This window comes from Ixodes scapularis, unplaced genomic scaffold, assembly GCF_016920785.2.
Source record: "Ixodes scapularis isolate PalLabHiFi unplaced genomic scaffold, ASM1692078v2 PGA_scaffold0__279_contigs__length_252992795, whole genome shotgun sequence".
NCBI lineage: Eukaryota > Metazoa > Arthropoda > Arachnida > Ixodida > Ixodidae > Ixodes > Ixodes scapularis.
Genome location: NW_024609835.1, coordinates 28112814 through 28183992, shown reverse-complemented (window position 1 = coordinate 28183992; position 71179 = coordinate 28112814). Strand labels below are relative to the sequence as shown.

At 46.5% G+C, this 71179-nt stretch overlaps 4 protein-coding genes across 4 annotated transcripts; 2 read left to right on the top strand and 2 right to left on the bottom strand.

The window, feature by feature from the left end:
* The first annotated feature begins 26215 nt into the window (after positions 1–26215).
* LOC121836632 (signal peptide peptidase-like 2B) lies at positions 26216–30957 on the top strand. The gene is made up of 3 exons (XM_042291595.1): positions 26216–26308; positions 29055–29250; positions 30802–30957. The coding sequence occupies exons 1-3, from the start codon at positions 26220–26222 to the stop codon at positions 30955–30957; spliced, it is 441 nt and encodes a 146-aa protein (XP_042147529.1). The 5' UTR covers positions 26216–26219.
* Positions 30958–33841: 2884 nt separating this feature from the next.
* On the top strand, positions 33842–36303 carry LOC121836218 (putative nuclease HARBI1). The gene is made up of 3 exons (XM_042291072.1): positions 33842–34621; positions 35177–35391; positions 35937–36303. Exons 1-3 carry the CDS (start codon positions 34040–34042, stop codon positions 36250–36252), a joined length of 1113 nt encoding a protein of 370 aa, XP_042147006.1. The 5' UTR covers positions 33842–34039; the 3' UTR covers positions 36253–36303.
* Positions 36304–36394: 91 nt separating this feature from the next.
* LOC115308762 (myb/SANT-like DNA-binding domain-containing protein 3) lies at positions 36395–40869 on the bottom strand. Its single transcript, XM_040216062.1, has 3 exons — positions 40551–40869; positions 39772–39984; positions 36395–37086 (listed from the first exon to the last, which is right to left on the bottom strand). The coding sequence occupies exons 1-3, from the start codon at positions 40867–40869 to the stop codon at positions 36710–36712; spliced, it is 909 nt and encodes a 302-aa protein (XP_040071996.1). The 3' UTR covers positions 36395–36709.
* Positions 40870–48647: 7778 nt separating this feature from the next.
* On the bottom strand, positions 48648–49682 carry LOC8038436 (malate dehydrogenase, cytoplasmic-like). The gene has a single exon (XM_040216061.1). It carries the CDS (start codon positions 49680–49682, stop codon positions 48648–48650), a length of 1035 nt encoding a protein of 344 aa, XP_040071995.1.
* Positions 49683–71179: the final 21497 nt, after the last annotated feature.

Genomic DNA, 71179 nt, shown 5'->3' with positions numbered 1-71179 from the left:
ACAGCTATAGTCGGTTGCAAGCTAAGAAAAACCGGAAATGCCTCTCAGAGGAAAATGTAATCCTACGCCGAGAAACGCCAGCCAATCGTTTTCATGACGTCACGATTCCGTGGACAAATCGCGATCCTTTTGAAAAAAAAAAAAAAGCTCAACATGGATGCTGGCCTTAGCAACGCGACGCTAGTTTCTCGTGACAATTATTCTGCTTTTTCGCACCGTGTTTTACGTGCCCGAGGTTACGCCACGAAACCTTAATGGTATCGGCTTGCGTTTGCAGCAGTTTTTGCGCGACAACGTGAGAATCCGGCGACGCTATCGCCAACGAAAATTTCGAAGCGGGCGCGAGGCTTAGCACTGCTGAGAGGTATGTTAGACGGTATGTTAGACAGTATCTTGGACAGAAAATTAATTGGGAAGACGGTACATTGGACATGACTTTCTTTCTTTACTAAACAGCTATTTCGTTGACAAAAACGTATTCTAAATTATTTAAATGTCCTGAATGAATTAAATAAATATTGTAGTAGTTTAAGACACGTTTCTTGGAGGAAGAAAAAGCAACGTTGCTAGCGAACTACTTTCTCGACGGCGGAGGCACTTCAGATGGGCGCAATGCGCTTGTGGGTGGAGCTAGTGCCACTAAATAAGCTACGCTTCAGAGTAACGACACTTGGCCATATTGTGTCTTAAAATCATGGTTGCCAGTTATCTGAAGCATTATCTGAAATCACAGGAAACGCTTTTCTGTCCTCCAGAAATGTTTAGACAGTTCGCGGCGGAGCAAAGCAATATTACATGACCTTCCTAACACCGAATCTAATGCTGAGGAAGTCGCACTTTCGAATCATGACGATGGGCAGTTGCGTCTGCTCTGCATACGAGCCAAAATGGCGGCGCTCACAACAATGTAGGGAAACGCAGTGCCGATACTCTAAGCGCAGCTTATTTAGTGGCTCTAGGTGGAGCTAAAAGATTGTTCTCAGGTTGCATCCGACTATAGTTTGAGCACGCCACCGCTGCCGACATGCATCGTGGGAGCTGTGGTCTTTCTGCACGCGCGACAATCCTGCTGGAGGTGTGCGCGAGCAGAGCACGAGGCGGTATGAGCTCTCTCGTGAACTGGCGTCTGCCTCCTACGAAATACAGTTATGGCGGCGTCACGCATGCGTGGAACGCTTGGTGAGATCGGTCTATTCAGGAGAGCAAGACGTGGAAGGAACTTCAAAAGATGTGACTACATCATCTCTATACACGACGGTCGTCAAAAAAACAAAACCTAAAAGTCAAGCAACTAAAAAAAAATTGCCGGGGTTCAAGTCCACACGACAAACAAAAAAGCAATATGCCGGCTGCATCAACAATTCAGGAATCCCAGACCTTTTCTGCACCCACCACTCAGCCGCAACCCTGCCATTCGAAGTACACAAATCCGCAACCAACAGCTTCCTTTGGAGACAGTTCTCTTGAATGGATGTCTTTTGTCAAGGCCGCAGTTAAGATCGCTCTCAGCCTATTAAAAGCATCGAATCAACCTGGGCAAAGACACAATTCAAGCAGTGCTCCCTCTTCTTGAGGGATGCTAGGGTCATCTTCTACTAAAACTAAGGGTTTTACCACCAGAACCTCAGTGGTGTCCGCAAGGGCTACCGTACCCGACACGCCCAGTCGGATAGACACCCTCAGTAAAAATGGCAGAGACCGCTTATGGCAGAGCAACGCCGGGCGGCCATAACTAGAGTCTGGCAGTGGAACTGCCGGGGGTACCGCAACAAACGTGGTGCCCTAGCGCAGTACATTGCCGGACTCGACGAACCCCCCGACATAATAGCACTCCAGGAAACTGGAACCGAGACACCCTCACTTTCGGGCTACAAGGTGCTTGTCCCTCGCATATGCCAGCGCGTGGCAGTCCTAGCAGCAAACCACGTAAATGCCCCCATGCACGAACTCAGCGACAAGAGCATAGACCACGTGCTTATAGAAATCATTCCCGAGAAGCGCCACTGGCCCTCGTTCTTTATTCTCAACGTATACAGTCCGCCACGCAACAGGCACGAGGATTTTAGCAAACTGTTTGCGCGCGCGCTTAAACTTGCACGGAACCAACTCCTCATAGTAGGCGACTTTAACGCGCCGCACTCGGCCTGGGGGTAACTCGCTCTATGGCCAAGGGCACCCGACTTTACCACTTAATCTGCCAACAACGCCTCTCTATCCCGACCGACCCGGAGCAGCCCACGAGAACGGGCAACAGTGTTACCCGCGACACGTGCCCGGTCCTCGCGCTGACGAGATGCGGACGGTTGTCGGAATGGTCAAACCTCGAGGTGAACCTGGGAAGCGACCACGCCATAGCCCAAGTGGACATCGCCGTCTCGCCAGGAAAAAAGTTCCTCCGGAAACAAGCCCTGACAGACTGGGACAGGTTTCGCGCAGCACGCACGGCTACACACAGCGAGCGAGAGCACGAGGATGCTTCCCTTGCCAGCTGGACCGAGCGCCTGGTGTGCGATAAGAACACCTATACGGAAACTATCAACTTGACAACGGAGACTCCCGAGGTGGACAGGCACCTGCTCCACTTGTGGGAGGCAAGGCACGGTCTGATCAAGCGCTGGAAGCGCCAGAAGTTAAACCGCAACCTCAAGAAACGGATCGCGGCAATCACGGCGGAAGCGCTCGAGTACGCAACCCAACTGGCGCTTTCCAACTGGAACAAGAAGTGCACCAATCTCCAGGGAAAACTAGGGACCAAGGGCGCGTGGCAGTTCTTGCGACACCTCCTGGACCCTAGCAAAAGTAAACGCAATACCAGCCAGAACCTCCAGAAAATTGTGCGCGACTTTCCCGGCACCAACCAGGAACTCCTCGAACAGCTCAAACTACGGTACATCGGGTCGTCCCCGGACGCGGAGTATCATGACTACGAAGGCGAGCCAAACTTTAATTCGACGTCCCCTTCAGCTTCGAAGGGGTATGGAGCGCGCTCCAAGACCTGGGCCGTAATACGGCACCTGGCGAGGACCGCGTTCAAAACAAGCTGCTTCGTAACCTAGAAGCGGGTGCGGCTCAGACCCTCTTGACACATAACAACCAGGTATGGGAGAACGGCGAGCCCCCAAGGAGTGGAAACACTCCGAAATTATCCTCATCCCCAAACCTGGGAAGGAGCTCTGCCTCGACAACCTGCGACCAATCGCCCTCACGTCCTGCGTGGGAAAGCTGATGGAACGGGTCGTCCTCAAACGGCTGCAGCCGCACATGGAGGAAACGGGCGTGTTCTCGCACACCATGTTTGGTTTTAGAGACCACTTGTCATCCCAGGATGTCGTGCTACAGCTTAAAGAGGACATCCTTGGCCCCATTTCCAGGACGACGACCCAAGCGGTGCTCGCCCTGGACGTCAAGGGAGCTTTTGATAATGTGGGCCACCAGCTAATCCTCCGAAACCTGTCAGTCACCAATTGCGGTTCCAGAATGTACAACTACCTGCGGGACTTTCTACGGAACAGGACAGCCACCATTGGTGCAAGTGACCTCCGCACGGACGTCATCAACACCCCCAACAGGGGCACGCCGCAGGGGGCGGTGCTCTCGCCAACCTTGTTCAACCTAGCAATGAGCGGGCTGCCCCCAATTCTGGAGCGCATCCCGCACATTAAACACTCTCTGTACGCGGACGATCTCACAATCTGGACCGTGTCCGGGTCTGACGGAGAGAAGCAGGACGCGCTTCAGGCGGCAGTCGACGAAGTTCAACGGTACCTACGCCAGGGTCATCTACATATCTCGGCGGCCAAATCGGAATTGATCCTAGTCTGCAAGACCCCAAGGTCCCGCCGCAACTCGGAGCCCAGAGACGAGATACAAGTCTTCCTGGACGACGGCTCTAAAATCCCCGTGGTGCCGCGTGCCAGAATCCTGGGACTCCACCTGCAGGAGGACGGAAAGGCGACCCATACCCTCACACTCCTCCAGAACCAAGTCACCCAGATTCTACGCATCATGCACCGGGTCGCCAGCCGGCGGCACGGCCTCAGGGAAGACGACACGATCAAACTGGTTAACGCCCTGGTGGTGTCGCGCATCATCTACGCTACACCCTATCTGAATCTCACCAAGGGAGACGAGGATAAGCTAGATGTCCTCATACGCAAAGCGTACAAGACGGCCCTCGGACTCCCCCCGTATACCTCCACAGAGAAGCTACTCAAGCTCGGCGTCCACAACACTTTTAGGGAGCTGTGGACAGCCACCTTGCCGCTCAACGAGACCGACTCGCCCAAACCCCTGCGGGCAGAAAGGTCCTAGAGTCGCTCAAGATTCCCTTCCAATGGGGCAGAGAAGACACTACGGCACCCCTCCCGAGACACATCTGGAGCCATATCAAGGTGCACGCGATCCCCCGCAACATGGACCCGACGCTCCACGCGGAACGCCCCAAGGCTCGGGCAAGATTCTACCAAAAGGCGTATGGCAAACGGGCTGATGTCCTGTACACAGACGCGGCCACATATGCCTATCAACGGAATGCAGCGGCAATATGTGTCGTGGATGGAACTGGGAGGACCCGAATCACAGCGTCGCTGCGCACCTCTAATACGACCATTGCAGAGGAATTCGCCATCGCCATGGCCATTGGGGTCGGAGAAGATCACGTCACCATCATGAGCGACTCACAAGCAGCACTGCGTCGCTTCCTAGCAGGCCGTGTCTCGCCGAAGGCACCCAAGGTCCTCACCCAGAGAGACCGACAGGGCTTCCCCACAGTGGAACTCATATGGATCCCAGGACACGAAGGGGTGAAAGGCAATCGGTGTGCTGACACCGAGGCCCGAGAATGCACCCTCCGGGCCGCTCCTGCCGCCGCGTCGCGACTAGGGCTAGGAGCATACTTCATTCCGGTGTCAAACAGGTACTCCGAAATAAGGGCCTACCATCGTGGCCAGAGGCGTGAATACCCCCCGCCACACAAAAATCTCAACAAAGAAGACGCGGTCGCTTGGCGCCAGCTCCAGACAGGAGCGTTCCGCAACCTAGCGCTCTTGCACAAATTCTACCCTACAAGCTACAAAGCCGAATGTCCGCACTGCGGGCAATATGCTTCCTTATCACACACCACGTGGTTTTGCACCGCTCACCCTAACATCCCCCCCCTCCCACCGCGATCCCACTCCTGAAAACTGGGAAGCCGCACTGCTCAGCTCGTCTGCTGCTGACCAAGTAAAGTTGATCGGGCGGGCGAGGCTGACAGCCGCTAGCATTGGGGCCCTGGACTAAGGGAACCACCCAGAGACCATTATACAGGCATAATAAAGTTTATTCCTCCTCCTCCTCCTGGCCGGTTCCATTTTTAATGTTCCTGAGTATGGCGCGTGATTTGCTCGCTCTCCGAAGTGAAAAACATATGCGCGTGCTGTGCTGAGGAGACAAAGATGAAAGAGCGTGTTGGTGAAAATACGGGAGTCAAAGAAAGAATAAAAACACTTAAGGACAAGGACAGACAGCACAGTTCTTTCAACTAGCAACACACATTTACTGGTGTCTCCTTCAATAGTGCTATCTTCTTCCTAACGTTTGAGAGTAAAGAGGAAGATGCGGAAATTAATATATTTATATACACCCGGAAAAAAAAACAACTGAAATTTACACCCAATACACTAAAGATAAAGAATTCAGAAAGAAAGAAAAAAAGAAAAAAGAAAAAGAAAAACACTATTGACAAATTGAGATAGAGCGCCCTTTGGCTAATCCAGCTCTGGTTTCAGGTAGTTGATCTCATTTCTGGACAAGGCGAGAGAAGGGGCAGCGATGTTGTGATCGTCATGGGCTATCTTGTATGCCTCAATGATCTCTCTCCCGAGCTTGTTCTTATGTCTCCCAATCGTGCAGGTGTCCTGGAACCGGGCTTCACAGCTCGTACAGAGGCGTTGATGAACCACTATTGGGTGAAAAGTGTCGTCCGAAGCACGAGAGACCTCGAGGACGTGCTCTCGTAGGCGCGTGTTAAGGCAACGACCTGTCTGTCCAATGTATCGGTCGCCACAGGAGAGAGGGATGGAGTATACCACCCCCTCTTCTCTCGCCTTCTCTTCGCCTTCTCGCCTTGTCCAGAAATGAGATCAACTACCTGAAACCAGAGCTGGATTAGCCAAAGGGCGCTCTATCTCAATTTGTCAATAGTGTTTTTCTTTTTTTTTTTTTTTTTTCTTTCTTTCTGAATTCTTTATCTTTAGTGTATTGGGTGTAAATTTGTGTTGTTTTTTTGTTTTTTTTCCGGGTGTATATAAATATATTAATTTCCGCATCTTCCTCTTTAGTCTCAAACGTTAGGAAGAAGATAGCACTATTGAAGGAGACACCAGTAAATGTGTGTTGCTAGTTGAAAGAACTGTGCTGTCTGTCCTTGTCCTTAAGTGTTTTTATTCTTTCTTCGACTCCTGTTCTGAGGAGGTCGCACTCTGGTCTGAGGACTTGTAAATATTGGAATATACCTATTGCTATATTACCCAAGCATCAAGGAGAATGCAGGGATTGGCGTTCCACGCGCCACACGTGCTGGCCTCAGCAGCAGTAAAGTTTCTAAAGAAAAAGCCTAAAACAAGTTGCATCTTGCACGCGCGTTCGTCAACGCTTTATTTTGGTTCTTTACCTCGAATCTTTTATACGAGAAGGCGTGCGCGTGTGGCGCGTGGCGCTAGAAAAGCCCGTATCAAAGCCAGGAGCGCGGGCTAGCTCGAGCTTGCAGCTTTGACTGTAGTCTCAGCTCGCGATGTGGCACACGTATCCTCGAAGCGCGATGACGTTTGCTCCTCTCTGTTGAAGCAACCTCCGTCGTGTGAATACACTGTCTGTCACTCACTGACTGCGCCAGTCCGTCACGCGCTCGCCCACTCAGTGCGACAGTGGATGTCTTCGGTCTTACGTGAGACATACAGACATGCAGGCACCGCGGGTACAGTGGGCCTCTATGGCATGGGCAATAGCCTTTTCACTGTCGCCCGGGTTTTAGAAACCGAATAAAGCATTACATTACATTACATAAGCAGGATGCAATCCAGTGTGCCAATGTAGAATATCGGTTATATGTTATTTACGCCGTTTTTATTAATTTAGTTTTATTAATAAATCTGAGTTGAGGTCTAAAAATATACATAAAACTGCGCGAAACGACATTCGCGTTTCCAATTTCAGGTACACGCACGTTTATAATTATAATTTTCTCAAGGTGTGCCAAATGTACTGGTCTTTACGGGCGCTACCTGTGTACAAGGCTGAAAGGTGGATGAAGAAAACGAAAACCCGTCCTCGGCGTGGGTTCCCTGGGGTCTGGGGCTGGAGCTGGCCAGGTCGGCCTCGTAGCGGAACGCTACGAACCCCGTCGGCCACAGCGGACTTCCCATGGTCGCCTGCGGCCCCCCCGCGCTCCTCACGTCGCTGTCGGCGCTCCTGGTTCTTTCTGCTCTGCTTGTACCGGCTGCTGCATCACAGGTGATTTTCTGGGCAGTTATCTAAAGAGTATCCTGTTAGAGCACAACGCTGAGGCTAACCTCTCCGCTAACATGTACACGTTACTAAAATGAAGTAACTAACTACGTTACGCTTTTCACAATCCACCTCAGAGTGGGTGGAGAAAGAGAAGGTACGAATATAAAGATGCTACTGAATAAAGTCGTTGCTCCTGTCATTCTCTTCGTTTTATTTTGAATACTTCTCGTTTTCCGGCCGGTCTCAGGTGGTTTAAGAAAAATGGTAAATCTACACCAGCTCCACTTCGACAGCAATGTTTTATCGTAACTACTCGTTCCTGCGATTTAAAAGGAACGCGTTCGTCAGCTTGAAATGTAACGCGTTATTTTGTCGTTTCTCTGTATGGGTCTTTTTTATGAAGCAGGTTAGCCGCCTCAAATAGTTGTCGTCGTTAATAGTTGCTTGCTTTTAACGCTTTAATTCGGGGATAACTGTGGGCTCTACAGACGTACACCTTGCACATATATTTTTTATGGTCTAGCGTCTCCTCGTCCTGCAAATTATAGGCGCGAGCTGGTAAGAGAACTAGCTTGGGTACTTATGTTGTACACGTTCTCCACCAGAAGTAATTGAGTACCGTGACTCCTCACTTCATCAAAAGTAACGAAGATGCGTTACTTGTTCCTTCTCTGAAAGATAACTATACTCGTCGTTAACCATTTTGTGCTACGTTGTAAAAGCTATAGTCTAGCTTTTACAGCGCTCCAACTCTGTCAAAGCTAGTTGCGCGAGCGCATGCAAATGAGGCGCAAAAGACAAAGCCTGGTGTTCTCGCAGCAGTGCGGAACTGCTGAACAGTGGAAGCAACGCCAGCATTGGCAATGTAGCGCAGAATAGTTGACGGAAAGTATAGATCGTACACTTCATTAGAAAAAAAAAAGTAACTAGGTGCAACTTACCCGTTACCTGTGACGCGTTACGAACACATTTACATCTCTTTCTCCTCTCTTGTCAGAAACGAGTTACGCGTGGCTAGACAGTATAGCAGTAAACAGGAGGGATAATGTCATGAACTGGTCCAGTTGCCTGGGGCGCTTAGTATGGTCATCAAAATAATATAAAACGTGTCTAACGTTTTTAGAGTTTCCAAGTGCCCGGTAACGAAAGCAACTGGATTGTTGGCGGGTTTTGCACCCTGATTGCAGAGTTGCTTCAAATGAGCATGGCGTTCTGTTCAGTTGCAATCCTCCTGTTGGATAAGCGAAGGCAGTTGCGCAGAGGGACGAAGCAAGTGGGTGAATACGTTCGCACACTATATACCTGATCCTATTGGTGCTGAGTGCTGATCAATATCGATTAGAAAGGAGCCGTTGATTTGAAGCGACTGAAGCACCTCATTATCTGAGCACGTCTGGACGCTTGCACTGCGCCCAAGCAGTCTGTCTCGCCCGACTGTACGTTAGATTGTTGCCGTTTGAAGAACGAGAACTTAACGAGTGTGTATACTCTTGACCTTTCACCATAGACGTAAATCACGTTTCTTTTCAGGAAGGATTAGGATTACTTTTGACAGGGATATTACGTCATGGCAACCACTCGTACCTGGAGGACAAGTCATGCATCCTCGTCTCCTCGAAGTACAAAATGCCCACACGTGGGCTCGAAAACGCGGTGAGATATCAAATTCTAAACTTCCAAAAGACCACTTGCCCTTCGTTCCAGCTTAGCTTTGATTTTACTAGTCATTTCACGCGTGGGGCTATGAACATAGCTCTCAAGCTTTCTATATTGGTTAGCTGTCGATGATAATAGCCCGTTTAATAAATATGTCATCGAACATCTACGAGACAATCGACGGAACATTTGCAGGAGTATCGTGGCTTTAAAATGCTCGTCGCCCGGACCCTCAACGACAGCTGCGACTTGGACATGGCTTGGGCTTCGGGAAAGCACGTCCTTGTGGAACTTGCTGGCGAACCTTGTCCTCTGGACACGGTACTCGCTGCTGCGGCTGCTGCGCATGCCTACTCGGTGATAATCATAAGGGACGCCACTTTGACGGTGAGTCCTCCGGATGGGTTTGCCCCTTGGGTCACTCCACGTGTTGCCGAGTTCTACAATCGATTTTCTCGTGCGTTTCGCCCATGCAAGGCGCCGCCGTGGTTCCTTCAGCTTATTACTGTTGCCCGAATGGTTGTCATATCACACACTCATTCTTGTCTATGTATTAAAGCACTGCACGGGCCTATTTTTTTAGGCCCGGCGTGAGCCTGTTCGCTCTTAGTCTTACCCGGCTCGAACCCGGCCCGATGGGATGCCTTCCTGATCAGGACGTTTGATTCGTTTTGCTTAATTTGCATGCTAGACGCTGTAATATCGCAGTCACGTGGTGAACCTTCAAAAGTTTACACAAACATAAAAGACATAGCTTATCTTTGGTAGCCACAGGGCGTTTTTTTCTTGCCTCAAGTGTTTGAAAAGCAAAGGGAAAGACAATCGTACTGTCAAGTGTGACCGGATTACTCTCGTTTTCTTGCCTGTTGGCAGCTGTCCCACTATGCATGATGGAATCCCCAGGATTCTTCGTATCTTCTTGCAGGCGTTCTTAGATTTTTTTAGTGGCGTCGTAGCGAGTTTGCAATTCGGCTTTTTTAAATTTCTTTCAAATCTAAACGATGAATGTGTTAACATGTTCTGAACGTTTAGAATTTCCCTCTTGGAAATAAAACAAAATCACCCCACTGGACGGAAAAAAAACGCAGTTCCTTTTTCCGTTCCAGTAAAAATGTAACGAGTTCTCGTTCCAGTTCCACTGATGCAAAATAAAATGGCGGCGTCCCTTCGTTCCTCCTAAAAGGAACGCGTTTCAGGAACGCCGTTCCGTATAGCACTGGCACAGACCCTCCGCACACTGACTGACTCAGATGGAAAAAGACACCCCTGGCCTTCGTAGCCGCGATCTAGAAGTCGGAGTACGCGACTTCAATGCTGTGAGGACCCATGGCGTTGAGAAGAGCAGCAAAAAATCATAGCGAAAGTTTATAAAAAGAAGTTTCCGTCGCAAAAATATTTCAAGTAATTATTCATTACGGCGACCATTTCCTCATACTGGATAGAAAAACTGCTGTAGGGGAAACGAAACTAATGGGGATGCTGGAAAAATATAATTATCTTCTGTAAGTGTCTTCTGACTCGCTCGGTAGCTGCCCGTATGTCATTGGAATACCATAAAGAACAGCGTGCACGCTCCATAAAGAACAGCGTGCACGGTGCACAGCTGGTAGGATAGGGGTGGTGTCACCTTGAACGTGCCGTCTACATACACTCTCAGAGATAGGGGGTGTACACAAGTACACCCCCTGCCCCATAGGTAACACCCAAAATTACAGTTCGACGTTCTGTCCACCCACGTCGAGCTGGCGTTGCCAACTTTTTCGAGCGGCTTAATAATCGAGTGACAACTTATTGCAATAGCTAATGTACTCATTAAAGGCTACACTAAGACAATAAAGCTTTTTTTTTTAGCCCTGCTGCAAAACCTCGGTGGTTTTGTTGTGTAGTCTTTGATACACAATTTAGCTATTTAGTCCGTCATATCCAACAGCTACCAAGCCGCCCGTAAAAGTTGGTATCGCCAGGACGACGTCAGTGGACAGAACGACAAAATGTAGTTTTGGGGTGTTACATATAGAACAAGGGGTGTACCTCTGTACACCCCCTATTTCTAAGAGAAGCAAAACGGTAGACTCTGCCAAGTGGTGCAAGTTCTTTTCGGTGGCAATGATGAGGAACCTTGCTGAGTCGCTCTCTCCAGTATCACGCGGAAGGAAGGACTCTTCTTTGCTCGTCACCTGCAATAAGATGCGAAAAGCATTAAGAAAATTCCACACCACCATCGATCGCCAGGGCATTACCTTGAACTCCACGGGGACTCGGATGTCCCCTCTGGTAGATGGTATACGGTAGTTGAATGTCGCGCGCTGCCTTTGCTTCCTTATGACTCGCCGCACGGACGACGGGGCGGGTATTTGAGGTGCGGTGTCGTCACTGACGGCAGATGCAGCGTCTAAAATAATTTGGCGTGGAGTGACGAAACTGTGACGGAAAAAAATTGTTAAGAAACATAATCTTTCAATACTAGATTTCAGAAAGTTTTTTTTTTTGGTACAAACCTGCTTTTTCTTTTATCCGATGACGGGTCCTGAGCAGGTTGAGTTTTGTTGGGTCCCCCGTGTACGTGTGGCTGCTTGAAATGGTGATGATTCGATTGGCATCCGCATATGTTGTCATTTTCGCCTTGCATTCGCCTCCCCTGCGACATATCCAGTAGCACGTTGACTCGTTCCTTCTGTTGCATGTATACGAAAACCCGCCATCAAGCAGCGTCGCTCCCCCTCACCGTACCTATCACTTCCATTTTAGAGCGCAGCTCTTAGGCGCCCGTTTCCGGCTTGAGCGACGTCGCCGTCGCCGTCGCTGTCGCCGTCGGCGTAACCCTGCGGTGCATTATGGGTAAATTGCGTAAAAAATTTCCCCGCCAAATCTAGCGGGAAAATTTCCTCACTATATTTAGCGGAAAAATTTCCCCGCTATATTTAACGAAAAAATTTCCGCGCTAAATCTAGCGGAAAAAGTTTCACCGCTAAATCTGGCAGACAAAATTCCCCGCTAAATGTAGCGGAAAATTTCTCTGGGGGGTCACGTGACCCCCTCCCCAAGGTCACGTGACCTCGGGGGAAGCAGGGGGTCACGTGACCACACCCCCATGTCACGTGCCCCCCCAGGTCACGTGACCCCCCCCCCCCCCCCCCCCACCCAAGAACCCGTAACCCTCAGTACCCTTCCCTCCTCCTCCTCAAGAGCTGCGCTCTAATTCGGCGTTACAGGGAGTTAAACGGCTTTCATTTTTTTTCGGAATAAAGACAGAGACCCCAAAAGAGTTGTTCTTATATTATCCCAGCATTCTATATTTGGGAACCAACCCGGAGCTATTGCGTTTGTTTCACATCCTTCACTTCAATAAGCTTAGCTAACCTTGCAGTGTCTTTGAACTTTCGGATGTTGACCCAAATGGGGGAGGAGCTAGCGACCACAGCCCGATAGGCTTAGTGACCTTCGGGAGGTTGACCCCAATATCACACGGACTAGTAGTCGTAGTGTAACGGGTTGCCCAATCGACGAATTATCCTATGACGAATGTTCCGCTCTGACAAATGGTCCCGTTACTAGTTGTCCTTTGAACAATATGCATGTAACGAGTGGTCGGCACCCCACGTGACGTGAGGTCACGTGACATCAATTTCCACACCAAACTTAGCCGGGGCCTGAATTGGTGTGTAGGTCACGCGACGTCAAATCACGTGACGTCAATTTTTCTGCTATATTTTGTGGGGTAATTGAATCGATGCATGTCTCATAACGTGAGGTCACATGATATTAATTTTTCCGCAAAATTTAGCTCGTAAACTGAATGGGCATTCAAGTCACGTGACATAAAGTTTTCCGCTAAATTTAGCGGGAAAACTGATTTGGTGTTCAGGTCACGTGACATCAATTCTCCCGCTAAATTTAGCGGGAAATGCAGGGACGGACACACGAATAAAATTAAGAAATTGAAGGGTGCTGTTAGAAAGCATTAAATGCTTAAAAAAATTGCGACTGTCACACGCGAATATTAAAACATTATCTGCAAAAGCCACTATTGTTGGTTGTCTATGAATTGCGATGGCATTTGTCTAGAACAGCCTCTGGGACGATGTCTAAGACAACGTCCTAGAGAACGACATCAATGACGACGTCTAGGACGACCTCTAGGGCTATCTCATGGACGACCACTAGGACGACCTCTAGGGCGACCTCAGGGGTGACGTCGCGGACGACGTCTAGAACGACCTCAAAGTGATCTTAAGGACGACATCAAGGATGACGTCGCGAATGACTTCCTAGTGCACGACGTCAACAACGACGTCTAGGACGACCTCTAGGGCTGATCTCAAGGACGACCTTTAGGACGACCTCTAGGACGTTCTCGAGGACGTCAGGTTCTTCAAAGAGGGTGCGAATGTGAAGGAGTGTGACAATGTGAGCTAAAATGGTCTACTGGGCATACCTACTGCGCATTAGGAGGCGAGAAAGTCCAAGTATCGAGGAGGGGGGGGGGGGGGGCAAAGAATGCTATAGCATTAAAACGTCGGCATTTCCTGTTATTTTCATTTACACCGATTCGAAAAGTTTTATATTTGTTGCCAATAGATTTCTATACCACGAAGCTGAGAATGAATGTCTTGCACTCCTGCCAAAGATAAAGTTTACAAGCTCGTGGATAAACGCTGTCTCGCGACGCACCCAGACTAGCAATCACTGGTTTTCATTTGTCGCTTTAGCCAATGGGAAGGCGAGTTGTATCGGGTTTCAGTAAGTCAAGCAGTCCGAGTGACACAAGGACGTTAAAGGGATGCTGAACCAAACATTTCAGTGTCTATAATAAGTGGCGCACTATCTTTCCATCAGCCAGCAGCCGCCAATGTGCGCGAGCACACGCAATTTCGTTGCGTGTGCTTGCGCACACCTGCGGCTGCTGACTTATGGAACGATAGTGCGCCAATTATTATAGACACTGAAATGTTTGGTTCAGCATCCCTTTAATTTATTTTGCCGCTCAGACTGCATTTCTACTTGATCATGTTACCAATCACTATTTTCGTGAATTTAGCCAGAGTCTTTGAATACGCCTCTGGTCACGAAACGTCTCCGTAACGCTATGGGAGAGCTTGGTACGTGACCACGCGCGGCGCTGGCGTCACCAAGGGGCTAGGAGCCCTCAATCTAGCCTATACTGCTGAGACGCTGGCATCCCGCAAGTGCTAGAATTTCGAACCCCCTTTGAATGGGCCACCTATGAATCGGGATAACATGTCATCGCACGGACAGCATTTCTTAATGGAACCGTCCTCGGCTCTGTACACAACACTCAGTCAACTGCTCAATCTTATATATTAGCAACGATCTCAAAAATGATATAATTTGTATTCATTTTTCTTTTCTCAAAACGACCTTTCAATACCTCCCTCACCGTCATAACCCAACGCTGCGACTAGCGGTACCTAGCAAAGCCACTGCACACCAGTACGCTCGATTTCAATTGTCTGCGTTTTTTCCCTTGTGAAAGCATTGATTTCTTTAAAACAACAGTAAAAAGGTCATTTGTAAGTTATCTTGTTAGAGATCAATAAAGAATGACCTATGTGTGCATTCATTAGTCAAATACAGGCGTAACAAAATTTCGTTGTAGGAGAAATTGTTCTCGAAAACTGCTTGCAATGGCGAATTTCGGGTGGGTCAATGAGAGTGGGGCGGCCAAAGGAAAAAGCCCCCTCCTGGACAGACGGTACCCTAGCGGCAACTATTGACCCTGCCGAAGTTTCGTGACCAGGGTCCCTAGACCCCTCATCAACACGGCGGGACCAAAGCTCCGGGACATCGCCGCCTGCTGCGATTGGCCAGTGTCCAATCCTGCTTGGTCCTGCTTGGTCCCGCCGTGTAGATTAGGGCCACAGTAGGGTGCTCCAGTGCATTGTGGGCCAGTATGCGTGCCGAAACCATTGATTGTATCGATAAAAGCGATTACGTTCATTGTTTTTGTGCTCACTCTAGTCTCCTCCTCCTTTGTATTTTCTTCCACAGAGGGAAAGGAAATATTATGAAAAACCATCCACAGCCCTTCATGATGTCGTCCTTGGTCTCATTACTAACGAATCTGCAACGAAAATCTTGGTGGGTACCCTTCAATGTATACGTAGCCGTGCTGTGAATTCATAAATCGAGGATGCATACTTCGAAAGCACGGCAGTGTACATCTTTATGTAGTCAGTGACCATTTAAAAGACGCGCGGGGAGTCTCGAGCTCGTCCTCATCGCTGCGGCATCAGTTGATAAGAACACCGATGAACCAATAACGAAGCAGGAAACGTGATCATGATAGGCCATGCCCTGCCACTCTTGAGCTAACAGTGACTATTGGTAGCGGGCGACACCTATAGGAAAAATTTACTGGCGGCCATAGCTGTGTGCGCGACTGCTGAGCGCATGCTGATGACGAACTTCCACAGTTCTTTTGCAACTTGCATTCGACACCATCAAGATTGCCGGTCTTGGCGGCCTGTTACTGTGCGGTCGTCCTGAGTATGCGCTCTGAACAACCGCCCTCGTATATGGCTTCAAGCGAATACCCCCTATAGGGCTCTGCTATATACTCCGACGTTCAGCGCAGCGAACGCAGCGTAGCGCAGATCGTGGGCCTTTCATTGGCCGGCGAGCAGGAACTTTTTATGTGCGACAAATCAGCATCTGCGTGTGTTACGCTATAGGCCGCGTTCGCTATACACTGCTTTCCCGCGGCTGTGATTCTCGAAATCGCTCCGGAGACAAAGGTTTGGCGTTTTGACTTTCGAAGAACCTACACGCGTCCAGCGTTGCTCTGCACGTGTTTTTACGCCATTCGTCCCGCAGGAATTGCTCGGAGCTCGAATTCAGGCGTGTTTCCCACGGTTATAAGCGGCAACGGCGGCAACACACAGCCATGTTTTAAATTGATGGCCTTAAGGAGCTCGTGTCGGAAAGGAGCCGGCGTCGGCGTCGGTATCGGCATTGGTGGGACGGGAATATCCTGATTGGTCGATAAGTAATTCATCTGCCTTAAAGAAAAAAGAAATCAAAGCATTTTAGGCGGAGCGGGATCGGATCGGCAGCGTGTCTGGCTCGCAACCGAAGGTGGCGAGCCAGACATGCTACCGACTAGGCCACGCAGACAAGTTGGCGCGGCTTAAGAACGAGCGGAGGTTTTTGATTTAGCTATCGCGTTCCACTGTTAAAGGCGAAGCTTAAGCGTCCTTTAATTTTTATGCGAAAGCATTAACCGTCTCATGGAGCGCCATTGGCGTTGTTTGTGACCGCGGAGGACGGGCAACTAATGCGGGCGTTGTTTGAGACTACGAAAAACGTGCAAATAAAGAGGGTGGCGCGCGCTTGGCAGCCCCTCTCTCCCCCTTCTTGGGTCACATGTCGCGCCGGTGTTGCTCAGGCCAATGCTTCTGCTCCTCTGGGCGCCGAGGAGCATCGCGGCGCCTGAGGCATCTATATCGTCGACGACACCAACCTCGGCAGTAGCGATGCGTGGCCCTCCACGCCAGTACACCGCAGACGAACTAAGGGAGCGGAAGAACGACATTCATGCTTTCGCATTCACAACTCATAAGAAGTGCTCAGGTGTCTTTTTCTTCCTCTTTCTCTCTCGTTTATACGTGCCGGAATACGCCTTCACGAAGTTGTGTTCTCGATGGTTCGGAAATCTCCACGGGACGGCATTCATCAGGGCCCTTATTGATCAAACCTACGTGACAAGGATTTTTCGCTCCTCCTATTATCAGATTGCTCCTCGCTCACCGGCGGAGCGAGTAAACGTACTGGGATTGAGATGATCGCGGAGGTTTTTGCCGGCGCATGAAGGATATCTGTGTTCTGAATTTCAAGGTCTCGTGTCAAAAAAATAGCGCCGAGTGTGACCCGGAACGTTTTGTATAGCGCTGCGCTCAGTTAAGCTGACATTGATTAGAAACTATGACTGCGTTCCAAATCTTACCCAAATGAATCCCAGTTACTCCGGCGGGTCGTGTCACGAGACATCACAGATTGAAAAACGCTGGACGCGGGTAGGTTTTGGAACGCCAAGGTACACAATTCTTACCCTGGAGTAAGATCGAGTAAATTTTGGAACATGGCCTAAGATAGGCTGTATACACAGGATATATAGGATAGTCCAACCGTGTTGAATGCGAAATGATTCTGCTAGGAGTCGCAACGTGGCGCTGCTTGCTTGGTCCCACTAAAGCCCCTCGATATGTTTTCGTTTGTCTTTGCAAGTAGCGCCAAATGCGCGAGCGCACGTGGACCAGGTCTCGAGCGGCCCTTGGAAGCAAATGGCGGCGCAGCACTGAAATGAGCGGCCCTTGGAAGCGAATGGCGGCGGAGCACCCGCTCGTGGCACGTGTCTTGCGGATTTCCGCAACAATGGTTGGCGGTACTTGTGAAAACACCTTTATCAAGGGGCTTTAGGTCCCACGGTTTGAATAATTTCAATCAATCAATCAATCAATCAATACTTTATTTTCTTTCACAAGAAAGATCGCAGCTGGGACAAAAAGCTGCAACAAGTGCAGTTTGGCGAGGCCACAGCTCCAAGATGGCAGCTTGCATTTAACAACAGTCAAACATACACTATTGCATGACAGTAGAGGCAAAATAATTTGAGCTGGAGAACACTGTCTCAACGCAGAGAAAAACAAAAGTTGACGTCACACCAGTATGTATTCTCGCGAGAGTTCGAGCCGGAAACGTGGTGAGATACCGCCCCATATATGCACTCTAAGAAATCTGGATAGTCTACTCTGCCGCAACGTACTTGGGGTGGCTATTCACTGCAATCTACGCAGGGAGCTCGGCGAATGACTGGGTTGAAAATATCCTCATAATAATAAACCTAAAACTAAGAAAAGGAAAAGATACGCAGAAAATGCACATCTTGAAACACAGCAGTGTTTTTATATGTTGTGTGAGGTTATCCGCCTTCATTTTTTTTTCCAAGTCTCGGGTTTATTATTGTGCAACTACTTTACCAGCTTTCCTGTGTTTTTTTTTCATCGTTGTAAACTTGTTAAAACTTGTTTGGACCTAAGGACACAATCAGCGCTGTGGCACTAAGAATGACGTTTCACCATGCACAGTGCCGTATCGCAGACTGGGTTCTTAGATATAAACATATTTTGAGCCTCGTGATTCGCCTTCACAAATTGCAGCGATTGACACGCCCAAGCACGTTCCGGGAAAGTAGGTGCTCCAAATATTTAGAATGATAGATCCTGGTGATTGGTTCTATAAGTGTTCTCTAAAGAGAAAAACAAAACAAAAAATGCAGACGGGACTTTTTAAAGTGGTAGCGAGACTCGGGTTGTGCTCTTTCTAATGGGCGTGACTGGCAGGCAGGTGGTGAAGACGACTCCACGCTGGCGTTGTACCTGGTGGATTGGAGCGCGATTCCCACGCTGCTGGTCATATGGTCGCTGGCCTGCGGCACGGTGGCGGTCGGCGCACTCTGGTCGGGCAGCACCAGGAAGCTGTTGTAAGTGCATGCACGCACGCTGTGTTACCCGTACAAAGGGGAATATTTTTGGAGGTCGGCATATTCTCTAAGGGTCCCAGCTAAAACGTTCAGCCTTTCCACTCTCGTGAAAAAGGAAGACTAGCGGAGCTGTACTCGATACACTGTGTGCTTCTTCGTCGTCGTCTGTTTTTCGCGCTGTTTCCTACGATGAATCCCACCAACCTGCCCAACTATCCATTCTTCTATTATAACTGGAAAGGTTGCCGCCATCTACGAGCGACGGCGGGAACTATACTGGTTGCGTGCTTGCCGCCGTCGCTTATAGATGGCGGTAGCTGTCCAGGCAGGTTTGTGTCGACATACACGGACACGATCTTGGGGAACCTAATAACAAAGACACTCACAGGGACCATAGTCACCGACGGCTGAAGAAATGCAGGGTTCTGAGAATATTTTAATTGCTCCACAGTCAATGAGATTGCTGCATTAGACGCTAGGACCGCCGAAGAATTAATCAAGAAACGAAAAGGACGAACATATAAAGCCACGTCCTTAATTTCTCGAGGTGGTGGGGACTAGCGTATCGCAGGCAAGTCAGTTTTTATTCTATATCGAATTACGTAGTATGCGGCTCCGAATGACATTGGAGTCATTATGGTCTTGCTTAATTTAATTGCTTGATTTTAACGTTGAAATAATTAGCATCTTCTGCTTTTGATATTGTTCACCTTGTCACGAACGACAGAAAACACACCTTCTTTCATCGAAATGTTGCGATTCCGCCGCGTAATAGCGATATCTTGTAGAAAGATAGCAAGTTGTGCGAATACCTGCTCGATAAAAGGTAATTTTTCTATAAATCTTGTCGTTCCAACATATATATAAATGCGTCAAAAACCTGGTATCATCGACACAACTTTTATTATACGGAGTTTTAGTGGCGCCATCTATCCTAGGTCCAAAAAACGTCAGCTCTCTCTGCTACCACGAACAGCCGCCAGAAGCCAAAGGGGGAGGCGGACAGGGCCGGACGCGCTATGGCCGGACCATTTGGCCGGACCCGGATGAGACTTTCCTCCTTTCACCATATTGTTCGCGCGGCACCCGCCAGCACGTGGTCACGCGGTCGCGAGCGGATGAGTTCTCGCTGCTCACTTTTCCGGAACCCCGCGCCTACCCCCTCAACGTCACTGCGCACGTGACCCGGAACCGACGTACGAGTTGAGAGGCGGCAAAAACCTGGATTTTTTTCATTTTTGTAAATAAAAGCTAGGGTATCCAGGCAAAATCTGTTTTCTGTAGTTCACTTCAGAAGTGTCAGGCATCAACTTCCACAATAATTTAAGCAAAGCCCTGAACTTGTTGCACAGCTCCTTTAACACCGCTGCTTGAAATAGAGATGAAACGTTTAACCACCAACTCTCTCTGTGAACACCAATAGAAGGAAGGAGTGCGAGATCTGTTAAAATGTTTCGAGTATTGTAAACGAACCTGTCCCCTCCAAGATGTGATATTGTACAGCCTAAGGCCCTTGTTAAATCTCCAACTTTGTTGTCCGTGTAGCATTTGTGCTTTCTAGCACTGGTGACATAAGCAAGCTCAACAGGCTCGAAAAGACGGTGCGACCGGAAGTCGCTTGGGACGCAAGCGGCAGTTTATGTTTGTTAACAGCAAAAGGGTCTATTCCAAATGATTAACGAAAGAAAAGTAAATGCATTGTACCAAAACGTTTTTTATATATGAAAGACTTCGTACGCTGCCGTTGCCGCGGCAGCTTAAGCAGCCGCAATCTTTACCGTGAAACGCATGCGGGGAGCTCTACGTGCTTCAGATTATTAGAGGGGCTAGTTACGTCACTCCCCACTTCGAACTCTGCCATTGCCGCGGCAGTTTATGCAGCCGCAATCTTTACAGCGAAACGCATGCGGGGAGCGCTAAGTGCTTTGCATTGTTCGCGCACGCCTTATCATCTATCATGTGGTTTCGACACTTGTTTTGTGGTTTTCTTATTGATACAACTGTCAAAACCACACGATAGATGAGGCGCGTGCGAACAATGATAAGGCGCGCACGATGCTTTTCTGTCGACAATTCTTTCGACTATAGTTCTGTCGACGGACACGAAAAAGCCCGACCAACGAGTCACATAGAGCTTCGCTGTAAAAAAAAGATATAGGAAACCATGGGTGGATTCTTAGGGAATCTATTTATTTATTCTTATTTTCAGTGACCCACCAACAGCTTAACGCCTCCTTACTGGTGCACTTATCAATGAGTCAATGAGTAGTAAAATGTTAAACAGGATAAAAGCGGAACGTTAGGAAAAAAACAATAGCCAAGACACACGATGATTGAAAACCTGAGACTGTGGTTTGAAAAACAGATATCCGTGAAGTAAAACGATAAAGAGACAGACAACGTCTCAAACTCAGCTAAAGACTTTATTGCCTCTACGTCTTATATAACCTCCCCCGAACGTCAAACGTCGCCACCAACACAAAGGTTGATCACTGAACTACAAACAAAACACCGGAAAGACAATCCACCGAACTGCAACCAATACATAAAAAAAACACCTTATACAGACAGAAACACAAGGTCGTCACCACCGCACCCGGAAGGACTTCGACGCGGACGATGTAACACCAGCACTTGGAAACACAAAAAGACCGTCTCCAACTCCCTGAACTGAACCATGAATCACACACAGTCGCCAACAATGCTTTCTAGCGATCCGATTCCAAACGATCCCAAACCCAACAATGCAAACAACTGCGAAGCAACCTCCTCCCCTTTTACGTCCACCCCACACTAGGTCTTTACAGTCGAAGAAACTTTTTTGACTCACTTCCAATTTGCAGTGACGCTTGGCTAATGCAATTTCCCGATGTTTTTATGCGAACAATTTCTCGGACAACACGTCTCATCTCCTCACGCTCTTTGTGTACGATTTCTGTCTCTGACCAGTTCGCTGTACATGCATTACACTCCTGGAGATGCCTCGCTAGTTCAGAGTTTGAAGCGTTAATCCGCACATTCCGTCTATGTTCTGTCAACCTATCGCTAATGCATCTTGCAGTCTGACCAACATATTTAAAGCCGCATTCCAAAGGAATTTCATAGACTACTCCACTGACACATGGAAGAGATCTGTCGCGATGCATATTTTACACTATTTCTGTCCTGCCTCAAAAGGAGTCAGTTTAGCTAATTTGAAATCACATGTGAAAAGGGTGTTAACCCCAAATCTCTCTTCACATGCCTTCAAGTTATGCAAAATGGCGTGAAAATATGGAATGGCAGCCCGTCGGATTTTGACACTTGGTTTATCTTCGATCTGTACAGCAAGCTGCCGTTTCATGAAGGATTCTTGATAGCCGGCCCTCTCCAGTCATCCCCATTGTCTTTTCAAAGACTGCTCCATGTAATGAATGCATGACCTTTGTAGAGCGTTCTGGGTCGGAGACCTCACTACCCCTGCCTTTACAATTTTAGAATCACAACCCTGCTTCGATAGGACGGGTTGTGGCCGCCTGCGTCCCATATTCCCAACACAGCCCACTGCCCACATGAATGCGTAAATCCAAAAATTGAATGACATTGTCCTCCGGTTTTTCCACAGTGAAACGCAGCTCCGGGGCCGCTGAACTTATTACATTTTGCAGAGTATCCGAAAGTTTCTCTTGAAAAGTGCACACAATTATATCATCTACATATCTTCGGACTGAACCTACATCTGGGGGCAACTCTCTTGTCTTCTCAGCCACAACTCTGTCTAGGGTGTTGAGATAAAACTTGGCCAAAAGTGGCGCGACCGAGGATCCTATACAGACACCCTCCTGCTGTACGTACATCCGTTCATCATACTCAATAACTGTTGACTGCAGGTATCGGTCCGGAACTATGAGAAAACCATCTACCGACACTGCCGACTCTGACTGAAATTTCACTAGATTTAGCTCTAACCGTTCCTTTACCGCCGACATCAGTCTTTTCTTTTCAAGAGAATAATATAGATCCTTCATGTTCACTGAGCAAACTGAACACTTCCTACCGTGATTGTTATCCATGACATCAATAAGCTCTCCTGAGTTTCTCAAGGATAGAGAATGCACAGATAGTACCGCGCTCCACGCGGAGCGGTGTTCGCACTCATAATGATCGTGATAGTACGCCTGCACCGTGTCGGCCGTGAACTGGCTTGACGAAAAAAACTAAGTAAACGACGACGTGAGCCATCCACGTTGGTGGCAGCAACTTCATGTCGGAACTCCAGCAGGCCTTGTTTACGGCCTAAAGATCATCGAAGGCAACGCCGTCCACGCACAGTTTATCTCGATACCGCTGCCGTTCAGGCTCGGGTAGCGAGCTAATATAGTCGGGCATACGTTGACAGGAAGTACGACGCACAAATAAAGCTAGAAGCGTCTCTACAACGTCAACAATGAGCGCACGCCACACAACGCAATGGCCAAAACACGAAGAGCCTGGCCGCTTCTGCCCACTTATCTTCTGCGCATGCGCGGCCTTCCAGCCGTGTTGGTAAACAGAGCCGCGCCGCGTGTCGGTCTATTCGCATGACCATTGGGAAGCGCCACACACGTCGCCCGTAGGGAAACACTAACACTAACCCCGTAACGAGGCTAAAAAGAGGCAGCAAAAAATAGAGGAGGAAAAAGAGAAAGGCAAAGAGAAAGCCAAAAGAGAAAAGTTAAGGGGTCAGCGTTAGCATTTTTCAAAAAGGGTCGTGCGTGACATTTTGAAAGGGTCATGCTGAATCATTCCCTAAGAATCCACCAACAGGCCATCCTGTAATTTTTTTGTTTTAACATTACGGGGTTCGGTTGTTTCTTTAGGTACCTGACGCAGCATCGGTGCATGTCCAAGCCCCAAGCAGACAAGGAAGACGACGAGATGGACGCGCTTGAACCACCAAAGCCTCAAAGTGCCGTTATCGAAAAGCCGCCCGAGAAAGCTAGCGCGAAATTTCCACCGACGACCACCCAGGAACAGCAGCAGCAGCAGCAGCTTGAGAAAGAACCTGCCGAAAACAAGGCCGACGATGCATTCGCGTACTCCGACGAAGCGTTACAAGAGCTCGAAGAGGAGTTTATGCTCAGCGACTGCCCGGTCAATTGCCAGTTGCTCATTCTGCTTGTCGTGACTCTGGCCATCAATCTCCTTCTTCTCTACTATTTCTTCAGCAAACTAAGTGAGTCACCAAAAAACAGAAATAAAGGAAGACACGAGAGTTGAGGTTTCGAATCTGGTCCCTCGCGTTAGGCTTTCACAGAGAAAGGGAGTTCGTGTCCGTTGAGCCAATATCACTTAGAAGGCCTAGAAGACAAGGTGTGCGCGTGACGTCATCGTTTGTGGATTTTCGATCCACCCCAAGCGGCAAACACGCCGACGTTTGGCGAGATTAGAAAGCAAAGGGATGCATACGCGCGCGTGTGGCATCGCCGCTTATTGGGGCGCGTTGTGAGATGCTGCGAGACGCGCTGGCGATGTCGCTGCCGTGAGCTAGATGGTGCTGCGTGGATCCACTTGTGATGACGATTCAGGAGAAAAAAATGTAGGCCTTAATTGTCTTTTAAGTGATGTTGGTTGAGCTATCGGGTAATGAAAGTCTCCTTCACACCTATGCATTTAAGTGTGATTGACCGCGTTAGAGACGGCATGTGACCGCTGGCGACGAGAGAACACCTTGGCGCCATCTATCAAGTAGCCTGAAAAACTAATTCTTATGTGCGTGTAACTAGAGTAACTGCGTAACGCTTGCGTAATAGAACTATAGTTTTGTAGTATTTGCGAAATCAAATCTACGTGCTATTTATGAGAAATGGTCGCTTATAACATTGCCAAAATCGTTCTAACGTCATAGTAAAAGAAAAAGCACCTAAACAAAGAAAATATAAGCAAATATGAAGTGTTTCATGTTTATCAGATAGATGGAGCATCTTATCGTGAGAGGTACGTAGTACTTTTTGAGTAACATGTATTCATTTATGTAAACCGTTTAGTTAATGTATTTTTTCTTTGCACGTTACTTCCAAGAAGTGAAAGTTCTGGCGAACTGGTTAGGAAACGTCAAAACACAAACCCTGTGACAGGGAGAAAATAAAATAACGGGCAAGACGGCACATAACATCCTCGTGTCGTCTTGTCCGTCATATAATTTCTTTCCTGTCTCAGGGTATAGATTATGATGTTATACTTTAATTATTTTCTTAACCTTCAGCACCATTTGCCGAGCACTCGGGGCCCCGGCCTCATTAAGCCAACAAATATATTTTTTCAATGCGATGGCCTTCTTGAGCTACTTCAGTCGGTTTTCGCGATACATGATCTGGCCTCGAATGCGCCGTGCATATTGCGGCGCGAGTATGTGCCAGGCATACGCAAGCGCCGCGCGTATGCGGAGCGACAGTACGCAGTCCTTCACATCCGCACCCTCTTCGAAGGACCTGACGTCCTCGACGTCGTTCTAGAGGTCGTCTGAGTGGTCGTACTAGACGCCACCTTCGACGTCGTCCTCTAGGAAGTCGTCCGAGACGTCGTTCCTGAGGTCGTCCTAGAGGTTTCCATCGAGATCAGCCTAGAGGTCACCCTAGAGGTCGTTCTAGACATCGTCTTTGACGTCGTCCTCTAGGACGCCGTCCTTGAGGCCGTCGATGAGATCGCCCTAGAGGTCGTCCTCCAGGACAGCCAAGCTACGAAGGAATTATCGGGTTGCGTTGAGCTAGTTCGTACAAGGTGAACGATGGCGGTGAAACAGCTTGAACAATTAACAGTTACACAGAGACAGGACAAGACACACACACGAAACTGCAATGATGGCGAGGAAACAGCTTGAGCGTTCAAACGGTTAACCAGAAACAGAAGATTAAGCGATTATACATGGGCGAAGCAATCACTCAGTTTTGAAGTGGCACGGTGCAGTCGCACTGATGTCAATGATTGCGTCGCAAACCATTCATAAAATAAAATGTTCACAGAAAATTTGAGTCGTCGCATTCACAGCGAGCTCTGTCGTGAGTCCCATGACGAATGCTATCGCAATTCATAGAGAACCAAAAATAGTTTTTTTTTTGTATCTGTCTGTACATGCAGGTGCAAATAAAATTATTGTATTTCATTTGATTCCACACGGTGGCAGCGCAGTCGATCAGACCCGAACACAAATGTGGGAACCAGCCTCAACGGTATCGCGTTTAACTCGTTAGGTTAGAATTTGGCTTGACGCTTCAATAAGACGTGACATGAAAAAGCTGAGAATTTATTATGTGACAGCTGGGTAATAATTTTAAAGATAATAAGAGAATTGATAGATGAAAGCTGCGGCAGCGCCTCAATAATCGCGGTTGAGAACGACGTCACGACAGGTTTGTTAAACATTATATAGCAAGTATAATAACGAGATAAACCATCGATTCATGTAGTTGTCCCCGCACAACCGCACAAAAGAAGAATGAGAAGAACCCGCGTCATAGTAATTTCCCGCCGAAGGTGGAGCTTGCCCATTGTTCACTTGTACAGGGTGTGCCATGAGCGCAATGTTTACGACGAACCCTTGTTTCTCGCAGTGTACGTCATGCTGACGTTTATCATGATCGGCTCCGTGGTATCCCTGGTGGTCATCTTCGACGCCGTTTCTTTTCCAATGGCCTGCATCAGCGTCAGGTGAGGACAGTGGCAACCGCATAAATAGTGTTATTAATTCCGATTCCTGAAACGTGTTTCTGATGGGCGTTGCATTCGACAGCTTTTAGCACAGGAGCGTCTCCGAGACGACGGCAAGATATGTCACAGGAGTCGCCGAGAAAGGCTACAGTTTTGCCCGCGTTGCTGAGTCATCGCCAGGGTCAAGGCGCATGCCACATTTGTGACGTCACTATACAAATTTTTAAGAAAGCGTCTCGGGGAGTGTTTCCTCCAGCCGCACCACGGTTGCGAACGCGGGATGGCCGGACTTGTGATATGACACGCGCAGACTGCGATTTTTTTTAATGAAACTTCATAAAGACGCATGCATGCTGACATTCACTATTGTTTATATCGAGGGGAACAAAGATTAAGTGTTACGGTGTTTGATTTTTATCAGCTCGCCTGCGTCATTTGTCGCTATATTCAAACAACAACCATTCACTATTTATAAAAAAAGCGATTTGTGGGAACGTTACGGTAAGCTTGAAAAAAAAATTAGGAGCTGGTGATTTCCCACGTTGGTGATCCGAGATTTGCGCAGAGGCGGATTTAGAGGGGGGGGGGGGGGGTCGGATGCTTCCTCCTTTATTGAATTCTGCATGCGTAAATTTTAGGGCGGGGCAAAAGGGGGCAGGGGGAGGTGTTTTCCCAAACAATTGATATGCTGACACCTCTCGCCTAACTCTGGAAAGACCTGCATCCGCCCTAGCTTGTGCGTTAAATTTATGTCCGAAATTTTAGGTTTCTGAAAATGCGTGTAAAACGTCAGACAAGGCTCTTAGTTCCCAAGGACCATACATTATTAGATAACATTGCACGAGCAACTTCGCAAGCATAGTTTGCTTTTTCTGTAACCGTTTTTTTAGAGGGTATAGTTTTATGTCTTTAAACATTTACCGTTGGCAAGTCGTTCCAAAAGACCTATGAAATTTATTGCTGTGATATCGTTATCAATTATTAGTTGATATGATGTCCTAATTCTAGCTGTTGTACTGATATACCGTTGAACCGTTTTTGTAGAAAGTGATACAACGTACTGTAAGGTATGAACGAAGTGGTAGTGCCCGCGAAAATCTCTGCGAACGTGGCAGGTTAGAGATTGAAAGCATTTTTTTTTTAGCAATGCAAAGCACAGCTTTGCTCGAGATATTTTAAGCTTCCCGATAGGATAGCTGCGATGTCTTGGAAACTACAAAATTCTGTGTGTCGAATGTGTATACGGCTGCCTGTTTCCTAACCGTGACAAGGTTCACAAGTCTGAGTGGTGTTAAATCTGTAATATATCCTCGGCGCTTGCCACCAACACGTCTCAACTTATCAGGTGTGCATGCACCCTCGCAACTCTTTTTTTTTTCTAAAACAAATAGTAAAATGAAAATATTCCAGCCGATTCACGATCGGTCTACTACAACTCCCTAACGATGCGCCATGAGGGAGTTGCAGTAGACCGTTTTCACAGACCGCTAAGCACCCGGATAGCGCTCCGTAATCCGCCACAATACCTTGAACTATGCAGGCAGAGCTGGCGGCGCGCATGCGCAGTTGTGGTGTTTTCTTTACGGATACCGTGGCGGAGGAGAAAAACAATCTACTACAACACCCTATTGCACTTCTACATCTTAAAGCACAACGCAGCATGCAGTTTTGATTTTATATGAGAAAAGCCTTCAGTAGCGTTGATTTTACCTATGCGGAACGCAAGTTCGTCTGCTTCTTTTGCAGGCGTTGCTGTGACATCAGAACTCCGAGCTCTGATTGGCTCTGATTGAGAGATAGTGGGTAGACCTCAAAGCGAGCTGCCTCGAGGTCTACCTTCTATCTTTCAATCAAAGCCAATCAGAGATCGGCGTTCTGACGTCACAGCAACCCCTGCAAAACAAGCAGACGAACTTAGCCCCTGTCAGGAGGTCTTTCAGTTGTCCCGCCTCCAGCGCGAGCTTCCTACTTTTGATGGCGCTTTGGCGTCGCATCAGCCTTGAGCGTGCGCGCGCAGCCAAAGCACGGCGGAATGCACCGAGAGCGTGCTGAAGGCAGGGAGTTCGATGCAGACCGTCACGGTGTTCTCATCCTGTCAGTTAATATCATGGGAAACGGCAGACTTGTACGTAACGCCTTACTTGTACTTAGCAACTTTTTTGTGAATGAAGTAACGACCTAGTTAGTTTTTAAGACAAGGAACGAGTAACGTATTTTAGCAACTTTTTGATGTAGTAAGGAGTAACGGTATTTAGTAACTTTTGGAGGGGAACGTGAACAACACTAGTTCACCTCAACTTGGGTCTATAACTTGCGCGACAAGCAAACACGATTGGTGGATCATAAAAAGACGCGAACAATGTATGCCAGTATAGCCACAGTTGTCCTCGAATGAACGCGTAAATAATAATACTTTAGAGTAAAGGCCCGTTCACACTCTTGCAACCGAGTACGACCGAGAGAGACCAGACCGGTTTTTAATCCTCTTGCGATCTCTTAGGACCAGCCCCGCTGCAGCGCATCCGGTTCTAAGAAAACCGGTCTGGTCTCTCTCGGTCGTACTCGGTTGCAAGAGTGTGAACGAGCCTTAAGGAGAAAAAATTCCGCGTTGCTTTCAACATGATGAAGTAACGCGTCCCTTTTAAATTGAAGTAACGATGCAAGCGTCTCAGTTACCTTTCGAGTGAGTGAGCGGCAACGGTATTTAGTTACTTTATTTCAGTAACGTTTACACGTCTGCTTGCAGGTTGCCGAACCTGCTGTTCCCCTGCTTCGTCCCGAGCATGGAGCTGCGACACCACCTGGTCCTCTTGGCGGCATTGGGAATCCCCACGCTCTGGCTGGTCTTTAAGAGCCACCAGCACGCCTGGGTCCTGCAGAACTTTATCGGCGTGAGCTTCGCCCTAAACATCGTTCGCTGCGCGCACCTGCCCAACTTCAGGGTGAGCGACGACGCGCAGTAGTCTTTTTGTAAATGTGCGAGATTTAACCGATAAATGTGAAAAACAAACTCGGGCAGGGATCAGGGGCGATGAACGGCTCTCACGTTTTGTCTTGGGCACTCTATTCTGCAAACTTCCTTTAGTTGAGTCGTTTGAATTCATACACTGGTAGTATATTTGATAAGATTTGGTAATAGTAGAACTGGATCAGCGCTCCTAAGCCTTTTCCCGTGTCGCAGAGCATGCAAAAAGCTTATCACTTTCACCGAGCTGATGGTGCTCGGTGAAAGTTAAAGAACTAAAATATGTTGTTTTTTTTTTAGTTTTATGCAGTGCTCTATTCTCCCATCGCGGATAGCGCTTATAGCTGATCTGTTTATTGGGCTTTGGAACTGGCTAGGAGTTTTCCCTATACATCGTTGTGATTAACTCTTCATTTGATCTGCGGCGAAATAGACGCGTCGCCATTTTTGTTTAAGTGTTGAACTCATTTTGGCGTAGTGTTCATGCAAGTACTAACATAAACTAGGGAATATAGATGCACTGTAATGATGGGTCCCGCTAAAGAATCAGATGAACACTTACCTGGTATTTAGAGTCATAGTTTCACGGTGTCCTGGTCAGTTCCTTTTATTCAAGTCAGGATTCCTTTCGTTCTCTTTTGTCGAACTCGAGCAAGAACCAAAGCTTTATTTTTTTAACTGCAAAAAAAAAAAAACACAAAAAACAACAACAATTGGTGTGTGTGTGTATTTATACAACCTAGAACTTATTCTGCCTCATCAGACGAGTTGTCTCCCAGCTGTAGATCAGAAATTTAGCCAGTGCAGTACAACCGCAAGCCTGGTGTCTTTAACGTGCATCAAGCAGTAGTGATGTACGACCGGACGCCAGTACAATGTTTATCCAGATCGAAACTGGCAGGGGCGGGGAGGATCCTGGACTCTGCAGCGCGAGCTTTCACTCCACGCGCTCCGAGCTGGGGCCTTAATCTGGAGACTTGGCGAAAAATTCGGCGAGAAATCTGGTGGCTCTGATTGGCCGGCGCCAAGGTCAAGTGCAGCGTTGGCCAATCACGGCCGCCAGATTTCTCGCCGACTTTCTCTCCAAGTGTCCAGATTAGGGCCCCTGGTGTGCGCTAGCCCGCTCGCACACCAGTAAAATAAAAAAAAAAGGGGGGGAAGCCCTTTTTTTTTATTTTACCTGCAATGGGTAAGACTGCAATGGGTAAGACCTGCAATGGGTAAAATGTGGCTCCACAAACGCCAGAAAAAAAAGTGCTTTCAAAAAGGTTCGATGTGAACCTTTAATAATGATAAAGACGCTGTTTTGCCTTGAGGAAAGGAGAGATGCTTCTGGAAATTCCCCTTCACCTAATCTTTCGGTAGGATAGAAAAATTTATCTTCGATATTTTTAAAATGGATGTCATAGTACAGTTTTCTCGTGGACCTTTCGAGTACAGTTTTCAGTTTCTGCCACCGCATTCCACTCAATTTTAGGTTGTCTCGTTTACAGCGTTCAGAGAATATTTTCCTCTTTTTTTTTTGCAGGTTATCACAATGTCCTCTATTCTACTCTTCTTTTACGACATATTCATGGTGTTCGTCACTGGATACCTTCAGGTAAGCGCAAATTACGTGTGGCAGGTATTCACTTTCTACTTGTATGGAGAAAGTATAATTGTTGAAGGTGCGCTCTTCGTATAAGGTATATTAACAATATCAGGGCAAGGAAGCCCACCATCTGTGAATAATAAAAATATTGAATCTCTACAATATCTTATTTAAAAACAAATACTTGTACGATCTAATACTGTCGCCGTGAAGTATGAGCGTAGTGAGCCGTTTCAAGTAAGGGGCCCGACAAAGCAGCTGAGAGGTGTTCCATGGTTTTTCACTACTTAGACGGATAAAAATGACGCTGTCGGGTATTGCGCATCCGTCGCAACATCCACGTGGGTACATATTCGCTGTTGGACGACAAACTTTGCATGAACCTCGTCAAGAGAGAGCCTCTATCATGGCCAAAAATCCTTATTCTGCGCACTTTTCAAAAATTTACGAATGAGTAGATAGATATTTCCAAACCTTCTTCAATAAATACAATAAAAGTTGTGCCGGAGAAAGACTACAGCAGTGACAGGAACGTAGTTTTTGCTAGAGTTATAGCTTATGAAACCTTTAATAGTAGGCCAAATCAGGGTGTCGAACCGGAACCGAACCGAACCGAAAACCGGAACAGAACCGTTATTTTTAGCCGAACCGGAACTGAACCGAACCGAAATCTTTGCCGCCATCTTGGAACTGAACCGGAACCGAACCGAAAAAAAATATAACGGTAACCGGTTCAAAACGGTTCAAGGTAATATTTTTTTTTGTTATTTTCGCAAAATGAACATATTGGAATAAAAATTGGCGGCTGTATTTCTATCTAGGATCAAATCGTCATATATACAGTATTGAAAAGTATGGTAAGTTGTGGGTTTTCATGGCACTATGATTAACCATGTGTCACGTTGTCACGTGACGTCATGGTGTCAATACATGTTGTCACGTGACCTCATGACGTCACGTGACTCACTGCGTCAACTCGATTTAATTTGAGGAAGTCACTAGATTTATTAACATTGTTGACAGCATGACGTAACATGACATCACGATTTCCCACCGAGAGTCACGTGACACCGTGACGTAAGCAATTTTCATAACCCCTAGTCGAGTGCTCAGGTTTATGACAATCAGCACCGCCAAACATTCGGGTAATAACTCATGCCAATGACATATGACAATAGCCCAACTCTAACAATATCTGGAGCTCAGCCCAAGCTTTTGCTTTCCAAACCCTAGCCGCCTAGTGCATGGCTGTGATGAACACTGGCGGTATCAGATCATGTGGCCGCTTGTTTAAATTGCGAGTTGAGGAGATATCGACCGCCGTCTCTTTCCTTTATTTTTTCTGCATCTGCTATTAGGGGAAAACTAAGGGATGTTTCCGCAAGCTGACAACGTTAGGGGTTATTTCTTAACACCATTTATTGAAAGTACAAGAAAAAATGTTGCAAAACCCATTTTACATTATTGAGGCACCCAAATATTTTTTCGTTGTTGCTGAACTGCACCTGAAAGAAGTCCCTGAGAATAGAAGTACTGAAATTACTCAATGCGACTCATTAATTTAACGTTACACAAAACTACACATGTGTACGGAAGGAATACTAAAAAAAATATTTTAGTGACCTCAGAGAGACAGCCGAACGTTAGCAGTCGCTGTAAGTCTCACACGAGTGTCGTTCTGAAGTTATTGCCCAAGTTTCGAATTCCTCTACTTTGCTTAAAGGAGCTATAAAAATATTTCTATACATCACTAAATACTACTCAGGATAACTACCTAACGTTAATAACTGCTTGAACTTGGCTTTGCTATTTTTTCTAGGCAATGGCAGTTACCGAAAAATTTGAGAAATATGAGCATCGTTCAGCCCCTCAACTCGGAACCGGAAGCGGCCATGTGGCCTGGTGCCTATCTTATGCCGCCAGCATTAATCATACCCCGCGATGAGGTTTTAAAGGAAGAAAAAGCGTGCTATGCTTCAGGCATTGTTAGAGTTCGGCTATTCTCATTACCGCAGTTGTTGGACACGAGCCACTACCCAAGTGTCTGCCAAGACAATGATTGTTACGAGCCGATGTACGGTGCTCACGCAGTCCTCCTGTCCGATCCATGAGCCGCGCTCGACTGTCGTCAGGCAGGTGGTTTTGATCCTACAATTGCGACATCAATCTTTGGGAAGGCACGGCTAAAAGAAATAGTCCCATTTAATCCTCGCAATTTCACCGCGACAAAGAAGCTTCTGAATTAGTGGCGGCCTGTGCGAGTATACTTGGGCCAGAGTACTAGTACGCCTCTGAAAAGTCATGAACATTCCAACCCGATGTCGTTTTATGATCCTTCTAAACTTCACGGGGTGCAAAATAAAAGCAATGAAGGGTTGCGGTTAACAAGTGTCAAATAAAATTGTCAAATGAACACACACCAACGGAGGAGGCAATTCCTCGGGAATACTTTCAGCCTTTTCACTCTGGTAAAGCTGTACTATGGTGGGAATGAAGTAATGGCCTGCCGCAAGTCGCCAAGCCAGAGTGGAAGGGCTGGAGAGGTTACCGCCATCTATGCGCGACGGCGGCAGCCAGACAACCGGCAAGCCGGTTGCCTGGTTGCTGTTGTCATTTATAGATGGCGGTAGCTGTCCAGAGTTTAGTGTCATCATTTGTTTGCTGGCGGACACGACACTGGGGAAACTAGCCCTTAACAGCTCCGCTGTATAAACAAGTGCGCGTGTGTGTGCGTGGGGGGGGGGGGGGGGAGGGGGGAATTTTAAGAACATACTGTGTTGTAAAGGTTCCTCTTCCCTGCATCTTTGGCGCAGGCCAAAAAGCATGACTCCGGAAACTACTTTGCTTGCAAAAACGTTCTTACCAAAAAGCACGTTTTTGTCGTGCCAGACGCTCGCGCCGTTCCTAGTGAAAAACGTCTGACTCGCAGCTAGAGGGTCGTGGGTTCAAATCCCGCCTAAAATTCTTACCGCCGTATTCTTAAACGCTACTCGACTCGAAACTCGACTCGAAACTCGACTTGAGGGGGGTTTTGCGATTCATAAACAAATCTCCACTCGAAACTCCACTCGACTCCAAAATCTCCACTCGAAACTCCAAAATTTACTCGAGATCTCGAGTCTGCGCCGGAGCTACCTTGAACGGCCACTCGAGTCACTCGAGTGCGTTCAGTGTCATGGCGGCCGACGCATCGTTCGCCGACTTCGTCGACTTCGTGTTGAGAACGGACGAAGTTCTTCATGACGACCGAGACCCCGACCAGGACGTCGATGTGCCGAGACGACGTTGGCGGGACCGGCTCAATCCGCTGGAGCATTTCAACGATTGGGAGTTCCTGGTGCGCTATCGTTTTACAAAATCGACAGTCGTAAGCCTCCTGCAGTGCCTGCCGCTGGAAGCAAACGAGAGCAGTCGCGGCCTGCCACTGTCCCCGATGCTCCAGCTCCTCGTAGCGCTGAGATTTCATGGCGCCGGGACTTTTCAAGTAGTCACGGGCGACCTCGTGAACGTGTCGCAGCCGACGGTGTGCCGCGTAATCGAGCGTGTCTCCCGGGTCCTCGCCGAGACTCTCTTCCCCCGCCTCGTGGATTTCCCGGAGGGCGACTGCGACGAGGTCATGCGGGATTTCTACAACATCGGGAAGTTCCCCAGTGTGACTGGGTGCATCGGCTGCACCCACGTCAAAATAAAGGGACCTGGCGGTCCCAATGGGGAAGTCTTCAGGAACAGGAAGGGGTTCTTCTCCCTCAACGTGCAGGTAAGTTCACTTTTGTCTGTGCTGTTAGCGGCAGCGAAGTAAGTTGAAAACAACGGCACGCCAAGACCCGGTGTGGCACGTGAAAGCTCGGCGATATTGTGACTGATATAGACTAGAACTTGTAGAGAGATCTGCACTCTGCGACAGTGCAGAGTGGTGGTGGGCCAGCTAGAGAGGGTTCAAAACCAAGAATTATGTATTGTGTTTGGAAACGTACATTTAATTGGGTGCCGAGGTGGCTTTTGTTATTTTATAGCAAACGGTCATGTTTTATAGCATTTTCCCCTTGAATTATACTTTTCGAACAAAATATTAGGGAGATTTTATCCCGTGCTCAAATTCTCTTCTATTATACTGCGTGAAAAACCTAGGAATTAAGCCACATTGAAGCTTACGTCACATAAAACTGCGAGAACTCAAATGCTAGTTAATTTCCAAAGCTTGCAGATGCACTTTGTCAAAAATATACTAATCATAGTAGAAATATCAGCTTGAGCACTTGTGTTCATATCATGGCAACCTGCTCATCCCTGTACTGCTCCTTCCTATCCACAGGCCATCACAGGACCCCAGCTGCAGTTTTTTGACCTTGTTGCTAGATGGCCAGGCTCCGTGCATGACAGCAGGATATTCGATAACAGTCGTGCAAGGGTCCTGTACGAGAATCGGCGCATCCCTGGCCTGCTGCTCGGAGATGCAGGCTATGCCTGCATGTCATTTCTTCTGACGCCCCTGACCAGCCCAGGTGTAGCCAACAGCCCAAAGGGCAGGTATGTACTAATTTGTTGGAAGAAATAATGGCATGAAATTCAGAACAGCTAACAAGAAGTGATGCTGTAGCCACAGTGTTCCTATTGGTTACTATTAGTTCTGCAAATCTTTGTCACAGCTAGATTCATGACCTTTAAGCCTTTGTATGGCAAAAAAAGCTGGCATTATTCACTTCCTGTGGACAAATTTTTGTTTCAAAAGTATGTAGCATACAACATTTTAGTTCTATTTTTATTTTCCTCGAGAACATTTGTTGTTCTTCCTCGTCACAGTTAGTCGGTGTCAATTGTTGCTTTTTGTCACTAGAATTGGACTAGGGCCAAGAACTTGAATTAAGACGGTAATGTAGAAAACACCAGCCAAAACCACTGTATGCACAGTAGCCTCTGGTAAGCAATAGAAAATGCCGAAAATGCAGCTAGCATGGATGGGCCGCACTGTACACGTTACTGAACCATACTGATGGTTGCAGCAGTGGCGATTTTTACACCTGAAGACCTTTATCTTGCAACGTTGCTTCCATTACCAATGCTGCACCATATAGGTACCAAGCAGCTCACCTAAAAACAAGGAACTCGGTGGAACGGGCATTTGGAGTGTTCAAGCGACGCTTCCCATGCCTGGACATGCGGCTACAGTACAAGGCGGAACGGTCAGCCCTCATCATCAGCGCCTGTGCTGCACTGCACAACCTGGCCCTGCTGCGAAAAGAGCCATGCCCACCTGCTCTACCCTCTCCACCAGTACCCCGACGCCGGAGGCGGCTGCGTCCTCATGTACTGCCATCACCTCCAGACCCTGTAGACACAATCAACGGCTCGCTGAAACGCACACAGATCATCGCACTGTGTTTCCAATAGGGATATTCAACCAGTAGCACATGTTTATAGTCAATGACAGGTCAAGGATAGTGTACAAGGTGGAGAGAAGGAAGCAGACAGAAGCTTGAGGTGGAGAGGAGAAAATTCCTCTCCACTTAAAGCTTTCATCCTACTTCTCATCTCCAGCTTGTACTCTGTTCTTGACCCGTCACTGACTCGTGCAAATACTCGGACACGAATTCAGTAGTAAGCGCTCGAATAAATTGATTTTCAAATCCAATTCCGCGTATTTGGTCAATCTAACATATTCTGGGAAAGACTTGTGGCCAGCACAGAGCTAACGAAAGACCTACCCTTCCCTTCAATTGTAGTGTGCTGTTTCATTCAACTTCCGAATATGCAAAACACATTAGGTTCTATCGTTTCACTACAATGTAGCGCACATAAAATAAATAAGTAAATCCTCGGAATGCTTTTAAACTGAAAAAACCCAAATTTAATTGTGATTTCCACACCCTTGTAGCTTGCAGCGCAGGGCTGCCAGCTGCTCCACCTTTATCTCTCTCTCCAGCTGGAGCAGCTGGAACTCTGCCCGTCCGCGTCGTCGCTGCTCAAAAAGCTTGTTGCGGAGTATGCGCATTTGCATTAAATGTTGCGCCTCCTTCCGCCGATCTTCCCTCTCGAGGATGTCTACACGGGCCTCCTTTTCGGGAGCCATGATCCGCTCCAGTGCTGCGATGCGGTTTCCAGTTCTTCTGGATGCCCCGCTTGGCAGCTCAGCACGGGGGCAGGTAATGCTCCTTGCCGGCGGAGTCACACAAGCAGCTCCAACGCTGCTCTCTTGGAGAGGTGAGGCGGACGGATCAGGAGCATCTGGGCGTGCAAAACACATTGGCACTGTGAGTGCTAGGGGAAGAGCAAGTACACAGGGGAAGAGCCCCAACAGCCACATGGGCCTTTCGTAGAAATGTTCAAAGCTAGGCGTTGGCAAATTAGTCAAACCTCGTTATATCGAACAGTGCAAGGACCGTGAAATAGTTCGATATACAAAGTCACACACAAAAAGAGCGTCAAAGTACAGCGCGATTTAATCAGTGAAAGGCTAACGGCAAAAAATGACTATACTTCGTTTCAGCTTCCGTTCGAGCGCAGCCAAAGGCTGACGGACGCTTCGCAACTTCGAGAAGAGCATTTTTACGCATCGCAAAGTAGTCCGCAAAAGTAATTCCTTTTAAACAACTGTTTTGTGCGTAAACGTTGCACAATACTCCAGATCTGTAGTGCTGAGAATGATTTGCAACTAAAGGAATTAAATATCTGAAGTTTAAGTTCTTATTAATATATGTAGATACATGTGGTTTGGTGAAAAAACGTACGTCTGCTGGCAACACGGCTGCAGCGCTCAGTTTTGATTTTGTTCCTGTAATTGCCGAATCATGTGCTTCGCTGCTTGTTTGTTGCTTTCCTCACCGAGTCTCTTCAAAATGTCCTTTCGCAAAGGCATGTCTGGGCGTCAGGCGCGAGAGGTCGTGATGAATGTCTACTTTTCAATTCTGCAGGAGACTCCGGCCGCGTCGTACCGCAAATGCTTTGTAAACAAGAAAAGCGTCCAGGCCACTACAATTCCCTGATACACAGCGAAATCAGGGCACCCCTTTACCTGCCGATCACATTGTACGCCAAGAAGCTGGTAGAAAGGACTGTGGCTCGAGCCCTGGTATATCCAGACAATACAAGGAAACATCAACGGCCGCGTCGTCGGGCATCTTGCAATGTCTACTTACATCTCGAAACTATGCCGGAATGCCGAACAGGTGGAAAGCTCGGACACAGACGCCAGCGGCCAGCATACGTACTGACATCCCCTGCGACTAAATTTCAGAACGTGAAAGGTCACTTTTTAAACTTGTAGCAGACGATTTCGTTGATACACCCGTAGCAGACGAAATACTCGGCGAGCGCGGGCGGCGCGGACGGCCAGCGGCGCAGCAGAGCGATACCAAGTGCAGGCGAGATCGCGTGACCAATTGCCGGCGTGTGATTGGCTCCGGCCACACGTAGCTTTGGCTGCGTTCGGACGGAAGTTGAAACGAAGTATAGTATTCACGTGAAGCGTTAAGGTGAACTATTTATTCCGACGAAAAAAACTGCCGCAGCGTAGATTGCTGCATGGAGCTGACCGCATGCCTTATTACGGCCGGCTCCACTGTCTCCAAGCAGTCCACCAGCGCCAGATCACTACCGTCGATTGCACTGCAGTAGCGGCGTAAAAGTGAGACCGTCTTCCCGACAATGTTGTAACAGGCTTTGAAGCGTTGCAGCCACCCGCTACTTGCGGCGACGTTTTGTGCTTGGTGGATGAACGCGAAGTCCTTTGCTTTCTGTTGAAGCATCGGCCTGACGCCGGAATGTTCCGAGCCCTTGCGTCCATAAACCACTTGTGAAGTGATCTTTCCACCTTTTCGAAGGCCGGTGTCCGAACACGGCGTGCGCTGGAGTGCTTGCTTTGTTCAGCCTTCGGTTTGATGTCACTTTTCGTCTTCAGCAGCGTGCTCAAAGTGCTTCGCAGTATGTTGTACGCTTCGGCAATGCTGGACTTCTTTTCTCCTTTTTCAACGCGGCGGATGATTTCAAGCTTTGTCGCGAACGTCAGCGACATACGTTTCTTTACGATTGTTGCCATCGCCACATGCGGTTGACGCAACGTCGGAGGAACGAACCCGGAGCCATGAAACTGCACGTGCCCGAATGTCGCCGAATCTGGATGGCGTTCCCGGCACCACAGGCATATGCGGGCATGCGCTTGAATAAAAGTCGCAAACGCCTGCTGCGCCACCGCTATCCTACGATGTGTTGCGGGAAAGCCCGTGTTCCAAAACTTACTTGATCTAACTCTAGGTTAAGGTTGTCGAAAACCTACCCGCGTCCAGCGTTTCTCTATTTTTGATGTCGCGTGACATAATCCGCCAGGGTAACTCGTATCCGTTCGAGTAGGTTTGGAACGCAGCCTCGGTGTGTCGCGCTCCTGTACGCTATGCACCGTTTAGTTGCTGCACTCGGAGTAGGAGGAGTAAAAGAGCGCCGTCTTAACGCGCCCACTGCCACAGATACGGTACGCCGCCAACGACGGTTTGGCGGGATGGCGGATGGCTGCGACTGCTGCTGGCGGCAGCTGCCACGACTCACTCGCTGTCGCGGAAGCGCAACGAGAAGGCACGTGATCTGTACCGAGTCTTCCCAAAATTCTGTGCCGTCGTGGCGCTGTACGCTTTGCAACAGGTCTATTAACCACTAGTTTTGGTTTCAATTCACAGTACTATCAGTACTATGTCACGACCCACTGCTGCTCGCATTTTCAATTTTGGAACTTCGAAGATATGTACAATAGTGTAGACGTTGCCGAGCAATAAAAGAAAAAGGCTTCGGTGCCTTTTTTTCTGTTCCAGATTTGCTGTTAAAATGATACAAGTCGCAAATACAAGTAGACATGTTACGGCTCACGGTACCCATCCCCGACATGTTGGTGCAAATTTGTCCCAATCCAAAACCCCCAGTTACCTGGCACGTCGTTCCAGCAGGCGTGATTGTCATTGCCTTCAGTGCCTCGCACCATTGCTTCAAACATTGCAGCCGGAGGCAGCGACAGCACTGGCCGGTCTCTTGCCCTGTCGCTGTCGCAGAGATTTGTCACCACTGTCTCCATGTGGTCTGCCGCCGCTCCCACAAGAATGAGTGAGGGGCTCATCGGCCGGCTTGTTCGTGGCCCACCTCCTGTGACAGAAACCAAAGAATTTGAAGCTCAGATTGGAGAGAGTGAACAATGTATGGGACGAACAATTCAAAGAGCACACTGAATTTTCGAAACGCCTCCGTGCGAGATAAAAACAATTGTTAAGGGGACTAAAGCGAACCTAACGAAGAGAAAATCTAGCACAACCCAGTGGAGGCCCACCTGGAACCTTCTTATGAGCAATTGAATGCTGGGCACTTTGTTAGAATAGGCTTCCGGCAAGATGCGGGGACCTCATTTGTTTTCAGTGACGATTGTAAAAAAAAAAATGTCAATAACGCCAAATGTTCTACAAAAAAATATGTCAAGAAAAAAGCAAAGAAGTAGGCCCACTTTGGATCGAACCTGGATCGGCTGCATGCGTATGAAGCGAACTTTGCTACGCTACAGCTTTGAACAACTCGTTTTGAAAATTCGTTTTATACGAGACCCGGAAAGGAGCACGACGTCGTGCACATAGCATTGTTCTGGTCGAAAGGACTTCTCTCCGATGTTTACTTTTTACACATCGGGAACGGTTTACCAAATATGCAAATTGTCGACTTACCCGTGGCGTGGATGTCTCTCGTCTCGTCGGACTTGGTTTTTTTGTATCTGGATTTTTCGTTCTCCCAACGCTTCTTGAGTTGCTTAGCGCTTCGTGGGCGGACGTTTGGCTGGCTGTTATACTCGGTGCTGAGTTTCTCCCAAGCTTCAAGTTTAGCCTCCTTCGAGTAGTTATTTGTCTTCTTGTTTTCAAGAACTCGCGCATGTTTCGTTACGAGCGCTTGGAGGAGCGCCTTCTCCTCCGCAGTATAAATAAAACGAGCCCTTGCCCGCTCTTCGGTATCGGCCATTTCCGAGTCGTTGCCGTTGGGGTCCTCCATGATTTGTCGTGCGAGGCGGCGAGGCGGCGAGGCGACGAAGCAGGGCTGCACGGTAGACAAAGGGCGGCGAAAGCAAGAAAAAACGAGACGAAATCGACAAACCGTGAGATTACGACTGTCGACGAGAGAACGACAAGACGCAGCTAGCGAATGCGCTTGTTGCCAGACAAGGTAACGACTTTGTCCGTTTTGCCACTCAAACACGTCTAAACTTTACGCTGCCTTAATAAAACTTCGTAGTTCATTGATTCGATGTTTGTATGGTACACGTTTTTAGATAACACGAACGAATATATTTACTTTTCACGTAAAAATGGTGTTTTAAATAAAACCTTTGGCTATAATCTCGCTCCCAGACGTCCTCAAGCTTGTTGGAGTGGAGAACGGAATCTCGAGTTCGAGTGAGTGCCGATTCGCGTCTGTGAATACCAATGGCACTTCGAGTGGAGTCGCGCGTCCATACTCCACTCAAGTCGAGTCGAGTTTGGAGTCGAGTAGGGGAATACGGCGGTTAATCTTTTTTTCTTTAAGGCAAAACAATTACTTTCAAAAGTGAAATCATTTGAGACATACGGCGACCTTTAATTCGCGTTACAAGTCATGTTTTAATCACTCCCATTCCAAGCGTGATGTCACGTTTCACGTGAGTATTGTGGGTTGCTTGAAATTCTTGGGCGAGGGTATGTAGCTCTGACGTCTTGAACCTATCGACCAATCAGGATTTTCCAGTAACGCCACCGACATCGGCTTTTCTGTGACATGAGCTCATTAACGCTATCGAGTTAAAATCATCAGTTAGCAAAGGTGATGCTCATTTCCAAATTAAATTAACCGGCATCTTGTCAAGAACAAACCTCAACAGCCAGGCTATGCCAGCTTATTCTGCATAAGAAAATGTTCACTTGGGCAAGTGCTATTTTGGGCCAGATTCGATTTGAGTGCGAAGGTGCGAATAGATTAGAGTGAACAATTGCGATTACTTCTTGTTGCATGATTAGTGGCATGCATGCGGTGCTGAGTGTAAACAATGTTTGGTTAGAACAACAAGCGCAGTTGGATTGCCGCTTGGTGTTTCTAAAAAAAAATAGACTGAAAGGAATTATCCTAAACCTTTTGTTACATTCTGAGAATTTCATCGCTTTTAGCTCAGTTGTGTCGTAATCATATACATATATATTGTGAAGTGTATTTCGTAAACCTTATTTCATTATTAGCATGAGCACGAGGGGCTCATTTCATAATTTTATGTGATGTAATTAATTCCTTAGTTTAAGGACACAATCACAATTTCATTTTAACACTGCGACACAAAGTTGTACCAATCACGGGTATTTTAGACGACCTACCACACTTTGCGACAACATTTTATACCGTGTAAATAGATCAGCTTGAAATTTAGAATTTTAATTAAACACGAAGAAAGCACAATAAAACACTGTATAGTTCTAAATTTGAAGCTGATCTATTTACAGGTATGTACCAACCAGCTCAACTTTTTACTCTTGTACTTAAACATTTTGATTCAGGTAAAATATATGTTACTGGTGAACAAAGGGATGTGGAGTCATATGAACACGACGTTATGTATGGTAATGTAGATTTTTTTCTACTGTTGCGTCGAAATTAAATAACTGAATTTAATATTTTTGGTACCTAAAAACAAAAGTAAATTGCACGGACGATCGAAGAAACTATATAGTTAATCGTTTCATGGCGTAAATAGTGTATATTGCCAGAACAACGCTAAAAATATATTCTTAATTTAGCGGTTCAAACCGGTTCGAACCGGTTCGAACCGGTTTGAACCGTTATTTCTTGCTCCCCGGAGCTGAACCGGAACCGAACCGAAAGCCGTGAACCCGAACCGGAACCGAACCGATAAAAATTTCGGTTCGACACTCTGGGCCAAATTTACACGTTCTGTATCATGTTTCGTGCTACGATCTGACTTCCGTTTGTCCAGCATTTCATCTTGCCCAGGTTGAATACATCATGGGATTACATTTTTTATGTCTCGGTTAACTTTAGTTTGTATCTCCCGTAGACAGAAACGTTTGCTTTTACTGGACGATGGGTGTAAGACGTTGTCAAAGTTGAAAAATAAGAAGCTTGCCTTGAATCCCGTACTCATGCGAAGTTGCCTCACTGTCTTCCCAAAGAGTCTATAGGCTAGAAGGTCAATAGGGGTTATCAAATTCTATACTGGAAAGCACCAAATATGACATATTTGTGTATAAGAAACCATTCTTCAATATAGTTCTGCGATTCAAAAAACAATATTAAACTACAAACAATTATATATATATAAATATTCAACGAGCATAACAAATTGGGATCAGGAAACAAAAGTGCACGGATCAAATTAATATCTAAATAATCAAGAAATAGCTCTATGCGCAAACCTACGATATGGCCTGAGAAGCACAAACAATATCAGAAACCTTCAGCTGTACATAATTAAAAACAAAAACCGAAACACTACATGCAATAGTCATTTCCACTACAGTAAAATGCCCAAATCATTAAGAGAAACCAAGACCACTGAAAACAAACTACGCTCTAATATTTCGTTTATACTGCGGTATTGAAACTTGATAATTAATTTCGAGCTTCTCGCGTTTTATGACTGTTTCGATTTGAAAAATATCTTTTTCGCCGATAGTTCGCCCTTCCACTAGGTACTTTGCGTTTTGGACGCCGCGTGTTATACATTTTCGTCTCCTGGTGTCAGGATATATTTCAATGGCTTAATTGCAGCAGTTTGAAATGATACATCTGATCAAAGTGGATGAGTGCGCAAGTTTTTATCATCTCCGGTGTAGTTTTCGAACAACCTTAAAACTTCTTTTTGTACAGTTAATTTATTATAATTTAAAAAGGTTGTAGAACTTCATACCAAAACTGAGTAACTTAATTTAGAGTAAAATAAAAAGTAAGAGATATTCTTTTTTAACCAGCGCTAAACAAAATGTATTTGTTATTTTATACATAATGGCAATAGCGTTGCACAAATCGGCTTTTAGCTTCTTTTTTTTTTCGTTACAGTTGAATTTTACTAATACGGTCGTCCTTAACTTGACATGTTGTCGTTGAAGAACCCTTTTAATCTTTCCTATGGTGAAATTATCAAAGATTTCAACATTTCTTAACTTGCGAGACTTCTACCGAAATACTTTATACATTTTATTTACTTCTTTTAAAATGACTATGTGCTTTTAATATCGATTAACCGTTTACACATTCCTTTCTAGCTGCTGTTGTGCTTAACTTGCATAATGTATCAAGTTTGCACAGCACCCATAATAGATTATTTCAAGGTAGCAACATCTGCGATCGAAATATTGTGCACAAAGCATGCCCGTCGATCTCGGATCACAGGAAACGGTACGTTTTTCGCAGAAAGGAGAGAGTGTCATGGAGGTGGTGGCGAACGAAGTTCAGCAGCTTCCTGTACTAATGCGGGTGCCACGCCTCAACGCGGGAGAACTTGCAGTTTGCGAGTCTCAGTTCTCGATCCTTGGCTACGGGGACATGATAATACCAGGTGAAACTGAGCGAATGAAAATCTCTTGCCAAAATACAAGAGAAGTTAGCTGAGCAAAAGGCCGTTGCCTTGTTTTCCGTTTCCAACAGGGTTGGCGATTTCTTACTGTCGGTGCTTTGACGTGCTGGTGAAAGATTATTCGCCCTACTTCATCTTGTCGATGACATGTGAGTATGACCGCGACATGTAAATGGTGCAGCAAAGGGTATGAATACCGAATTTCAAAATAATTTGATATTTTCTCCTTTCCTCGTTTGCACAATTGACTTTATTGTAAAGCTGTTAATCGTAAGACGCTTATTACCAATCTTCCTCTGACTTGCGTGGGTATGCTTCGATGTCAATTTACTCCCGAATCAATGGTACAGTTTTATAATACTTGAGCACGTGTCTCATGTAGAATGTTGGATACTTATGTGTGTTCATAAAATCAGTTAATGAAAATGCTCAACTCGATATTCCCTGAAGGGGGAGAATGATGCGAGCTATTGCTACATCCTGTAGTTTCTGTAGGAGAAAGTTGGAATGCCATGGCACCAGATCGTTGTGAGAAAATAATTTTATTTAAAGCAGTCTTAATTTTCGACATAATTGACCGATTGCTCAGGGCTACAGCAACATGTCCGTGAGAATTATGTTGTGACATACCAAAATTTTTGCAATAAACTAGAAGTCTCATGTTTTGGAGGTTTTGCTTTCTGAACCACATCCCGATGACCTGACATCAACCGACCGAATTTAGAAAGCCTTTTTTTACTCTACACATGCGAGTTTTAACTCTCTGTGCGTATGTACGTGTGTGTTTGCCTGTGGGTTGCTTGCGTACGTTCGCACGTCAAGTCGTGCCGCTATCTTTCACGGCGTTTTTGTCACGGCAATTTCTGTCATGGCGAACTTTTCTGTCATGGTGGATTCATGTAACGACTCCATTCACATTACCCTGTCTCCCACAACTTTTTCATGCATTTACTAGACATGCCTCAGCTCATTTACTTAATTATAAATATATAAACAGCACATTTCATTGCGATATAGTCCTAATATAAAATAAATTCTAAAATCCCTATACTAGGCAAGCTTAAAGTGGCAATCAAAAATTTCCATGAAGTGAGTATCAATGTATTCAATGAAAAATTGATGGACACCATTAGCTTGCATTAATTAAAATATTGATGTGGTCAGGCCAGATCACGTGCACCCTCTACCTTTAAAAATACCAAAAAGAGCACGTGCACGTCCGGCAGCCGCACAGCCACACTCGCGATGCCCCGCAAACTGCACTACAGTCTGTTCCCGAGCGCTGTCCGGGCATAGATGATTCGTGTAAATTAGCCAAACGAAGTGCAATAAAACTGTTTACAGAGGTGTCTTTAAGTCATTCATTTTCTGACTCAAATGTAATGAATATAGGTTTTTGAAAAAAACAAAAAAACAATCCAAGCCGAAACATTTTTGTCAAACTTATGCTCAAAGATAAATAGAAAAAAAAGAAGAAAAAAAAAAAAAAAAAAAACGTCTGCTTGACGTTGATTACAGACTATAACACACATGCTCGGATCTGGTAGATCAGCTTGCGGTTACTCACTCTAAGAAATTGTTTTTCAGAAACCCACGATCATGAAGTTTCAGGATAAACATTTCACCATTTTAAGACAACTTGATAAAAAGTTCTATCTCACTCTGTTCAATGGCTCATCTATACAATTTCTTTATGCTAAAATAGCTCTCAGAATCACCTTCTATATTCAAGTTTGCCGAGGATTGACAGCTATCAATCCTCGGATATAGGAAGCCAAACTTCCCTGCCTATTGGCGGTGAGATGCTTCTGTCTGGGACGTCAGGACCAAGATTATCGATTGCCAGAGACAATTTTGATAACGTGTGTAAAATGCACGGTGCACGTTCAAAGTCATCGCGTCCTTAAACTAGCACTCTCGAAGTTGATAGTCTGAAATCGCTCTTATTTTAATTAGTAAATGCAGAATGCCTCAAATCTAGTACGTCATAGCTAGCGTTTGGCCAATCGTTGAAGGCCGACCGCAGCGCCGCTTTTGGTCGCGCATTTCCTTACTAGCTCTCAGTCAGACCTGCATCATGGTATGGCTAAGAGGGCGTAGATGCTTTGTTCAGGCTCCATTTCCATTGTAACTTTTGATTAGTACTGTGCGCGTGCACAACTTTCCCCGCGCTGCCAATGCAGGCTACGGCTTGTCGTTGGTGCTGGCCTTTGTCGGTTCGGTGCTCATGAACACCGGACAGCCCGCTCTCCTCTACCTGGTACCTGGTACGCTGGTCCCGGTCATCATTGTATCGTGGTGGCGAGGTGAATTCCAGGATTTCTGGACCGGCAAGTTTGTACGTTAATATCTTTGAATTTTTAATAAGCTTTTAACACAGAGTTATATAGAGTCGCTTGATATTTGAAATAGAAAGTTCGGCCATGTGGAGGTAAGTAACTGCCTACAGTCAGTTACAGGATAAAAACTCGGTATATACTCCGCCTCCAGCATGCGCTCGTTGCCTTCCACCGTTTTTCGGCTGCACGTGCGACGACGTTCTATCGTAGACCAAAAGCTCTTGCTCGAGGCAGGTTATCTACTGGGTTGTTAATCTGTGACCGACTAGAATTAACACGAGGGATCAGAAGACGGAGCTCTAGGTAATGTGCTAGACGGGCGACTGCCCTGCTCACACTGAATGGGAGTATCGGAAAAAATTATGTTGACACTACTATTTCTTTTTATTCGGAAGGAATTAGGCTTATTGATAAACTTATCTCAAGAACTATGAAAGTAATAGACTCGTGGAAAGTCGTTTCCTGAGTTAATACTTTTATTTGTAACAAAATACGTGGTCCAAGAAACGCATAACATCCTTATAGGAACAGTATTATATAAGAAGAATAAGAAACTTATCTGGTTTTTCATACCTTCATATGTACTTTTGTATGGTTCTTATATGTTTTTTATGTGACCTCATCTGATATTAGAGAGTTTTAGTAGATCGTTCTGATACCTCCGATAGCCCCGATAACGATACTATGCATGCGCGAGGGAGGCGGTGGCGGAGTTTCGGGTATCGTTATCGGAGTCATGGGAAGGATCTACTAAAACTCTCTAATATCTATTTATTGGACCAAGAAAGCTTTCATACAAATATAATTTTGCATTAAACTTGTAGCGCGTGAATCGTTTCTAAAATTTGGGTGGTTGTAAATTAACCGATCAAATGAAATCCAACAATGCTGACAATCTGGGGTTTACGCTGATGTTCTTGAAACAGAAATAACAAGATAAAAACGTGCAACTCTGTATTCTCTTGTCATGACGCAGAAGCCAAAACCGAGCCTGCAAACCCGGATCGACATCTGGGCCTCCACGAGCGAGCAGTTTCAAATGATTCAGGGCCGGGGTCTACTCTACGTCAGCACGCCAGTGATTGAATGGATGGCCATTCCGCTGCCTGTGTCAGAGAAGGCCTACAACGCCCAGTGGAATTGAGATACCGGGAGGCTTTAGGCTTAACACGAATAGTGCAGCGGATGCAGTGCTAGTCTTTTTTCTTTATTATTACACAGCAGAGGATAACTTTCACCTAGTATTGTATTATACCATCATAAAACGTTTATAAAACTGTGAATATAACGAATATAAATGCATTAACAAAACATGGTGTCAATTTTTATGTGCATTGCTTTTGTAGGAATAAAGAACAGATGGTGCAAGAATTTACATTTCAAACCTGGAACTAGCTGCTTGCAAAAATAAACAATAGACTAATCTCACCAGCCAGTCGTCTACACTGCCACTGCGGCGATAGATCCAGGGAACTTTTAGTCTTTTTGCACGCGCAGAGCACCTTGCTGGAGCTCTGCGCGTGCAGAGCATCAGACGGAACGAGCTGTCTCGTGCGCTGGCACCTGCCTCCTGCGAACTAAAGTTATGGCAGCGTCACGCATCCGCCGAACGCTTGGTAAGATCGGTCTATTGGCTCGGTTAATTGGCGTACCACTGCTTTTGAAAGAAGAAGATACCCGTTCCTTTCCACGTTAGTAATCAACGACCCTTGGGCAGGAACAGACAGAGACATGGCCTCCGTCCTTTCACTCACGGCTTCCATCCAATTCTTCATAATTTCTACCTTTCACGTGAGTGAATATTTTATTTTTTTCCTTCGGAAAGCCTCTGGAGTTGATACGTCCCAAGCGCGATTCCGTGCTTCTAATGTAGCTTTTTAGCTGACCAGCACACTTCCTAGAGCCTTGTCTACCTCGCTCATTGTATGTTTTACCGACTCGTGTATTTTTTGCTCAGTCATCGACTGGAGCTTAATTCCCTTCACAATGACCCAGTTTTTGTCAGAACCGATGCAGACTGGGAAGCTGTAGACAATTCCATCAGGCACTCCATACGAACCGTCGCTGGCAACGCCCATGGACACCCAGGTGCCGTCAGGCGTTCCCTGCCACCAGTCGTGCATGTGGTCGCAGGCTGCCTTGCCTTTGGACAGGGACGGATATTTCTTGCGGGCGTCGTGCACGGCGCGGCCCCTGCTGCAGACGACGTCGGAAAACTCCTTCAGAAAGTAGTCGTCATCCTTGACGCTCTCGGTGACCGCCACGACGGCGTCCCTGTGGTGAAAATAGGCGTTGTACGCGTCCGGGATGTTCTGGAGACCACCCCAGACGATGACGTTCTTCACCTTGTTGGGCGCGACCGAGAGCTTGGCGGCGATCTGCGCCAGCGCCTGGTTGTGTTCTAGCCGCGTAAGCGCGGAGATGTTCCGACGATCGATGGATGGTGCGCTCCGCATGCAGACGAAAGCGTTGATTGGCGCGTAGGTGCCGCAAACGACTGCCTTGATTGTCTTCTTAGCGTACGTTTCGAGAGCGGAGCCGTAGCGCCGGAAGAGTTTAACGCCTTCCTCGACTGGCATGGCGGGGGCCTCGTAAAGCAGGAAGGCGGCGTCGATGTCCGTAAAGGCCGAGTCATCGACCGTGGTCATGAGCACCTGGCGTAGTAGAGGGAAGGTACAATCGAGCAGTTCGAGGACTATGCCCTCGAGCGTACTCATGGTTCCCTTGGCGTCTAGGAGGTGCAAAATGACCGGTTGGTCGAAGCCGAACACGGTACCCTGGGCAATGGCCCATGATATGGTGTGTGCCATCGCGGTGGTTCCGCTCGTCACTAGGACCCGTAGGAGTTCTTTCTTGGGCGCCTGGTCAATCTTGTCTGGGTTGCCGTGGACCTGCGTTGGTACCTCGGACATGGTGGATAGCCTTTGGCGTGTCCCGGGCTGCCTTTGAAACTGAACGCGTGCTTTTGGCTCGCGCGAGCGCCCGTGACTACCGGTCGCGCTTCGTCGGTCAGGTCGGCACATTGCATCTCAAGTGACTGAAGAGAAACGTCAAAAGTAAGCACGTTTTTTTTTGTTTTTTTTGCTACTTTTTGAATTTCAGCTTAATACACCTAGCCAGAAACGTAACAGAGCCTTTTGAGTATTAATATATGGAAGCGAGCATCCCGACAAAGATGAAGCGGAAGCGGGTTCCCGAAGAAAAAGAATGCACGTGAAGGGGATCAAGGCCTAGCCATGAGTGGACGATGCCAGACATTCCTAACGTCTGGCATCTCTACAAAAAGCTATTGTTGACCCCATCAACTAACGACTTGTCAGCCGCTCTTACATCGTGGTACCGAACCCCAGGAGAAGCTATGACGGAACGGTGAGTACCTGACTGAACTCAATGAAATGTCACAAGAGCCAACGTACTACCAACGATCGACCGGCAACATGAACGAGACACCAAGCGACGTATCGGACGGCCGAGAAATTATCACCCTCAGCGATACCGACATTCAACCCCTTGTCCAACAAAGATCTGCATTGCGCAATAAGGTAACGAGTCTGATTATCTTGAGAACGCAATGCCAGAAACAACGACATGGAGGCAATTTAAACAAAATCATCGAGAGGCTGCTAACAAACTACGATTGTCAACTGAAATGTCTAGAGTCTAGACATATCAGTTGACAATCGTAGTTTGTTAGCAGCCTCTCGATGATTTTGTTTAAACTGTCTCCATGTCGTTGTTTCTGGCATCGATGGCATTGTCTAGACCCTAAACGATGCCATCGAACCTTTCACACCAACCAGAGATCTCGAAAAGCAATTCACCATCGTCATAGAACTTAGTTACCGCATCATTGAACACTTATCATTGCTGAAGTTCAAAGCTCAGCTTGCGAATGAGCGGATGGCACAACCAGAGAACGCCGAGGAAGAAAAATTGTACTCGAGCTATCCTAATATGATGAATCTGACCACTATCAGACATTATCTCGTGATACCAGGTCAACTTCACGTAACCACTTCTACCAAATATTACGAAGTCGGAACTGTCTCCGTTGTGGCCGCCAACTACGCCGACGACCCACTGGTCACAGAAGACCAACCAGACCAACAGACGAGCAGCGACCGCAGCGACAGGTCTTACTAACACTCGATTGTGCGTCTGTTGCGTGTAAACGACATCAGCAAAGACTGGTGTATACATGCTGACCGACAAACAGGTCATAGCCGGTTAAGCGGGAAAATGTGAGGAAGGTTGTTATGTTGATGGTCATACCAAAAGGGAACACGGTGAACTAATAAAACAAAAGAAACAAGCAAACAAGAGAAATTCTTTGAGGTAACGAAAAACAAAAGGGGACATCGCTTCAGACGAAGTATTCATCAGAAGAAGCAATGTTGTACAAAAAGCGGAGCAAGCAAGAAATATGACGCGACTAGCAAGAGCTCTAAAAGAAACGATAAAAAGGGCACATCACGGTTCTTTAACGTGGACTACGCAGTAGTGACACACGACTGCACGCCGGTACGATGCTCGTTCAGATCGAAACGGGCAGAGGTGAAGATTGAACCCAGGATCCCTGGATTTTTCCGCGCGAGCTTTCGCTCCACGTGCTCCGAGCTGGTATGCGCTACCCCAGTCGGTTACCAATCCCCCTTTTATGCGGGGGAGTGTGTTGAAACTTATTATATGAGGACGGGCATTCCGACAAAAGAGAAACGGAAACGGGATCCCGACAAAATACGTAGTATGCACGTGGAGAGGATCGAGGCCTGGCCATGAGCGAACTATGCCGGTCACTTATAATGTAAATGGCAGCTGCACGTAATCACGTAAACACTGTTGTTGACCTCATCGAGCAACGACCAGTAAGCCGTTCTCACAACAGAGCCTTCCAGAAATGCAGTCTTGCCAATAAGTCTTCTTTAATGTTTGTATGCGGCATGGTCTCCAAGATTGCTGGCGGATCGTCAATCTTCAACTTGTTTTTTCATCAGCCAGGTCCCGATAAAGGATGAAGTCGAAGACAGTTTAAAAGCACGTGGATGACTCTCGTGTTTTTCGAAACGTTTACTTGTACGACCTGAAAGTGCTTTTTGTTACGACATGCTCCTCATGTGGAATCCATCTCCTCGCCCTATATGCGCAAATTAAAGGGGTACGGAAACGAAAAGCTTGTGCTTATTTCTTTGTTTAGATGTCGACTATGTACCAGTAGCCCAGAAACACTAGCCTAGACTAGTGTCCGCGGCCTGCCAGCACAGAACTAAAGAGAAAAACAAACTTTAAAACAAATTACCATAGTTCAAAATTGCGACTGGTGGTGGTCTGTGAAGCTCCACTGGAATGCCGCCAAGTCATCGGCCTTTAAGAAGCACAGCCAGTTCACGGTAGTATGGCTCGATCGTGGAGTTACTTAGTCCTGAATGCGACTTGGCGGTGAACGCTAACACGTTTACTACTACTACGTTGTAGATGTTAAAGAGGTACGGAAACCACATTCTGGAGCTCATCTGTTTGCTTAAAGAGGCAGTGCAACGATTTTGATGTTGAAAGAATTTACCCTTTGTATTTTTTATATTGCCTATCGTTCCACAAGTAAACGAAAACATGCATTTTCCCCAAAATACAGCGAATCCGCTGCGTAATCTTAAAAAAAAATAAAAAATAATTATTTGTAGATCTGCAGCAGCGTGTGGTGGTTACAGAAACTGGCATGTGACATACTCTTGAGGATGTCGTTTGTAAGTTTGCGATTTGAGTAATTTTTTGCTCAAGTTACGTTTTTTTTTAATTGTCATTTGAGTATTGTCTCTAAAATATATTAGATTGTTCTGGCGCAATCTACCAGAACTGAAAAGGCGTTTGAACTAAAAGAGCGTCAGCAAAATCCACGTCCTGTTCGCACTGGGAGCGGAATCACACTGGCACCACGTTCTTGCTAACCTATTGGGGAACGATCTTTACGATGCATTTTAGTAAACCGCCGGGTCACTAAACAATCGCATTTAGATGCTGACGTGACGTTCGGCAGAGAAAGATTGGACCTGTATTTAGTAGCTCCCAAGAACTGCTCTAACTTGACATGTGTTGGCGTACCGTCATGTCGGAATAAAATGGACATACTAAAAAAAAATATATATATATATACGTACCCATGTTGCGACAGAATTCCATATGGCGTTTATATGAGCTTTATAACACACACAAAAAAAGAAGATATAATCGAGGAGAGTCGTCCATTTTAACGAGAGCGTTCGACAGCGCTGCATGTGAAAACCAGCTGAACGACGGACGAGGGGAACGAATGACCTTCTTACGTCAAAATCGAGGTCAGGGTTCAAACTATTCATAGGAGAAGGGTATACACAAAGGTCGCGTGGGCATATTTCATTCAGCAAATCAGCCGGTCGTGTATTATGAACCTTGGGTCTTGTCCCGCTTCTTCGGAGCAACATTGCGGCGGAGTGCCTTGTTGTATATTTTGAAGTTTCGATTCGGTATCCCTTAAATGGGGTACGGAAACGAATTTTTTTTCCGTACCCTTTTAGTGCAGAGCACGTAAACTGTCCATAGTGAGGCAATAGTGAGGAAAACAAAAGTGCCCTTAGCGAGATTCTCACCGAGAATAGGCCATAGGGCGTGCAGTCCTCGGATATCACTACTAGGCGAAATTGTCCAGCGTTCACGCCACCAAGCGGCAATGCTCGCAACTACAGTACCCTTACCGAGCGCGATACGCAGTGCGCTTCTCGCTGGCTGACTTTGAGGCGAGGGGTCGAGAGTTCGCGCTCACGCCATTTCGTTTCCGTACTCCTTTGAAATGGGTCAATTAAATTATGATGTTGATCAGTTTGTGCGACTTTAGAGGGGTACGGAAGCGAAATGTTTGCACTTATTTCTTTGTTCAGGTGTGGCCTATGTTGTGCCGCTAGCCCAGAGGCACTTGCCTCGAAGAGTGCTTCTGGGCATGCCAGCAGAAAAGTGAAGAAAACCAATTCTAAAACAAACAAACAAACTTCGAAATTGCGTCAGGTGGCCGTCTGTGAAGCTCTGTTGAAATTCCTCCAATTCATGAGTTCCTAAGAAGCAACACCAGTTCGGGGCAGTATGGTTCGCTCGTGGAGTTACTTAGCCCTGAATGTCACTTGGTGGAGAACGCTAACGCGTTTACTACTTTCTTTGTGTTAAAGCTTCCACATATCTTCCGAAACGTGCATTCAACACCGTCAATATCGCGGTTCTTCGTAGGCGTCGCCAAACTCGTCGAACACAAAGCTGGGCCTGAAGTTTGCGGAACGCGTTAATTGGCCTCTCGCAACGCTGACTTCGCGCCGAGCGAGGTGTCATTCATTAGAACGCTCAATCGACCGATCCCACCAGCAAGTTTGACTACGCCACCGCTGCCGCAATGCATCGAAGGAACTTTAGTCTTTCTGCGCGTGCGACAAACTCACTGGAGCTCTGCGCGTGTAGAGCACGAGACGGCACGAGCCCCCTCGTGCTCGGCCGGTTGTCTCCTGTGAACTAAAGTTATGGAGGCGTCACGCATGCGCCGATCGCTTGGTGAGATCGGTCTATTCCTCGAGATCGGCAGAATGTAGCAAAGTTATCAAGGCGCGCGTGGAGCGCGCTTATCTGAACATCTCGCCCTCGCCAATTGTGGGTGGTCCTCCATAAAGCCAATCAGAATATTCAATTGTATGGAAAACACACGCGGTTTTAATTTTCTAGATTTTGAAAGAGCCGGTGAAGCGGATGGAGCTAGAGCCACTCTATATGGCAGCGTAGCTGCCAGAGTAGCGACACGACGCTAAATTATCTAGACGCACGACGTCAGAAGCACCGATAGTCATCTCCCTTTTGGGCCGGGGAAGTTGCCATGGTAACAGTGCTGCTTGCGACGCCGGACGGCAATTTTGTTCTAGTCGATAGCTCCATTCGTTTATTGAAAAGTGGTAAAAGACGTTTGGCACGGCGGTACGACACGGGTTTCTAGAGGAACGGTGCCTGTTTCTTCTGTGAAGTGAGACGATTTGCATCCCGGGACTGTCGGGAGACGAGAGCTGCTAAGTGCCATATAGGTGCACAAACAAGGCGAGTGGGTTTCCGCGCTGCCGGGATGGCGGCCGCTTCGTGAGACGTACGTACCGTCCTTGTACTTTCGGACATCGCTCCTATGGAACAAAATCCGATTACGCCGGACACGACAGGACGATTGCCTCGGGACGTGACTGCTGCTCGACTGCACCATAGCAAGCGAATGTATGCTTAGCATCATACTCCTTCAAGACCAAATTAATCATTGAAGATGAGATTATCTCACCGAATGGCGAGGAGCGACGTGGACAACGGTCTCACCCTCGTTTAGGCGATGAACAGTCAACGGGATTAAACCAAGAAGGACAGCATGGTGGTCTCCAGAAGATTGTTAACGGCATCAAAAGAGACGGACGCCATATATGAGGTAGTCTTGCCGACAGGCCAAGCGGTCGTCCAAAAGTTTACCGGCATGCAAAAAGTAAATATTTTTATCTGCTGTAGAACACATATCCGTGTTAAAGAGGCCATGAAATGATTTTTTTTTTAAACTTTTTCTGCCTTAGCTGTAATCCTCAACTCAAAAGCGAACTCTGAAATTACGCGGTCGCGACATGCTGGGGCACCGGTGCGATGACCCCAAGCTTCCACCGTGCTTTTTAAGTACACCATAGAACTTGGCATTCGCAAGTGATGATACGTTCCGTTAGTGCGCTCACTGGCCACGAACGCGAATACAAATATTCGTCCACGATTTGATTGTTGACGAGCACATACGTCTGAGTGACGCAGTTTTCGTGCCCAATGCGTGAGCTGGGGTCGGCTGACGTCATTTTGGCTTTTGTAGGCATTGCAAAGACGATATTTAGAACCATACTCACATGATGATAACATCATAGCACACTGACGTTAATGAGCACAAAACGGGCACAGCTTCAGAAAATAAATACTACACTCGTAACAAATAACTATGTCTGTAACTTGTTAATTACAAAGGCGAACACACCTCTGAGCATTAAGTTTAATGGTATGTGTTGATGCATTGTTGTATAGCAGGTCATTTTATATACGTCATTTGAGCAAACACCAGCTTGTCACTGAAAAAAAACAATAAAGAAACACTGCGATCAAATGCAAGCCATTGCAACGAAAGCACGTTATATCAAAGTTTTCAAAACTGCCAATTCGTGCCGATTCGTAAAATCGTCGATTAGTACAAAAGGTCAAAGATCGCAGGCGCTTCCTCGCTAAACGCTGCTGTGATTATCCGGTGACCCAGGGCTGAAACAACTTCCCCTAGGCCGTAAACGTGAGGTCTACCTTTCGTTTCGATTCTCAGAAATTCAAACTTTCAAAGGAAGCTAGAAAAATGGGAAAATTTTATCCTAAAAGCTATATCGTAAAATCGCTGATTAGTGCAAAACGTAATGATCGCTTGTGCTTCCTCACTAAAAGTTTCTGTGATTATCCGGTTACTGCAGTGTCATGCAGACGCGCCGTGACGTCACTATCGTGGCTATCCCTTATCTATAAAAGCGCTGAGAACGCGAAGCTCAGTGTTCTTGATACGGCCGCGCTTGCCGAATAAACATGTTGCGTTAGTCGCTCTGTCTCCTGCCTCGTCCACTGCGGCTACAACTGTTACCTGGGCCTGAACCAACTTCCCCAAGGCCCAACATGCGACACATACATTTCGAATCGATTCTCAGACGCACCAACGTTGAAACAAAGCCAAGAGTATGCGAAAATTGCATGCTAAGTCTTATCGATCCTCGAACACACCCAGGAATCCAAGCACCGCTACGGCGATATGACTGATGCTGTCGCACATGTGCTAATATCAAGAGCTATCGTGCACAGAAAGTACTTTTCAGATCTTCACGATATACCTGCGTCAGAAAGCACGAAAAAGTCCGAAATCGTCGGCAAGCAGCGGCACAATACGACTACCACGCACCAAACAAACTGCATCCACCAGCTCTGGGCGCTGCCATCTTACCGATGACATCATGGCTGTGTTCCAAATCTTACCCGAATATATCCGAGTAACTCCGGCGGGTCGTGTCACGCGACATCACAGATTGAAAAACACTGAACGCAGGTAGGTTTTGGAACGCCAAGGTACAAACACGTTACCCCAGAGCACGGTGTAAGATAATAAACACTCTTCAGGTGAGGACAGCGCGCTCCTCGCGCAGGTCAGATAAAGACTTGAAAGTAAACATCTTCGACAGAAATCTGTCTGGTTTGGGGAACAATTCGAAAAAAAGAAAACTCACACCAAAAGTCACCCCTGAAGAAGGAGTCAAGTCGACCCCGAAACGTTGGGAACTGTTGTTTCTAAACTTTTGGTTTGAGTTTTCTTTTTTTCGAAGGTCAGATAAAGTTCGCTTTTCACTCTCCCTCTTTCTCTCTCTCACTATGGTTTCAAGCGGCGCCAGCAGATGACTCGTTGACCCACGGGCACGGCAAAGACGGCTCGTGCCGCCTCATGCTCCACACGCGCAGAGCTCCCACGAGGTTGTCGCTCGTGCAGAAAGACCACGGTGTACCGGGGTGTCATGGCAACGAGATGATTTTTTTCGCTCCCTCACAGTTTCGCCGTTTGGCCGCCGGCGACACTGTCAGCCGCGGGCACGGTGGCCGCGGAATAATGCAGCCTTTCGGATGCCCGTCGAACGAGCGCTATCTGATTCCTCGCGCCGCGCGTTCAGCCCCGCCGTGTCCTCACCTAAAGAGTGTATCTTACAACGTGCCCCAGAGTAAGATCGACTAAATTTTGGAACACGGCCCACGGCTCTTGTGAGGTCACGTGACGAGTTGTCACTCGGTTGCTATGGGCACGGTGCCAGCTCGGCTCGTTGCTATAGTACCGCGTGCGACCAATTGCGCCGAGAGGCGGAACAGGGAAAAGCGTGGCGCTACTCTGGCAGCTAGACTGCCCCATAGAGTGGTTCTAGATTACAGTAACTGTAATTACAGTGTTCTCTAGATGGAGCAGGCGGCGGGGCCATTTTCTTACGCGTCTGTCTGGCCGTTGCAATGATAGCGTGTCAATATGTGCAGTGATGGAATTACTGCCACATTTTCCGTCATAGGGCATGAGAAACGTTCAGACGACTCAAATTCCACTGAAAATATTGTCTGAAAAAGTTTACATGTCTGCGCCACCAAGTCGACGAACTCGAGAACAAAACTGAAACCACTGAAACTCTCATCGAAGTTGTCCCGCGTGGTGGCGCTTTGGTACTTCCGAGTGAAGCTGCAGACGCTGCAGACAAAAGGTTTTGCTCGAGATTTGGCAGTGTGGCGCTGTCTACGTTGTCATCGCGAAAATTGAATGCAAAGAAACGAGTTGTGTCTAATAACACTGGCACCACTGATCTCTCAGTAGGCTGGATCGCGGATAGAGGCGCTTGACACGAGCTAAAATGTTGTTACCTTAGTAGGTTGTTCTCGACCATAAAACTTCTATCGTGTTTTCCGCAAATAGCAGCTAATATTGTGGGCAAGAATATCAAACGCGTTAGAATACCACTCTTTTTTTTAAAATAAATGTAGTGTGGTTGAGGGCGACTTTGTTAGACGTTAACTGTGATGTGTTTAATGAGACAAGTGTGACCGAGAGTTATTGTGAAGTTTTTCGTGATCTCAAAGTCATCAGAGCGTAGCAAATGATAAGTTAGAAGGCCTTTACTGGGGACATTCGAATCGTTTTAACCGCGTGTACCTATACTTCGTTTCAGCTTAAGTCCAGCCGCAAGCGACGCTACGAGCTGAAGCGACCAATCAAATAGCACCAAAAGCGCAAGTCACTTGTCCTTTTTGTTTATGATTGGTTCAGCGATGATAGAAGGCGTGCAGAAACATGACGAACACCATGATGGTGCGCTTCTGATGCTTTCTGATTGGTCCCATCAGCTCCTATAGCGTCAGCTGCGTCTGGACTTAAGGTGAAATGAAGTATAGGGTGATTTCAGATAAGATCGACCAAAGGATGGCTGGTCGACATTTTCAAATCAACTGATGTTTTTATATGTTATTGTCTAGTGTCTGGTATGAACGAATCCAAACTTAGTTTTGACTAGAAAAAATACTTGGGGACAGGAAAAATCGTAAGGCATGAGGTGGTGGACAGTTGCATTAACGCGCACTGATGGAGGGGGCCCGTTTGAGAGTGAATAACTAAAGCGATCACATTAGGAGAACTCTAATACGTTTTAGGCGCAAACTATGGGTATAGCTTGCTTGTAATATAAAGTAATCATATTTATTTAAAATTTATTTATTTTTCTAAAAATTGACAAACATGCCTGCTCGAACGACAAATGGCAAACTTTGGAGGTCTGTATCTCATGAAATAATTTAATCATTATGATATAATTTGCAGATATTATTCTACTAATATATAGCTCATATTTAAAAAATAACTAAGGTATCTGTGTGATACAATAGTTCGGATATATTTAGTCAAACATGGAAAAAAAATCAAACAAAGAAAAATTCCGATGCGAATAAAAAAAAAACACCACCCTCGATTTTTTTTTAAATTTAGGTAACCTGTTATACTCTATTTCGGCATTCATTTCCATTAAAAACATGTTGCATCATTTTATTGAGAAAGAAGACACAACTCCCCAAAGTAGGGGAGTTTTTCAAAGTCTACACTTAGCAGTGTTTTATACAAGAACTGACTCTGAGTTCCAGTTTCATGAAACCAACACACATCTTTTATATATTTTTATTCATATGAGGCCAATGATAACTAAAGAAATCGTTCACACACTTAAATTAAGGAGAAACTACTGTGTACAAAGAGGTATCATATTACGGACTAGTGATCCGAGAAAAGATCATGCAGCCATCGGCCACTAGGAACTTTGTTTACTTTATTCTCCTGCGACACTATATGCTATTCCCTCTTCCGCTCTACCTTCATCTCTCTCTCTCTCTCTCATATATATCCCTGATATATATCCAGAACAAAAACATGTTCAAGCATTCCCTTTCTGCGTGGTAGTGTTCTGTGGCTAGAAAAAATAATTTCCTCGCTAAGCTCACGATTATGGCAAAATAGTTGCCGGAAACCGCAGACGACACTCGTCGCTAGTTCTGGCAAAACGGCCGATACAATCTTTTTTTCGCATTTCGCCGCTCGCTGTCAAGGACAAGGGGGTTCGCTTCAACCAGCAAAACATGGCCGCCGACGCCTGTTTACTGAGCAGTCATGCCTGTCGCCATCTCACTCGCTGGCGTCACGGGCGATAATATCAGGCACAAAGGGGCACACCAACCGGCAGCATTATCCCCAAATACTCGAGCCTCGCGTAAATACATAGAGTGTAAACGCTGTCGCCATGTTATCGTAGTAAGACCGCCCCCCCCCCCCTCCCCCAACGGGGGACTGCAGTACGCGACGGCGTACTAACACAACGGCGACGATATCGACATCGCGGGCTCCGAATTTTCCCATAGTTCTACTCCACGGGCATTTCTCGAAACGCTTGATATTGTGTACGCCCGCCTGGAAGGATTTCAGGCGCGTAGTTAAGATAAGGCGGTTCTCCGCGGCAAAAGAAAGCAATTTCACAAAAGCTTAAAAGCGGCGGCGACGCGTGTGCGGTGAACGCTTGTTGTTTTGGTGTAGACAGGGTGTGTGTGTTCTCGTTGTTGACACCAACCGGCGATAAGGCACTGCAGGCGGTAGCTCAGTACAGCAAGGGCTAATCCGAGTGACCATCAACGTAACCCCACCGCCAACCCCTCGCGAACCGGTCGCCGACATGGCTCAGGCTGTGTCATGAACCACGTGGTAGAAGCTCGGGTGCTTTCATATCAGCGCGTGGAGAGCCGACAGTGCGATTCCGGAAAGTCTTCTTCGAAGGCCGCTGACCACAATTTTTTGTCTGGAGACTTTCCCTCCTTCTTCCTTTGACGTGGATCAAGCTTTGCCGACAGCCTCAGTTGTGACCTCTCTTTTCAAATGTACGTTTGCAGTGAGTGAGCTCCTCAGCCTCGGACTTGTCACTTGTGCACCCAGTAGTTCTTTCACTTGGCAATTATATGCCATCAGTTGGGGTTTAATTTCTATTATTTATGTATACATTATGAAGACGTCCTGGAGCTCCGAACGAGTGTTTTGTGCAGATTACTTTTGCAAACACAAAAAGACTATACCAAAGCAGCGGAATTTTCGAAGTGTTGGCGAGTTGGACCTAAACTCGTTGAAGCAAATTCTTCCGCCTGACTGTTCCACCAAAGTGAGTGCGACGGACTACCTGTGCTACCATTGCTTCATGCACATCACTAAGGAGATCTCGATGCGAAGCTCAGAGCAGTGCCCTGACATATTTGTGCCAGCTGAAGAAGCAATTGAAGATCTAAATCGCAGCATACTACCTACACATCCCCAGAAATCTGTGCCATCGCATGCTAGCGCCATCTCTTGGCGGATTATGGCAACGCTCCCATAGGTGCAATGTATTAAATATAGAAATACGGCAATATTTGCTCAACATTACATTTTTTTCAGATTTGCCATGCTACCCGTCCAATCTCTGACACGATCCAATCCTTCCGCAAAAAAGTCAAGATTACAGCGCATAAACTGCAGGTTCCTCATTCGAGTAAATTATTTGATGCATAGCCACTATGGGTGGTATCAGGTTTGATCGGTTTTTAAAATATATCATTAGGTGAGTGAAATAAATTTTAATTTTATATTATAAATACAACCCTCCCCCAATCATATGACAAAGTTTCGTGATTTGTATGATATTCTGTAATGCGTAGAAAAAACATCCTTCTGGGGCACCTCTCCCAAACGTGCCACACAAAGTGATTTTCAAACCTCCCTAATTTAAAAATACAGAAAGATACGAGATTTGCCATATAACTGCGACAAGGCAAAAACATCCAGGAAGCGTAGTGTACGCTCTGTCTTCTCTCAAACTTATTTGCTCGGGTTCCTGAGACCAGTTTGTCGAACCAGGCGCATAATCGATCAGCCAGCTGTTCAGAATCGTTTCCTGCATTCTGCTGCTGGGATCACTAAACTACCAAACAAAGAAAGCAACTATTTGTTTTTTCATATAGAAATTTTATCATGGCTAAGAAAAGGTATAGAAATATTGTTATTAATCATTAAGAAATTATTGACCTTCGCGAAGCTACATTTAGGGCCAATAAAGTGGGAATATTGAGTGATTATTTGGCAAGGAAGCTGACTGTACTTGATGGTCTCTTCATGACACGTCAAGCACATAAATTCAAAATATCAAGTAAAAAACATGTCGGTCGATCCAGCGAGGAGAACATTGGAAAATGAGAACTACGTAACCTCCTCGCTCGAACGCCTTTCCCATCGAGGAGGTTTATTTTCAAGGATATGCAGTTGTAACATGATTGATTTGATGGACTTAAATTTTATCATTTTTCCCAGTTAAAGACCCGAATGTTCTAAACAAGTTCCTTATGGATCAGCGGAGGCAAAAATTTGAAAAGTTGGACGAAGCCGTCAAAACGGAAAAACCAGGTCTAGTTTGAAGCGGTTTTTCTCAAGACAGATTTATTTCCAAGTATTTGCCATGGCACCAGCATGTAGTAGAGGGATGAAAATGATATATTTCGCCCAAAATGGGTGCATGAGCCGTGCTCCAAAAGTTCCCTGTGAAGGCGCGGGTGCTCAAACTTTAAAAATGGGACGAAACCGTCGAAACGGAAAAACCAGGTCCACTTCGGAGCGGTTTTTTTCAAGACAGACTTATTTCCAAGTATTTGCCATGGCACTAGCATGTAGTAGAGGGATGAAAATTATATATTTCGCCCAGAATGGGTGCATGAGCCGTGCTCCAAAAGTTCCATGTGAAGGCGCGGGTGCTCAAACTTTAAAAATGGGACGAAACCGTCGAAACGGAAAAACCAGGTCCACTTCGGAGCGGTTTTTCTCAAGACAGATTTATTTCCAAGTATTTGCCATGGCACCAGCATGTAGTAGAGGGATGAAAATGATATATTTCGCCCAAAATGGGTGCATGAGCCGTGCTCCAAAAGTTCCCTGTGAAGGCGCGGGTGCTCAAACTTTAAAAATAGGACGAAACCGTCGAAACGGAAAAACCAGGTCCACTTCGGAGCGGTTTTTCTCAAGACAGACTTATTTCCAAGTATTTGCCATGGCACTAGCATGTAGTAGAGGGATGAAAATTATATATTTCGCCAAGAATGGGTGCATGAGCCGTGCTCCAAAAGTTTCATGTGAAGGCGCGGGTGCTCAAACTTTAAAAATGGGACGAAACCGTCGAAACGGAAAAACCAGGTCCACTTCGGAGCGGTTTTTCTCAAGACAGATTTATTTCCAAGTATTTGCCATGGCACCAGCATGTAGTAGAGGGATGAAAATGATATATTTCGCCCAAAATGGGTGCATGAGCCGTGCTCCAAAAGTTCCCTGTGAAGGCGCGGGTGCTCAAACTTTAAAAATGGGCCGAAACCGTCGAAACGGAAAAACCAGGTCCACTTCGGAGCGGTTTTTCTCAAGACAGACTTATTTCCAAGTATTTGCCATGGCACTAGCATGTAGTAGAGGGATGAAAATTATATATTTCGCCCAGAATGGGTGCATGAGCCGTGCTCCAAAAGTTCCATGTGAAGGCGCGGGTGCTCAAACTTTAAAAATGGGACGAAACCGTCGAAACGGAAAAACCAGGTCCACTTCGGAGCGGTTTTTCTCAAGACAGACTTATTTCCAAGTATTTGCCATGGCACTAGCATGTAGTAGAGGGATGAAAATTATATATTTCGCCAAGAATGGGTGCATGAGCCGTGCTCCAAAAGTTCCCTGTGAAGGCGCGGGTGCTCAAACTTTAAAAATGGGACGAAACCGTCGAAACGGAAAAACCAGGTCCACTTCGGAGCGGTTTTCTCAAGACAGATTTATTTCCAAGTATTTGCCATGGCACTAGCATGTAGTAGAGGGATGAAAATTATATATTTCGCCAAGAATGGGTGCATGAGCCGTGCTCCAAAAGTTCCCTGTGAAGGCGCGGGTGCTCAAACTTTAGAAATGGGACGAAACCGTCGAAACGGAAAAACCAGGTCCATTTCGGAGCGGTTTTTCTCAAGACAGATTTATTTCCAAGTATTTGCCATGGCACCAGCATGTAGTAGAGGGATGAAAATTATATATTTCGCCCAAATGGGTGCATGAGCTGTGCTCCAAAAGTTCCCTGTGAAGGCGCGGGTGCTCAAACTTTAAAAATGGGACGAAACCGTCGAAACGGAAAAACCAGGTCCACTTCGGAGCGGTTTTTCTCAAGACAGACTTATTTCCAAGTATTTGCCATGGCACTAGCATGTAGTAGAGGGATGAACATTATATATTTCGCCCAGAATGGGTGCATGAGCTGTGCTCCAAAAGTTCCCTGTGAAGGCGCGGGTGCTCAAACTTTAAAAATGGGACGAAACCGTCGAAACGGAAAAACCAGGTCCACTTCGGAGCGGTTTTTCTCAAGACAGACTTATTTCCAAGTATTTGCCATGGCACTAGCATGTAGTAGAGGGATGAAAATGATATATTTCGCCCAGAATGGGTGCATGAGCCGTGCTCCAAAAGTTCCATGTGAAGGCGCGGGTGCTCAAACTTTAAAAATGGGACGAAACCGTCGAAACGGAAAAACCAGGTCCACTTCGGAGCGGTTTTTCTCAAGACAGACTTATTTCCAAGTATTTGCCATGGCACTAGCATGTAGTAGAGGGATGAAAATTATATATTTCGGCCAGAATGGGTGCATGAGCCGTGCTCCAAAAGTTCCCTGTGAAGGCGCGGGTGCTCAAACTTTAAAAATGGGACGAAACCGTCGAAACGGAAAAACCAGGTCCATTTCGGAGCGGTTTTTCTCAAGACAGATTTATTTCCAAGTATTTGCCATGGCACTAGCATGTAGTAGAGGGATGAAAATTATATATTTCGCCCAGAATGGGTGCATGAGCCGTGCTCCAAAAGTTCCCTGTGAAGGCGCGTGTGCTCAAATTTGAAAAGTAGGGCGAAACCGTCAGTACTGAAAAAACAGGTCCACTTTGAAGCGTTTTTTTTTTCAAAATAAAGTTATTTTCAAGTATTTGCCATGATACCAGCATGTAGTAGAGGGATGAAAGTTATATATTTCGCGTCGTCTACCACTTGAGTATAGAGAGACCAAGGTTCGAGGAGATATCGTAGAAACAACATCTGAGCGGATGAACACTGAAACCTTTCAGACTCGCCAAACTGCTTGGCCCATGGACAACACGACAACGCCCAACGAGCCTTCAAAGCAATTCTAAAAGCGCAACGTGCGCGCGTGCGTGCATCGTGTATGCGGACGCGAAGTGATAAGCTAAGCTATGTTTTTTTCTTTAACACTAACTTTGATCTCCCCTTTCCTAACAAAGTAGCCAGACCCTCAGTCTTTGTTCAATGAAACGGTGGCCGGAAGCGTACTGCTGTAGAAAATTATGTTAGCCCTGGAATAAAGAGCATTGAGAAATAAACGGGTATTACTCTGTCTCAGTCACAAATGAACAGAAAGGTACTTCACGAACCTCGGAACCAAACCAACACAGAGAGTGCGCCACGTGATCAGACGGTATTGCGCAGCAGTGCGAAAAATGTAAAGTCATGTGGCACGCTCACCGGGCTGGGTTGGCTGGGATGAATCGTAACGTTTGCTGCGGTTCATTGAAGAGAAAAATTAGATATAGCTATAAATAAGAAATTATAAACCAAATCGTGTAGGAGATTCTCATGGAACTCGCAGCATTTTGCACCGTCTTTTATGGCGTAAACGCTTCTTCGTTAAAGGGGTCTGGAACTGTTATGGAACCTCCATGAATCTTTGTCGACTTCCGTGAGGTCCTTTATATGGCTTCTTCCGTGAGTGCTTTTTTGGAATTCTGAAGATGCTCCGGAAGGGTACTGCGGGGGGATCACGTAGTGGACGACGGTCACGCGTGACCCCACGGATCATGGGCACTTGACCGTGCGACCAGCAGGTTCGTTATTTCTAGTGTGGCTACGTAGTGGACGAAAACCGATGGGCCATGGTCACGTGATCCCCACCCACAAACAAACGACGCTTACACATGAACATGTGGCCAGCAAAAGTGCGCTATTATCAGTATTGTCAGGTTGCTTCCGACTCAGTCACGTGACCATGTGTGGCCATCAAAGGTTCGCTATTTCTTATGTGGTCAAGTGGTGGACGGGACCCCACGGACTATGGTCACGTGACCTCAGTGACGATGGACGGGTGATCCCTTATGATCATAATCACGTGTCCGTGCGACCACCGAAGGTGCGATATCTTATGTGGTTGCAACCACCACCCCCTCGACAGACCGACCGACGTGAAAACTGAGAAAGGTTTTTTAACTTTATGATGTGTGAGGGCAGACATTAACATAAGCTCACGACGTTTTCGTTAGAGTATTTGAAGGCCTTGAGGAACACAGGCTCTAATCACTGTAGTGAGGTCATGCTATATGATCAAATTTTAACGACTGTGTCTGTTTAAAGCAATTAACGGAATAGGACCAAAGAATTGCATACTTCAGGAATATATCGCATATTTACTCGAATTAGTTTTTATACTAGACCTCGGCGTTTGGACAAAATCAAAGATTCGGGAGTTCCGCTCGTTTCAGCTGAATTTACTGTGGAGTTATAAAGTCGTTCCTAAATCCTCCGATTTCCTCTTCTTACTAGCAGGAACCAATCTCGCTCGGTGGCCGCTGTGTCAGCGGAGTAGTACTCACACATTAGAATAAGAACGGCGTTGCATTGCACTTTTGGAACTACCTTTCTGATAGCAGTACCAGAAAGTTACGCTGGAATTATGCGGAAGTGAAAAAGGCAACATCATTCATGTTGTTTTTCCACACGTACGTGTTTGTATTTTTCCACACGTACGTGTTTTTGATTATATACAACGCACATGCGCAGCAGCCTGTTTCTTGAAATGTGAATAATCTTCACAATCTCGGTGCAGCAGTCCTCACTACTGCTCCTATGTCATGCTCCAAAAACGTGGTGGCGTGTGCAAATTTCTGATAAGTACTAAGAACTCCTGATATGGTCATAACGCCGTTTTGAGCTGAATTGTGGGAGTTTGTCACGTGGGCCTGAAAGCTGAGGTGAGGTATTACATAGCGAGCGAACGTCAAAACAAACGAAGTGTCTGGTTACTCGAAAAGGCAATCTCGAGTCCTCGGCCACATATTTGTGCGAACTTCTCCCCGCCATTTAAATATTAATACCCCAAGGCGAACTGTAGGTAATAAATAAACAAAAATAATAATGCCCCAAGGGCGAACTGTAGGTAATAAATAAACAAAAATGAACAATAAACAAATGTATTTTATGCATTTCCTGACTTTCTCACGGAAAGCGTAGCCACAACTTTATTTATTCTAGAGCGCTGAAAATGTCTGCCGCGGAAGAGGTATGTAGCACTAATGTAAAAAGTGATGACATGTGAATAAGCCCAATAGTGACACACAAAAAACAAAGATACAGTTTAGAATATTCCTTCGACGGCAGACGAACGTTTTGTGATAATCGGAATAAACGTGCTTTGATAAGTAAGCCCTTGGGAGCAAGAACACAATGTAAGGGTTACAATAGCTCAACAACAGAAGAAAAAACTCAGTTTGTTGAGTGCCAGCCTGGTGGAAAGAAACTGTTAACCAGTGCACCGCGCAACTTTTTGCGATCTGATAGGGTGTCAATTATTGTCGGAAAGATCGTTTGAGTTCTGGATGGCACGAGGAAGTGCTGAGGTTTTAAAAGGATGGATGCTGAACGAAATATTCGCTGGAAGCTTTCGCTGCTTTTTACGAAAAGAATCCGGTGGTTCTTAATAAAATAGAAAGAAAGAGAGGCAGAGAGAGAGAGAGAGACAGACAGAGAGAGGGGGGGGGGAGCAACGCTATAAAAAATATCAGGACGGACTTAGCCTTGCCGTTGGAGCTGGCATTGCCCCGCTTGGCAGTGGTTCCAAAAAAGGTGAACTGGACTGACCAAAGTTTTGAAGGAACCGATGAAGTAAGCAAAAGAGCGAGATTAGTCGACGAGTTTGGAGAGGATGAATGAACTTACATTGCCTAAGATCTGACACGCTAATAAATCGAGAATGAGACTGTATGAATAGCGCGGTACAGTTTTAGACGGGTTCTGAATGCGTAATTCTGTACGTTTGGTGATATCATTAAGTATTGTAGACTAAGAAAAAGAAGGTGCAAGCCTCCGGAGACTAAATAGACACGGAAGAAACTAAGAAAGAGGAAGGAGAGAGCGCTCGCACTGAAAGGATCGAGATGACGGTCGGGTACAGTTCAACGATACCTCCAAAATAAATAATTCATTATTTCCTTCTATTTTAACACAGTTCGCATAATTAAACCGGCTTTTTATTTTTATCGTCACCGTGGAGATCCTTCCTCCATTTACTTAATAAAGGCTTCTAAATTTATTAGGCGTATTCCGGTTTCTGGGGCGGACGTGAGTACTATAAGTATGCTTCTGTGTTTTCGGACAAATTCGATAAAATCGAAAAAATACTTCCGGTAAAATATTTTAATATTTATATTTACCCAAAAAACTCAGATTGTTCAGGACCGCCAACTGCTATGAATCCTACTGGTCTTAATATTTTCCAGGGATCTTCGAACAAGTTTTGCTCTACTTCTCTATATCTAATATTTATTTATTTATTTGAAAAACTGCAGGCCTTTTTCAGGCCCTCGCAGTATCAACTTTCATTTGTATGATCACAAAGAACTTCCGTTTAGCTTCTATCTTAAAAAGGGGGAATCGTCGAACACGTTTCTCATTGAAAAGGACACTTTTACTAAATTCACAAACTGCTGTTTTCAACCTTTCGTTCACTTCACCGAAAAAGCCGAAAAACTCTGCACGATGAAAGAAAGCTCCAAAGAACTCCGAATTTATGGTAAAAAATAAGCACTAAACGACACTCCGCGATTTTAAGCAGAAATAAACTCCGAAAACGCAGAATCCTAATTATAAGCTGGATTTCGTATATGTTGGTGCAGCTTTTAGATCTCGTTATAACTTATAGGTAGGGTTCCGTATTTTTGTATATTCTTTTTTAAATTTAAGGGTGTCTTTGGGTGTTTATTTTTTCAAAGTTCTCTGTTTTCGGTATTTATTTCTGGTGTCGACCAGAAATCAGGGTTTATCAGGGCTTACGTCGTAAAAGCTATTGCACATCTATCGCGTTTTTACAACACACAATGCTATTCGCGCCAGTTATCACTAAGTGGCCCATGTAGAAACAATAATTGCAGCAGAAGGAAGCAGCCTCGCGGAAAAGGGCGGTTTGTTTTCGGGGTCAACAGAAATAAATCAATTTTTCCAGTTAACCTGGGGTTTCATTTAATTCAAAAATTTCAGTTCGGAGTTTTTCAGTTTTACCAATTTCAAGAAAAATCCCAAGAAAAAAGGGAGCCAGACATCAGCACAGCGAGTGGTCATACCAAAGAGAATATTTCGCTACTGATGACTTCAGCGGAGGCAGTGTAGCGATACGATGGTTGTGGAGTTCATGAAAGCCTAATTTAGGCAACACAAAATATGGATCCTTTTTGTTGTAGTTTACTCGACACACTCGCCAATCTGCAAACAACTTTCCAAAAATATCGCATATGTATTGTCGGGTAGTTTTTCGAATACTTGTTCGGAATTCTTCCGCAGATCTGACTTTTTTGCTTCCATATCGCTAGATATGAAAACGCGGAATAATAGTGTTATCGACTTCTTGCAACCGGGAGGGGCTGATACGGCGTGCTCGTCCGCTCTTTGCGCCCGTCTTGCGTTTGTTTGCCTCAAAACGCGCTCACAGGCTGCTTTTACACTCTCCCCCACCACACGCACACACACACGCGCGCGCGTTCACACGCACACGCGCACGCACGGACGCACGCACACACTGACACACACAAACAACGCGTCTCGTCGAATTAATCACCAACACTGGCGCGGGTTTTACTGCCGCTTCAGCACGCTCTCTGCGTGTTCTTTGTGCTGTCCATCAATTGATCTTCCCCCTTTCTGTAGTACTGTTTGAGAAGCTCTGATAACGTAGCTCTATTTTCTATTTTTCACAATTTTATTCATTGCACGCGGAACGCATTTCGGTTTGGCGGGAATTTGCACACGACGTAAAAGTTAAAGGTGAATACGCCACGTGTCGGTAAATAAGTGAACTAGAACAGCTTGTCACAAATTTCTGGCCATGGATGTGTCGCCGCTGAGACAACCAAGCGTCGTAAGAAGTCGGTACAGGCCTGCCTATGTCAAGAGAAAGCAGACAGAACTGGAGCAGGTTGCTGTCAAGAATATACGCTCAAGGCTACGTATTGCGTACGACAGGGACGCACCATTGGGGTCGTCCGAACCAACATGCTCCACATGCACTGAGTGGGTGGACAACTTTCGGCAGGCCTTTGAAACCGCCACCTCTCTCCGGGAACGTTGTCAACTGCTTACACTCCTGCCGTCAACACTGACAAAGAATGAGGTTCAAAAGATGATTCCACAGGCCTCAATGTACCTCATCAGTAAATCCCGAAAACTCAAGGAAAAGCATGGCGTGTGGTATGAGCCGGATCCTTACACGAGGTGCAAGGTGAGCCCTGAGAACCTGTCTGCTGCCCTAGAGTACTTCACGAAAGACGAGTTACAATGTTTGCGCCAAAGTCCCAACCAGAAGGACGTCATCTCTGTCATGCTCAACGGAGAGAAAACGTTCGTGCCAAAGCGCTTCATGACACGCTCAATACGAGAGGCCTTCCGTATATACAAAGACAAGCATCCCGATTCCGGCGTTGGGCTAACGAAATTTTATTCGTTGCGCCCTAGATGGGTCCAATGTATTCCACACCAGGAAGTGTGCGTTTGTGTGCGCTGCGCCAATTATTATCTTTGTATTGCCGCTCTAGAGAACGTTACAGGCTCAACATTCAACACTGGTGAAATGAACTCGGCATTTCTGTGCGACCCAGCAACAGAACTGTGCCTTCAAGGAGACTGTGATCACTGCCCAAAAGGCCAGTTTCTTACACTCCAGGAACTTGATATCCCGGAGGATGAAGAGATTGTGCTTGCAACATGGGAGTCTGGCGACCTTGTGAAAAAAACTTTGGAACCTGAGACTTTCCTAAAAGTCATCCAAGTGACGGTTGGAAGTTGGGTACTTCACAACCATATCCGGCAAACGCAAGGTAAAGCGATCTACGATGAAAAACAGTGCATGCAACGCGGGAGCATTGTCTTTCATTTTGACTTTGCTGAAAACTGGACCATCGTGCTTCCTGA

Excerpts from the sequence above, each read along its gene's own strand:
- LOC121836632 (XM_042291595.1), top strand. The coding sequence starts at position 26,220 with ATGCTGACGTTTATCATGATCGGCTCCGTGGTATCCCTGGTGGTCATC. Across the intron at positions 26,309-29,054 it reads ATGGCCTGCATCAGCGTCAG|GTTGCCGAACCTGCTGTTCC; the intron begins GTGAGGACAGTG and ends GTCTGCTTGCAG. Across the intron at positions 29,251-30,801 it reads CGCACCTGCCCAACTTCAGG|GTTATCACAATGTCCTCTAT; the intron begins GTGAGCGACGAC and ends TTTTTTTTGCAG.
- LOC8038436 (XM_040216061.1), bottom strand. The coding sequence starts at position 49,682 with ATGTCCGAGGTACCAACGCAGGTCCACGGCAACCCAGACAAGATTGAC.
- LOC115308762 (XM_040216062.1), bottom strand. The coding sequence starts at position 40,869 with ATGGAGGACCCCAACGGCAACGACTCGGAAATGGCCGATACCGAAGAG. Across the intron at positions 39,985-40,550 it reads GAGAGACATCCACGCCACGG|GAGGTGGGCCACGAACAAGC; the intron begins GTAAGTCGACAA and ends TTTCTGTCACAG. Across the intron at positions 37,087-39,771 it reads CTGCTGGAACGACGTGCCAG|ATGCTCCTGATCCGTCCGCC; the intron begins GTAACTGGGGGT and ends TTGCACGCCCAG.
- LOC121836218 (XM_042291072.1), top strand. The coding sequence starts at position 34,040 with ATGGCGGCCGACGCATCGTTCGCCGACTTCGTCGACTTCGTGTTGAGA. Across the intron at positions 34,622-35,176 it reads TCTTCTCCCTCAACGTGCAG|GCCATCACAGGACCCCAGCT; the intron begins GTAAGTTCACTT and ends TCCTATCCACAG. Across the intron at positions 35,392-35,936 it reads GCCAACAGCCCAAAGGGCAG|GTACCAAGCAGCTCACCTAA; the intron begins GTATGTACTAAT and ends TGCACCATATAG.